The sequence below is a fragment of the Jaculus jaculus genome, chromosome 7, assembly GCF_020740685.1.
Source record: "Jaculus jaculus isolate mJacJac1 chromosome 7, mJacJac1.mat.Y.cur, whole genome shotgun sequence".
Lineage (NCBI taxonomy): Eukaryota > Metazoa > Chordata > Mammalia > Rodentia > Dipodidae > Jaculus > Jaculus jaculus.
The window spans coordinates 49,220,536-49,292,624 of NC_059108.1; positions in this window are offsets into that span (position 1 = coordinate 49,220,536).

Consider the following 72,089-nt stretch of genomic DNA (forward strand, 5'->3'; position numbering starts at 1 on the left):
GAACATGCAGAAAAACAGCTGCCAAGCCAAGGCTGGGGGTGGGTGAATCTTTGCTGATGGTTTAGTATCTCCCCATTGTGCAAGTAATAACTCAAGACATGTCAAATCATTCTGATTATGCTCAGTTTGCATTTTATAAAGCAAAATATGATTGCCTGCTTCCTAAGGTTTTAATCTTCAGCCTCACTGAGAGTATAATTTGGTCCACAGACAGTATCAGAGATATGTTTTGTATGGACAAAGACAGCATGCTAATAGGAACTCAAAAAGAAAAACAGACAAAGCATGTCATCTTTCAGGCAGCCTGCCACTCCTTCAGTTACAGGGAAGAGGATGCTGTCACAGGATGAAGCCTCCAATCAAACTGATTCACACTACCCCAGATTGTCCTACCAATAAGGTGTGGCATAAAGCCACTTCTGTGTAACACATTATCTCCCCAAGGCCAGTAAGGCTGACTGTCTAAGTGCCGTAGGTTGAATTGCTGTTTTATGCCTATAAGCTTTAGGGTGGTTTGTTATATAGCAATGGATGCTGATGCAAAGGGTTTTTCATTTTCACTTTATATTGGTTAGAACCCCAACAACAATGTGAGTGGCAATATCAAATAACTGGGAATTTTCATCAAATTTTGAAAGTTGTTTACTTTTACACTCAGGAACCTGAAATCTGTTTTATAAATATGCTTGCACTATGTGTAAAAATATAGTCTCTATTACTTATAATATTAAAATTAGAAGCAATATAAATAACTAATATGAAGGAATGTCCAAATTATTAACACTGAAAACTTTGTACTTAGCAATGAAATGTTAAAAGTATTATCATTAAATAGCTATGCATATCAATACTATACATATGAGTGCTGCACATTTTAAATTTGATGAAATGTTGGAAGACTCATTTAAGTCAAAGAGGAAAAAGTACATGCTGTCATCATTCAATGTTACCTTTGAAGAGTCCAAAAATGTAGCAATAAAAGTAAATAGTATTTATAAATAGTCAATGAATGGAGGGGCTAATTTTTCATTCTTTGCAAATGATATATCTCTTACACTTAGAAAATCTAATGCAATCAACTGAAGGTTATTAGAAATAATGACTTCATTTAGATGGTTGGAGTTAAGATATATCATCAAACACTTTCCCATATAATATTATAAATCACTAGATAATATTTTGAAGTTTCTAGTTACTAGAACAACAAAGCCAAATCTAAAAAGATTTTTCAAGCTAATCATATTGGTAACATCTGAGAATGAGGGAGGACTTGTGCTGGGAAGAATTTAACTTTTGATTTAGATACTGATTTATGTCATTACTAAACATGTATTTGTGAATTTAATGAATTTTCAGAAAAATAAAAAATAAGTAAGATGAGAATTATTTCATAAAATCAAAGATCTTTTATAACTCTTGGGGGAGATAAAATTTAGGAGAACTTCTATTTAAATCCTTGCTGGAGGGCCTTGACCTTTGCTAAGTGATTCCCCAACCTCCAAATGTGCTCCAGAGTCACAACATCTGCCACACACAGCAATGGAGAGAAGTTGCAGGGTCACACAGCTACTTTATATGAGCTAAATCATGTTTTGTTCTAATATTCTTGGCAAAAAATGTATAATTCATCTTCAGATGTCAACACATCATATTGGTGAAGGCATCCAAAATGTCCACTAAATGTCAAGCCAAACATCATTTAACTTTGGGTGACCTGTTTTTGTATTTTTACCCTGCTGGTTCCTACTCTTCTGCCTCCTTTCCCTCTTCCATTCCACTATCCCTTCACACATAGTCCATATATACACGATGCATTGTGTTGTGCTTAAAGTATTTTTGTTTCTTCTTGCTTAGTTTCAACTTTGAGTATATTTCCTTCCTAAGCCACATTCTTAATTTAACTATTTCACTCATTCATTAAAAGCAAATTGAAGTTGAGTGTGGTGGCTCACAGCTTTAATCCCAACACCCAGGAGGCTAAGGTAGGAGAATCACCATGGGTTTGAGACCAGCCTTGACTATAACATGAATTTCAGGCCAGCTTGGGATAGGTAGACTGAGACACTGCTTCAAAGAAATGCACATATTGGTTGCTGAACAGCTGGCTAGTGGTTAAAGGCATGTTCTTGCAAAGTCAGTACCTATGAAAACCTGACACACAAAGTGGCACATGTGTCTGGATTTCGTACTTAGTGGCAGGAGGTCCTGATGTGCAATTCTCTCTCTATGTCTTCCTCTTTCTCTCTCTCTCTCATTCATACATGCACATGCAAATTAAAAAAACACAAATATTGATCATTTACCATATGTTCAACAATGTGATAATTGATAAAACCTAAAAGACTAAATAAAAGATATATTGTTGGGCTGGAAAGATGGCTCAATGGCTAAGGTGCTTGCCTGCAGCCTAACAACCTGGGTTCAATTCCCCAATACGCATGTAAAGCCAGCAGCACAATGTAGTATATGCATCTGGAGTTTTGTTTGCAGTGACTAGAGGTGCTGGCACACCCATATTCTCCCTCCCTGTCTTTCTCTGCCTCTAAAATAAACAAATAAATAAATATAAAAAATATATTTTCTAGAATTTATTGTCTAATGGGAAAATAGAGGCATAAATAATTAAAACAAATGAACTCTAATAAAGAGAAATATGGGAAGTTTCATAGAAGCAGACGTGGCCAAGGAGACAATGATGCCGATAGTCTACTAAATATCAACCCTTGTAGGTAAGACAGTGAAGACTTCATAGGGGGTGGTGCAAGGGAGTGAGGACATGAATATAAGAGGCTCATTTGAAATAATTCACAGGCCAGGCAAGGTGACTCACACCTTTAATCCCAGCACTTAGGAGGGAGAGGTAGGATGATTGCTGTGAGTTCAAGGCCAGACTGAGACTATAAAAGCGAATTCCATGTCAGCCTAGGCTGCAGCCAAACCCTACCTCAAAAAACCAAAAAGAAGGCAGGGGGGCTGGAGAGATAGCTCAGTGATTAAGGTATTTGCCTGCAAAGCCTAACAACCTAGGTTTGATTCCCCAGTATCCATGTAAAGCCAAATGCACAAAGTGACACATGTATCTGGAATTCAAATTGCAATGGCTAGAGGCTCTGGTGTGATTAGCCTCTCCACCCTCTCTGCTTGCAAATAAGTAGATAAACAAAAAATATTTTTTAATGTTACATAGTGAAATAATACACAGAAGCTGGTGAAACTCGCTCGGGATAGCCACCCAGCTTCCAGTTGGCTGAAACTGGGCATGGAGAGAATAGAAGACAGAAATCAGCATATACAAATTTTCACTTTTATTTTTTATCAGAAATCTAATTGTTTAATAGCTGTTATCATACCCTAGAATCAGGTTTTGGAGTCACAGTTCTAGAAGGAATGAGCTATAATAACAGAAAAATGTAATTGGGGTGGGATGCTGCTATAGAAATCTTAGCAGCCAGTCTAGCGGAAGTTCCTGCTCTTCCCTCCCCATATCCTCTCCTAGTAATACTGCCTGCCCCATTACTATGGGCCTGGTTTGCTCTTCCCCACCTGCTCCCAGACCCTTATGTCCTGGCTTCTTCCTTCAAGTATTTCTTCCAAACTGCCCAAGAAATCAATCAATTCAAGTCTAAACAACAACAAAAAAATGTTTCTTGGGTTTTTGTTGTTGTTGTTTGTTTGTTTGTTTTTGAGGTAGGGTCTTGCTCTAGCCCAGGCTGACCTGGAATTCACTATTTCCTCTCAGGCTGGCATTGAACTCACAGCAATCCTCTTACCTCAGCTTCCCAAGTGCCCATCACATTTTTTGTTGTTGTTTTTTTGTTTGTTTGTTTGTTTGTTTGTTTGTTTGTTTTGGTTTTTCAAGGTAGGGTCTCACTCTGGGTCTAACTCTGTCATCTCAGGGTGGCCTTGAACTCATGACGATTCTCCTACCTCTGCCTCCCAAGTGCTGGGATTAAAGGCGTGATCACCATGCCTGGCTACATTTTCATTTTTAATACTAGAAATTATGCCCTGAATTTGGATAGAATTTCTCTAGTTTTAACAACAGTCTGAGTAAACTCATTTATAAAAAGGACTTGCTTCTGAACCCTTTAATTAGCAGATAATGGCTTAACTGGTCTGAACAGTGTAAGGAAGTTGAGAGGAAAGGTACCTGTAGCAGCTTCTAGTGATCTTGTTGCAGTCAGGGACTGGCGCTCCAGAGGCTGATACACAGTCAAAAAACTGTTCTCTCACCTCTGCTGATACTTGAGAGCATGTAAAAACATCAAACACAATGTTTTGCATTGCTTTTGTCCTGGTATCTGATATTACACTAATTTTTAGATGATCACTTGTGCCCTAGGGCATTCAGAAATATTTTCTGTCCATTTAAATATGTCAAGTATTCCCTTCTGTTGCTTTGATCATGTGCAGCTGTTAAGTTAGGGCCCATTTCAGAAAATGGCACTATAGGGTGAAAAGGACAGCCTGCAGACTTTATCAACCATCTGGAGTGACAAGTTGCTTTGATGGCTTAGTACCAGTCTGATCTGATGCTACAAAATAGGAAAGTGTCAGGTGAAAGTACCTTGGCATAGATATAATCAGGAAATGCTCATAGCTACAAAAACATTTCTGCCTCTAAGAAAGCTCAGCCTTTGCTGCAGCCATGCTCATAGAATTATCAGGTGAATCTCTTCTATCTTAATAAAGAATTACAGAGTTTGGAGGCATGGAGATGGCTCACTCAGTAAAGTGTTTGCCACAAAAACGTGAGAACCTGAGTTTTGATCCCAGTGCCTCCATAAAAGTTTGGTATGATGGACTGAGTCTATAATCCCAGTGCTGGGGAGTTGAACACAGGAAGATCCCTAAGGTTTGATGCTAGCTGGTCTACCTGAATCATGAGCTCCAGGTTTAGTCTCAAAGAATAAGTGGAAAGACACCTGACCTCTGGCCTCCTCATACCCATGAACTTGCGCGCGCACACACACACACACACACACACACACACACACACACACACTGCATGCCATACACACATACACGTGCAAAAAAAAAATCACTGAAAAACAAAACAATAACATAGGCAAAAGTTTTACAGGAATTGCATCAAAGACCTAATTGGGGTCACAACTCATAAATTTCTTTAAGAAAACTCGAGGTACATAAGGTAGAGAGTTTTCCACAGGGAGAATGATTTTAACTGCTCATCTATGAAGTTCTGGCTCCACCTGACAAGAATAAAACCTTTACTGTGGTGCTTTCACCTTAAGTAAGTCCACCCTCTCTTATCCCCTGCCTATTCTTGAGAGCACTGCCTCAGGAAAAAAAAAAAATCTAATAATTGTAGTGATATCTTAATAAACAATTTAATTCCTTTTCCTTAGTACTGCAAGTATTTCCACACAAATTGTCTCTCCTACTGAAATACACTTATATGTAATTTGTGTGTGTGCACATACGTTTGTGTTGGGGCAGCACATGTATGGGCAGCTCATGCTGTATGGTGCATGTAGAGATCATAGGATGGACCAGTTTCAGCTTGGTCCTTGCCTGTCCATCTCATTGGAGGCAGGGTTTTGTGCTCTGGATTCTCACTCTGCTTTTCTTTGCTGCACTCACCATGTGCTTCTGGGAAATTTTCCTGTCTCACCTCCCATTTTGCAGTCTGCATTAGCATTTTGGGATTACAGAAGCCCTATGGCCTCCAGCTTATTACAGTGGGGTCTTGGAATCAAATGTGGGTACTCCACATTGAGCAGCAAGAACCTCACCCACTGAGCCATCTCCCCAGTCCAAGGATTAGAATTTAATTCCATTCTTGTAAATGCTGATATTAATTTAATTTAATATTGATATTAATTTAAAATAAAAACAGAATTGTAAAAATAATATATTTTTTAAAATAAGACAAGTATTATACCTTAATTTACACTGACTTTCATATCCTTCATTCTCTGGTTGTCACAAGCTTTTTATGAGGTTATTATTTGTATAATTCACTTTTCACCACTGATTGTAAGATGCATGAAATATTAAATTCAAAACATTATTAGATAAATATATAATAAAACAGTATTAGCTGAAAAGCATTATGCTAAGTAAAATAAGACATATGATATGATTCCATTTGTATGATATTTTAGAAATTTCAAAATTAAAATAAAATTAAAATTGCTAAATAATATACATTTTGGAAAGTATAGGTGGAAAGTATTATACCTTAATTTTTACTGAACTTCATATCATTCATTGTCTGGTTATAGCAAGAAGTTATAAAGACAAGAAAAGCAGTTGCCTGGAATCAAAAGTAGGGGATAGCCTAGCTACAAAAGAAATGTGAGGAGAAGGAGTGGATAAATTTCTCAGTGGTTAAGGTGCTTGCCTGCAAAGCCTAATGACCCAGGTTCAATTCCCTAATACCCACATGAAACCAGATACACAAAGTAGTGCTTGCATCTGGAGTTCATTTGTAGTGGCTCGAGGCTCTCAGGCTCCCATTCTCTCTGTCTCCCTCTCTGTCTCTCTGCCTGTCCATCTCTCTGCTTGCAAATAAATTAATTTTTTTTTTAAATAAAAGAAATGTGAAGCATAGGGTAGCAAATGTTAAGCTTCTGTTAGTGGCTATCTCAGTGCATAGACATTCCCAAGCCCAACAAATCGTACATTTGACGATTGTATTGACATGAAAACTAGACTGTAACAAGGTTAAAAAAAACTACTCCTAGGCTGGGGCAGTAGCTCAGCCCTTGTCTAATATGCTCTGAATTCAACTTTCAGTATGACAAAAAGAAAGAAAGAGAGAGAGGAAGAAAAGAAGGAAAGGAGGAAGGAAATACTATTAAACCTAAAATATAAAGAAACAATTTCAAAATAATATTAAGCTAAATTTTCTTGTGCTGATTAAATTGCCAATTCTTAAAATTTGTATTGTTCAATGTTGATGGATCAAAATGTATTTTCTATAGAATTAAAGTGAAGTGGCAATTGATAGGATCAATGTGAAAATGTACAGCAAGACTTGACTTTTTTATGATTCTTTAATTTTGTCATTATACTTCTGGGGATAGTGCTAAGGAAATCATCTGAGGTACATTTTAAATGCTTATACACAAATATAGTCATGAAATAAATCAGAACTCAGAAACAACCTAAATGCAGCAACAGAATTCATGCTTCTAGTATCTTTCCTTAGAGAACATTCAATCTTTGCAGTCTTCTCAATTATGTGATCCCACAGCCCTGTATTGTGTCTGTGTTCCTGTGACTGTAACACAATTTTTTAACTTATCCTTTTCTTGTGAGCAATATTAAAGACTATGACCTCCTGGAAGCAAGCATGCATCATATTCACCCACAGAGCCCACTACCTCACACGGTGTCCAGCACTTAGTGGATGCTCAACTCATTAAATAGCTTCCACTAGGAAGCCTTTGCCCACTCAAACCCTCCAAGTAATACACAACGTATGACTGTTCTTAAGGAGAGTAGTGGTCATTGTGTCATGTTGTCACCACCAACTCAACAGAGAGCAAATCCAGTATGGTTTTAAAACCCTGCTTACAGGACAGATATTGAAGTCATTATAATACAGGTTTATTGTGGCTTTAAGAAAAATCTGTCGACAAATGGGATTTAAAGATCACTGTTTGTGTTGCAATTTCAGTCACGTGCTAAAAGGAGGCTTAGATTGCCCCCCTTGGAGTTAACAGAACTACTTCAATCCAGCCTGGATGTCCCATAGGCATCTAACTTGAAAAAAGGGGGGGGAGGTCTGGACTGAATGTTAAAGGATAAAATACACTTCCAGAATGCTATCCCTATCAATGACTTATCTGATAATCATAATTCAGGACTTAAATTACCTCAGGTCTTATTCAACACAGAATCTGTATCAATTGCAAGTTTGTATATTCTACCCACCCCTCAATCTTGAAGGTGTTTTAGTTTGTTTGCTTGTTTTTGAGGTCTAGCCATGTCTATTCCTCTGTTTGTAAGCCCAAGTATCTAATATATTTTACAGTTTGAGACAAGTCAGTAGATAGTTATTATCATCTGCCTGCCAACTACTATGGATACTCCTAAGGTGTTACAGGTCATATTTATAGTGTACTGATCACTTTCTCCTAAACACAAAGAGAAATGAAAATACATGTTTTAATGTCTCTTAAAAATCTGATAACAATAAATATGTACATTGAAGTGATTCCTTATTAACATTTTAGCTCCTTATATGAGAAAAAAGCATGAAAAAGCCTAGATTTCAAGAGTTCCATGAGGAAAATGCAATTTCTTTCTTACCCATACAGAAGACATACTATACTAGTTCACAAAGGTTTTTCAAAATTATATCTCTGTCTCCTTATGACAAAATAAAGTTGGAACACTGTATATAGTGACAAGACAAAACACAATTCACTCTTCCCAGACACAAATTCTTTATATCATGAACAAAACTCCTTAATTTTCCCCACAATTCTCTCTGCTCAACTTCGCATTCAATGCTGACACCTCTGCGGAGCCTCCCTGGCCATCACTTGTGGAGAAGCATGGAGTGGCAGTCAAGTGTAAAGAGCTAATCTTAATATGGTTATACAACAACAAGCCACAAAACAGAAACTTGCACAACCTAGCCACATAGTTGAGGCAGTTGATTCTGCTCTGGTCTTCCCAGATTTTGACATTTTTTATCATTCCAGCCCTTTCTTTCCAGTGATCCTCTTGTCTTCAAAGATGGTCTACAGTCTATTCTGATTTGCTATACAATGCACACTTCCTATCTGCAGATTCAGTAATTATTATTATTAAGAATATATAGGGCTGGAAAGATGGCTTAGTGGGTAGGCTCTTGCCTGTTAAGCCTAAGGACCCCAGTTCGAGGCTCGATTCCCCAGGACCCATGTTAGCCAGATGCACAAGGGGGTACATGTCTGGAGTTCGTTTGCAGTGGCTGAAGGCCCTGGTGTGCCCATTCTCTCTCTCTCTCTCTCTCTCTCTCTCTCTCTATCTATCTATCTATCTATCTATCTGCCTCTTTTTCTCTCTGTCATTCTCAAATAAACAAAAATTTTTTTAAAGAAGAATATACATAAAAATTTTTATCTTGTAAAATTTCATATATAAAAATCTATCTCTTAAATTTGCTCAAAATCCATACTTTAGGTTCAGAGTGTGCTATGGTTCATGAGTTGGAAACACTCCCCAAATCCATAGGCTGATTGTATTTGGATGTGGGACCTAGAGAAGTGATAAGAATTAGATGAGGCTGTGAGGTTTGATCCACATTGGGGAGTGGCTTTATGAGAAGAGGAAGAGAGTCCCGAGCTTGCATACTTACTGGGATGCCCTCTGCCATGATACAGTGAAAAGGATTTTCCATCCTCCAGAACCATGGGCCAAATAACCTTCTATTATTTATAATTTACCCAGTCTGTGATATCCTGATATAGCCACATAAAACAAAGTGATTCTGAAGTTCTATATTTTCTCTTGCAAAAATCTGTAGAGCATCTAGTGTGCCTCATAGTACTCTCCATGGACTACTACAGGACATGCTGGACCAATCTCTGTTTTTGTTTTTACTTATGCTGCTGCAAAAATTACATAGAATTCTGGGGCTTTGGAAAACTTGCGTAGCTCCTCCAATGAGTTCTGTCCAGACTCTGTCAAATATCTGCTTCACATCACTGAGCAAATGTCATTCATACACCAGGGCACTGTAAGGGTTACTTTTTTATTCTTTTTTTTTTTTTTTTGAGAGTGACAGACATAGAAAGACAGATAGAGGGAGAGAGAGAGAGAATGGGCGTGCCAGGGCCTCCAGCCTCTGCAAACGAACTACAGACGCGTGCGCCCCCTTGTGCATCTGGCTAACGTGGGACCTGGGGAACCGAGCCTCGAACCGGGGTCCTTAGGCTTCACAGGCAAGCGCTTAACCACAAAGCCATCTCTCCAGCCCTATGGGTTACTTTTTCATGCCGGGATAAAAAATACCTGACAGAAGTACCTGAGAAAAGAAAGGGGACTTAATTTGGCTTACAGTTCCAAGAGGGCAAAGTCCATCACAGCAAGGAAAGCAGGGCAGGAGTAGGCAAGTGCTGTCACATCACCACATCAGCAAGCAGGAAGTAGGGAAAGCGGCAAGTGAGGATGGCTATAACACTCAAGACCTACCCTGATGATCTGTTTTCTTTAGCAAAGCTCTCCCCCCTAGAGGTTCCTCAATCTTCCCAGATAACTGAGACAAAGTGTTCAAACACCTTAGCCTATGGGGGTTATTTTACATTCATCCACTACCCACAGAGACATAGAAACCCAATGAAGGTCATGCCCTCACATAACTATGTGAAACCTAATAGGCTTTTTAAAAGTTTATTTTATTTTCATTCTATAGCATAGACATACAGATAATTAAGTTACATTACAATATTTTTCATACAGTTTTGTTTCCTTCCCTTCCTTTTCCCAACCCCCCCGTAACCCCCCTCAGCCTCTTTTCCACTTTCATGTCACATGTGGCATTTTATCCTTCCTTCCTGCTTTATCCACACCTCTTCTCATGGTCTCTTATCAAGCTTCATAGCCTATACATGTTTGCACATCCCCTTATTTACACACATACAGACATTCAAAGTTAGGATCCACATATGAGCAAGAACATAAGATTTTTGCCAATCTGGGCTTGGCTTACCTAATTGAGTACAATCTTTTCCAATTCCATCTATATCCCTGCACATCTCATAATTTCATTTTTCTTTGCAGTTTACTATTTGGGCTCAAATAGTAAACTTTTAAGGAAAATCTATTACCAACTTAACAAAGTAACCAATAAAATAGAAAGGCTGTACTACTACTAAACTCATTCTGTGGAGCTAATATTTTCCTGATTCCAATACCAAATAAAGATGCAACCAGAAAACTTCAGGTTTTTTTTTTTCAAGGAGAATCAAACTCTTAATACCTGAGGCCATAAAGCATGATGTGTTGGAGGAGAAGCCAAAGAGTGGTTGCAATGGGAGAAGAAAGAAAAAAATGCATCACAGATTGCATAGTGTCAGCCTTGTGCAGGAAGCAGGATGACCACAAATGTCTCTCCTGAACAGCGTCCAAAATGTTTTCAGTCCACATGGCACTGTGTTAAGAATGCACTTGGGACTGTACCTGGGAAGGTATTGCATGAAAAACCACAGCTTATCTCAAAGTGGTTTATAAGTAAGCTATTTTGCCACAAGAATCCTTAAAACAAGAATGCTTAAGAAAACTTTCTAAAGACTAGTATAGAGTCCTTGAAGCTACCCTAGGGGCAGTACTAGAACCTCAACCAAAAGCAGAACTTTCCAAAAGCCAGACATATGGAAGTCCAACAGCATCTTCTTCCACAAAGGCCCTGGATAAGATGACCCTTTGTGGCCTCTGTCTTTGAATATAAGGGTCACACCATGAACCTCTCAAACTTTAAGACATTGTGAAACATCGACCCTTTCAACAAGGACTCATGTTTGAAAGGAGCATTATAGAAGGATCTCCAAAGGGCAACCCATTGCTCTAGTGAGGACCATTGATAATTTCAACTTTTTAGTATCCATACCAAAGAAAAATGAAGATTTTTTCAGAGGTGAGTGTATAAAATTATGAACTTGTCAGATCTTCATTGGAAACTCATTTCAAACACCCTGGAATATGAATCCACTTCTAATGAAGCTCAAAGCAATAATGCTGGCACAGTTGATGAGCTCCACATGAGCACATTAATTCTAAGTACACTTTTGGCTTGTTTGGGGAGCAATTTCTGCTTTCAAACCTTGGGAACTATATGGAAACCCAGGGAGATATTTGCATTTAAATTGCAGTGCAATGCTTTTCATATCAATTACACTGAGAAAAAAGACAATTTTGATGAGATGACCAAAATAAAATTGACATAATATTATTTATACAGTTTGCTTCTAGACCCATGGAGAACAAGAAAAGAAGTTTTCCAGGACAAAAAGTTTACTTTGAGCACTATTAAAGAAAAAAAGATTTAAAGATATGTATTGAAGAGAAAGGCAGACTTTCTTCAGGCTATTGTAAGGTACGGGGCTATAGCAATGGATTCTTGCCATGGAGAAAAGACATGGAGTTAAACACTAAGAACAGCATAGACAAGTAGGAATTTATAGCCCCCCCCCCAAAAAAAAAAATTCAGTGCAGTGGTCACAAAATTAGTAATATCAGAGGTAAGAGGCATTCTGACTAAGGCCTAATAGGATTTTTTCTGAGAACAACCAGTGTGATCAGACATTATTTCATGAATGGTGGAGAACAAAGAACCTCATCAGATATCATAGTTGGGAGGAGGGTGCCAAACTAGCTTAGGATTCTGGCTAAAACTGCATTTAACCAAAGGGGGGAAGAGTGAGGGAGGGAGGGAAGGGAAGGGAAAGGGAAGGGGAAGGAAAGAAAAGAATAAAAAGAAAAACGGGGCTGGAGAAATGGATCAGTGGTTAAGGGGCTTGCCTGAAAAGCCTAGTGGCCCAAGTTTGATTCACCAGTAGACACATAAAGCCAGAGCACAAAGTGGCACAAGTGTATGGAGTTAATTTGCAATGGCTAGAGGCCATGAGGTGCTCGCTCTATCTCACTCTCTTGCTCTCTCTCTTTCCTCTTTCTCCTTGAAAAGAAGTAAATAAAACAAAATAAAAGAAAGAAAAGAAAACAATACCTAAATGGGCCTAGGAGAAGTTTCAGATATTTCTTGACTAAAGTCTTTCCAAGTAAAGAATCTTTGTCACCGTAGGGAGAACATATTCTGAAAATAAGGTGTTCCTCTAAAGCATTTCTGGAACTTGATCAGCTATAAACATGGATTCCAGGGGAATGAGTAATCAATGGTGACCAACCTTTTATTCACCTTTTATGACTCCTTAGAAAAGACTGGAGGAAAAAGGAAGGATGAATTTAAAGTCAGATAGGATGAAATCTGAGAGAAAGAATGGTGATAGAACAGATGGAGAATTGATGTGTTTAGGTGGCTACTTCACCATGAATGCATTCTCCCATCTTTAAGAAAGAAAATTAACTTGCCTGAGCTTTACCTGTTCTTCAGTTTGCTTCTCTCTTTCCAGCACTCTAAGCAAGTCTCATTTGTTTCAAGCCTATTAACTGCTTTTCCTGATGCATTTCTATTCTGTGATTTGTTGTAACATTAATACATGCAAATATAACAATTCAGTGTGTATCTCCCCAAAGTGCTTACTTTGTTTATACAATTGTTCAGAGCTGCTTGTTTTTATAAGGAGCACTCCACACTGAGTATTGTGGTGTCATTATTGGCTGTCAACTTGACAAGATCTAGAATCATCTACCAGATAAAATATCTGGACATATCTATGGGAGTTTTCAGATGAGGTTAAGTGAGATGAGAAGACTCACTGTGACTATGGGTGGCACCATTTTGTGGGCTGGGATCCTGGGCTGAATAAAAAGAAGTAAGGTGCTGAGCACCTGCATTAATCCTTCTCTGTGTCCTGACTGTGGGCTGAAAGTGAGCAGCTGCTGCATGCTCCTTCCCCCATGCCCTCCCCACCATAATGGACTTAAAGTGTAAGCCAAAGTGAACACTTTCTCCCTTCAGTTGCTTCTTCTCAGGTATCTTGTCACAGTAACAAGGAAAGTAACATACACTTATAATACAGCTTTTCTTTTTTAGTTAACAACATGTTGAAAATATCTCCTGAAATCAAATATACAGATCTGTTTCTTTCCCCTTAATAGCTACATTATATTCCATAGCATGAATGTGCCATATTTTGTTCAACCCCCTAGATGGGCATTGAAGTTCCTCCCAGATTTCCACTATTCTAAACATATTGCAATAAACCCATTCATACATATGTTTTCAAATATGCACACTTTTATTTATGTGGCACAAATTCCCTGTTCAACATTAAACTTGCTGTCCATTAATTTCCTGTCCATACTCCAGTCACACTGCTATGCAGATGTCCCTCCCCACCCTTTCTTCTCCTGAGTTCTATTACACACATTGCTATGCAGATATCCCTCTCCACCCTTTCTTCTCCTGAGTTCTATTACACATAGCTTAGCAATGATGATCAAATGGAAACTAGAACTGCACTTTAATAAGTACTTGGTGACTGAATTCTATGATTTAAAAAAAAAAATAAAAAAGTAAGCGAGTGAACTCAAGTTAGGCCAGGAAACCTGAGGTAGAGTTGAAGAAACTAAACAGTTTGAGGGCTTATCCTACCTGTAAGCTAATAAGTTAACACACTACTGTTTCATGGATATTGGTGCAAATTACAAGAATGCTTTGGCTTCTTGGCAAACAATGTGATTAATTTGACTGTCCAATTATTTCATCTTCCCTTACACCCCCCTGGAGGCTACTTACACAGTGGTGGTATCACAGCTGAGGAACCTTAGGCTTTGGGTTGGACAAACTATTATAATGACTGTTCAACCTTCTGTCCACCCCAGAAGGAAACACTATCTCTATCTTCAAAGTCTTTTCACTATAAAAATGTCACAGGAAATTTAGTGAAGGCCTTTCACTGCCAAATGTTCACACACATGGAAGGTCCATTTAGAATTTTGTCTCCACAAAAGCTTCCTTCTCTTTTGCAAATCCAAAGTGAGTGGTGAAACAAAAGCTCAAGGACTGGAAGATAGTGTAACTCTCTTCTTAAAGGTACACTGATCATATACCAGTGTCGCACTACACATTACAAAAACAAGAAGTGCCCAGCACATAAAATCAGAAACTGTGAGCCTTTGTCATATTAATCATGAGTTAGGTGGTACCCCCCATAAAGCCAAATTTACTTCCTAATTTCTGGAACCAGTAAATTTTACCTTACTGTGAAAAAAAAATATATTCTCAGATATAAATTCTGGCCTCCACTGTGAAATAATTACTTCATGTGTTTTAAAACCACTTAGTTTGTGCCTATAGTTATAGCAGTCCCAGGTTACTTTCACATTATCCAATATAATTCTGGACCAAACACATGACTGCATTTTCTCCCACAGCCTGGGCTTCTATAACTCCAAAAGATCAGAAGACTTTCCTGCTATTTCAAACCTCCTAAACCCTTAAACACTGTACACTCACTCAGTGGGCTATCCTTTAATTGCCTTGTACAACATAAAATTCTTTGAGATTTTTAAATCCAGCTTTTGGCATTTTTTTTCTTTAGTGTGTGTAGACCTATCATGGCTGAATTGGAATGCCTTCATTCCTTCTCTGTAATCTTTCTGACCTAGTAGGTTTAGTTTTTAAGTTTTCCCTCTAATGTATGTCCCTGGGTTTTTGCCTTTTTCAAATTTTCATAGAAGGTGAGACAAGATGGATGGTTCTCCATCTGCCTAAACAAATCCTACCCATCTTTTATTGCCTGAAAAAGGTAATTCCCACATTGAAGGAAACCATCCATCAGTCCCATTCCTAATCCACTTCAGAGCCAATGAATTGGAATGTTGACTGACTGCTGCTTGATATATCTCATTGTTTCTTTTCCTAAGACATAGCTCACCAAACCTTGCCCAATCATTTTCTCTTGTGTCATGAGACAAACTCACCCCCTTCCAGCTATGCTACTAACCCCAACACCCTAACATACCTTTATTAATGACAAGACTATGCTGACTTTCCAAGCCTTCCAATATATTTTCCAAATCCTCTATGAATCCTAGGGGGTTGTCACTAACAGTGGATTCCCTGTCTCATTATTATTAATTTCTTGCTTCACTTTCTTAGACCTTCCAATTGTTTCTTGTATTCTGTGCTCCCTTAGGAAGATCTCCATTTTAGACTCCAAAACTTTACTTCTTGTCCAGTTCAATCTTTTTTGGCTTCACTCCAAACTCAAAAATAAAGAAACTTAGAAAATAATCATCTTATCTACAATCAGACCTCCATATCCATGGACTCTGCATGTACAAATCAACCAATCAAGGACCAAAAGCATTCAGGGGGAAACAAATGTTCTTTACTAAGCATAAACAAGGTTTTTCCCCTTCTATTTTTTCCCTAGACAATACAACATAAGGGCGATTTACACAGCACCTACACTGTGTCACAATGCATTATAAATGATCTAGAGATTAAAGTATACTAGAGCCAAGTATCATAGCACATTATTGTAATGTCAGTACTTGGAAGGTAGAAAAAAAGAATATCAAGAATTCAAAGCCAACCTGGGCTACAGGAGATCCTGTGTCTCAAAACAAACCAATAATAATAATAATAATCTTAATAATTTAAAAGTTTATGGTAGAATATGTGTAGATTTTATACAAATACTATACCATTTAAATAAGGGATTTGACCATCTGTAGGTTTTACTACCTGAAGGGTACAGGAACATCCTGATACTAATCCTCCACATGTGAAGGGACACTATAGTTCCAACTTTAAAAGCATTTATGTATGGATACATTTAATTATCCCTTTCATCTGTGATTGCCTTGGCATCTAAGATTACCTTTATCATGAGAAAAATCTTTCTTTTCTCATTTTTTCTCAATCAATGAATCTGTCTTCTACTTTTTCTTAAGATGCAAGACTTAAAGTTGTTTATTTAGAAACTTACCATTATCACCACTATTTATGAGTAATAGACAATGTTTTCAGAAAAGGTCTTTAAATTTTCATTCATAATATATTAGTTTGTCCAATTCTTTGAGATTTTTCTCTATTAGGACTTAAGAATACAACAACTTTGGTATAGAATAAGATTCCTCAAGCCTCAAAGATTGAATCTGAGTGCCTGAAATCCACATCCCATATAATATTCCAGTTCAGAGGAAATAACACAGGAATTTGTGTATCATTGAGAGTAAAAAAGCTTTTCTCCACTCTTGGGTAGATGATAACTCAGGGGTTGGGCATGCTCACACTCACACATAATCTCCACTGAGTCAGTGGCTTCCAGGTTTTTGACATGAAGTCCAAAAGCCAAAGGATGACATTTGAAAAGTTTTATTATAGAGCTTAAGAGAAGGAAATAAGGTAGTGCTCCTGCTTTGAGGTAGAAGGGGGTCCTCAGGAATGGGAAAGCCCACCTAAAGCCCCTGATTGAGGTCTTTTTAGGAGTTTACTGAATGAGGTAGGAGGGCTGGCTTGGTCAGTCTAGCCCCCATCTCAGGTGTCTAGGTGCCACCAGGTTTCTAGGAAAGGGAGTGATATCAGCTCTTAATTTTCTCTTCTAGGAAGGGAGGAAGGAAGGAAGGAAGGAAGGAAGGAAGGAAGGAAGGAAGGAAGGAAGGAAGGAAGGAAGGAAGGAAGGAAGGAAGAAAGGAAGGAAGGAAGGAAGGAAAGAAGTAAGGAAGGAAGGAGAAAGATGAAAGAGCAGATTCTCCAGTTATATTCCTAGCCTCTAGGAAAGGGGAAGCTGCAAGAACTCCTTTAGGGAGAAGAAAACAAGAACCAGATTTCTTCCTCACGGGCTCAAGGATAGTTCTTATTTTCAGCCACTTTTAGTTTACCTTTGGGGGGCCTGTTGCCTCTAAACTGCCTTACCAGTATTAAAATATCTGATGCTGGAGGTTGGGGTAACCACAGAAGCCTTTGACAGATCAAAATCTATATCCTTCAGTTCAAACTAAAATAAAGAGGAGTGCTCTGAGAACAGGCCAGTGACACCCACCTATGCTTCACGATGTTGACATGTGTCTTGAACTAGTTCACATAACAGTATGTGTTCTTATACAAGGAACCCAGCTACTTTGCAACTAAAAACTTGATTTTTGCAATTCTGAGAAAGAGGATAAAGGAGAAAATGAACTTCAGTGTCAAGGTTTTTTCTATTCCAAATTGCCTTTTAACAAGGGAAAACAAAGAAAAGTCATGTTGCATGCTCCCAATATAACCCTTCTTTCCAGTAATAGACATGTCAGTAGTATACATGATGCCAGGTATCCCACAACTGTGCCAGAGCCCATCTCCTCTGTGCTTGTGTTCCAAGGGCGCTTTCTTTCGCATTTATTCTTGGATCCCACCAGTGGATTAATTATCAAACCTTGTCCTCTTCACCTCTCAAATCCAAAGGTAAAATTTTATCTAATAAACAAAACAATAAAGTAATGAACATATAATTGCAATTTTTTCAAAATAACAAGAAAGTTGTATCATAGAATACAGGAAGACACCTACTTCAGAGATCGATAATTATTTCCTTTTCACTTTTTAAAAATCTCCTTTCTATTTTGATTTACATTTGAGCAATGCTGAAAATACTGCACTCTTAAAAATATGTTGAAAAACTAGACCTGGCCATACATTGCTGTAATTCCAGCACAACAGAATGCTGAGGCAGGGGTGATAGAGACAAGAGTTTGAGAATAGCCTAGGATACATAGGAAGACCTTGTCCCAGAAAATAATCAACCTGTCAATAAAATATTGAAACAAATTAGATTGCCAATCAACTTGAGCATTGCTTTTTGCCAATTCAAATTTTGCAGAATCACAAGTATAATTTTAAATTAACTTCATTTCATATGTAAATTTGTGAAGATTTAAAATTATCAGCTTAATTGTACAGCAGCAATTTGAATTAAAAAGCTGTCTTAACATCCCCCAAAACAACTGGTTTTGGCTCAAAGGCATATGCTAAACTATCTTGGTAGACATTTGTTGATGCATCAAAGCATGGCGTCCTGTGAGATATTTGCAAAAGCTGAGACATAATGCTTCATAAGAGGCTGAAATTATCTATGAAGTATGCATTAATAAAACCAGTGCTAGAAATTATATAGGCCTTTGCTATTAAAATAAAATCCTGCCAGGTATGATGGTACACACCTCTAGGTAGGAAGAACACAAGAAGTTCAAAGTCAGCTTGGACTACAGACTGCATTCAAGGTCAACCTGGGCTAAAGCAAAACCCTCTCTCAAAAACACAAACAGGGCTGGAAAGATGTCTTAGTGGTTAAGACACTTGCTTACAAAGCCAAAAGAACCAGGTTCAAGTCACCAGGACCTAAGTAAGCCGGATGCACAAGGTGGCACATGCATCTAGAGTTTGTCTGCAGCAGGTAAAGACATTGGTATGCCTATTACCTCTCTCTCTATCTGCCTTTCTCACACACACACACTCTCAAATAAAATAAATTTAAAGTTGGATATTGCGGTGCATGCCTTTAATTCCAGCTTTGAGAGCCAAAAGTAGGAGGATCACTGAGAGTTAAAGGCCACCCTGAGACTACATAGTGAAATCCAGGTCAGTCTGGACTAGAGTGAGACCCTACCTTGGAAAACCAACAAAACAAAATAAATCCAGGCTCACAAATATGTAAAAATAATATAGTGAATGTTTGACTAGAAGGTTATAGCATTACAAAACCTAAGCATACATCTTTAAGTTTAAAAAATGCATGGGGGCTGGGAAAATGGTTCAGCAATCACTGGTGCTTGCTTGCAAAGCCTGATGTCCTGGGTCTAATTTCCTAGTACCCAAGTAAAGTCAAATGCAAAAGTAACATGAGTGTCTAGTGTTTCTTTATAACATCAGGAGATCCAGGCACCACATACCCAAGCGCGCACGCACACACACACATAAATAATGTTTTTAAATTGCAAGTAAAATGCTTTCTGGTGAGTGCTGTCATTAGACTGGGTACTCCAGACATGGAACCAAGAGGATGAATATATATATTTAGAAACAGATTTATTATGAGAGATTCACTCACATGATTATGGAGGCAAAAAAAAAAAAAAAACTCCCACAAACCTTGCCATCAGCAAGCTAGAGGCTCGGGAAAATAAGTGGTATAGTTCCAAGCCAAGTCTGCAGACCTGAGAAACTGGGGAACCCATGGTGGAAGCTCAAATGCAAGTCTGACTCCAAAGACCAGAAAACAAGGAGTGATATCCTATCAGAGGAGCAAAATTAACTATCACCAAGGTAGTTCTACCTTAGCCAGTTTAACTCTTTTCACATCAGGTGATGAGAGAACTGCCACATAAGATAATAACTTAGGGAAAATTGAATTTCCAGCGTCTCCTCAGCTCTGTAGCAGAGCTTCCAGTACAGCAATCTATTGATTAATTAATCTGGGGTGGAGTGCCTACTGTAAGCACGGTGCCAAGGCAGGATCTCTCTGTCTCTATTAAATCTCAAAATTACCAGCCACCATATCCTTGAAGCAATAAAAATTTCTAAGTATGAGAATAAATGCTTAGAAAACATCACAGAAGTATCAAAGGTGTCTGGAGGCCGCAAGAAGGAAAGGAGAGCTGAACAGGAATAGAGTCAGAGCAGTCTGGAGACTGCAGGAAGGGAAGGGGGGCTGAAAAGGTGATCACTTCCCAGTAGACTATTGGTAAATCCACACAATGGTCCTGAGATCTGACTAGATCAGCACCTGCTTTCATGAATTCAGAAAAAGCAAACAAAGTTGTAGAGGGAAGGGGAGACAACCTACCATTCATATGCCCATATGCTACTTTCAAATCTCACTAAAACAGAAACAGTATCCTGCCATTCAGATAGAACAACAGGAGAAACAAGCACTGCAAGCACTGTGGACAGCTGGCATAGAGTCCACACCGTCACATCAGTCATAGTGGCATCCCCCAGCCAGAAAGCACCATGGCTCTTCTATCCACACTCCACCTCATCCACAATCCATGTCATTAAATAGAAACAAAAATTGTCTGAAATAAAAATATATGCACACATATTTAAACCTCTACATACCAAGAAAACTATGTGCATTTAAAGGCAGCACATTTGCAAAGTTGATTGATATAAGTTGAAAAGTTTCTATACATACATCTCTTACACAAGCTTTGATGAAGAGGCATTTTAGTCCTAACCCTATGTAAGTAATCATCATTGTAGGTAAAATCCAGGATAATGACCTCATTATACAGACTGGATATTACATGAGACTCAATAAAATAAATTGCTTCTTCTATACCACTTTGATTTTCTGGGAAAGAAATATAATGTTGAAATAAATGAACCAAAAATAACAATGAAAAATAATTAGAAATTTAAAATAAGAGATGATGGGCTGGAGAGATGGCTTAGCAGTTAAGGCACATGTCTGTGAAGCATAAGGACTCAGGTTCAATTCTCCAGGTCCCATGTAAGCCAGATGCACATGGTAGCACATGTATCCAGAGTTCATTTGCAATGGCTAAAGGCCCTGGCATGCTCTCTCTCTCCCTCTCTCTGTCTATAATAAATAAATAAAAAATAAAATCTTTTAAAAGATAAATAAATAAATAAATAAATAAAATAAGAGATGACAGTGGTGAAAGCACATTTTAAAATAATCTCCTATCCAGTGGTTATAACGTCACCTTCATGGGCCTGCATGTGTTTTTATATTTTACAATAATACTGGCCTTGCTGGTGATGTCAGAAATAAGAACACAGAAAGTCTTTCCTAAAACAGATGTTTTCTCTTAGAATTTATCTTTATAAACTGCCCACAAATCCCTGACACCACCCATCAATTTTTTTCAACTGAAGGTAACAGTAATAACTACTATTTAATTATTACCTAGCATTTCCCAACCCCTTGACACAATTTCTTTATTTTTTTGGAAGAAAGTATATTTGAAATGCTCAGTTAAAGAAGTTTACAGGAGAGAAAAGAGAAGCCCAGGAGAGTAATGAATGTGTGCAGCCACTGGGCAGAGCTGGAATCTGAGCCAGTCACTTCTCATCACCAAGCCTGGGGTGATGGTTTGTATCCTACACCAACTGTCTACAGTGCTTCAGTTCATAGCATTTCTCCCACAGCATCTGGGGAGAAAAGAAGATGACACAGTTACTGACCAAATTTCTTCCAAAAGAAAAGAAAGCAGTTATGTAAAGGACTTGGGATATGCGAGATAATGAATAAGTAGTAGCTATTACTGTTATCTTCAATTGAAAAAAAAATTGAAGGATGGTGTCAGAAATGAGCTGGTGGTTAAAAGGGTAAATTCTAATTTCCCAGGTGTCCCACCCCAGCATCAATGCCACCAGGTTTCAGAAAGTACTGAGTCCCACTTCTCTGTACTCCCTGTTTGGATCCCCATTGTCCCCCTGCCCAAAGCCAGGCCCGACAGTCAGAGATCATCTCAGCTTTTTGCCCTCCTTCTACATCACCCATGATCAACTGAACAAAACTTAAAACTCACATGTGTGCCAGGCTCTGCTATGCAGAGAGACTTAACACAAGTAAGACATGCTCAGGTCCTTCAAACATTTATATACACTCAGACCAGGAATCTCAAACTCAAGGGCCCTTGAAGTTCACATAGGTAATAGGAATGAGTAAAGCAAGCCAGGTGCACATTCAAGAGCTTAGAAAGATAGGATGGAAGGCAACCCTGAAGTGACCACCCACAGGAAGCTGTTACTATTCTTTTGGCTGAGAGCATAGGGCAGAGAGGATGCAACTAGAGCTCTGGATATCAAAGTTTAGTGACCATCTTTTCCCACATCACCTAGATGCACCTAGAGCCTGGACCTGGAGGTGGGAGCTGGACCTGCAGAGCTGAGATACTACAGCCCAAGAATATGGAATTACACGGAGGCACAAACAATGGCTGTTTTCTCTTCTCTACCCTCCATGTTCCCCCACTTCCTCACATGGATGAAGCCTAACTGGAAGCCAGTCAGAAAGAGAGTCTGAGAACTATCATTCTGAGGAGCAGAGCCTATGACACAGAGCAGAGCTTTGCAAGGGCTAGGGATGGATCAGATAGCACACAGGATTTGAGAGTCTCAGGTCCTCTTCAAATGTCCCTCTCCAGCCTTGGGACCAAGCTCCCTGTCTGTACCCAGGACCGCCAGGCTGCTCTTCTTTTGCTCTGTGTATCAGAGTTTCTTGCCATCCTTTCCAAGATCACCTCCATGTTTGTCTTGCTTTACTCCGGGGAATTCACAAGCCTTCAACCTTGGTAACTCCTTTGTCATCTAACCTGAAATATACATTCAGGAAGATCCTTTCCTGCAAGCCTGGCCTACAAGTTTCTTCAGCCAAGATTGAAATTGTCAGATGTGAAAACTGTCCCAGCACCATGTTGTTCTCAGCACACAGCCAGAAAGTGTCACTCAGAAGCTGACCTTTGGTAACATTCATGAGTACCCAAATTAAAGATTAATATTTTCTTTTCTTCCTTGGGGATTCATGGACAAATAAAACAGAGCAAAATGCGACCATTTGCATTTGATGAATAACTTATTCACTTTTGAAACTAGATTAAGATCTGGACAGTGATGAATCTATTAATTATGCATTAAAATGGGTTTTGCCCATGTCTTCAAAATTGTTCCAAACTGTTTATCTCAATTGCCCACTGAACTTTGATCTTTGATGTTACAGTGAATAGCATTGATGGGTCATCTAGCAACAAATACCACATTAATCACTTTACATTAATGAAACAACCAAGTAGAAAGTAGAAGTGTTTTTCTAATTTCTATTGAGTCAGAAATCAAAAAGCTTATTAGCAGGTATTTTCAAATTCCAGACATAAATGATATCATTCAACATCTATTTCTAAGAAGAAACATCACCTACTTAGTGGTTTTTCTTAAAGAATAGCAAAAATCAATTCCCTTCCTTAGTGGTTTGCCTTAAAGAATAGCAAAAATCAATTCCCTCCTAAATTGTCCCTCTCTCTCATGGAATCTTTGCTTCCTAACAATAGCCCTCCAAGAACAAACTGCTTCTTCAAACTATGACTCCATGGCTTTCCAATTTCTAAGTACATTTGAGCTTATTGAAAGAAAAAGTCTTTCACAGGTGCATTGGAATTATGCCTAGTAGAAAAACAACTTGGACAAGAATCATCAGACTACATGATCATCAACAAAACTGTACAAGGGCTAGTCACTGAAAAATGGAGAGAAACTGAAGTTGAAGCAGCCACCTACAAATGTAAAAAGTTAATGTCAGGTAATTGAACAGTGTCTTAAGGCTTGGACAATAGGGAGGGCAGGGCTTGGGAAAAAAAGGGGGGAACACAAAATCTGAACCCAAATTACTGGTACCATAGAATCCTACATCCTGTTAATCAGACTAAAAAAGGTGGAACCCTCAAGCAGACTTTCGAGGGAGCACCTGAAAAGAAGAGCCCTAGAGAGTGAGACAAAACCTAACCTCAAATTTCTCCTGTTTCACTTTCTTCTCTGGATTTTTCTCTTTTCTTTTACCTTGGTGCTGGCCTGAAATTCCCTGTACCAGGATGTGTCATACATCCGCAATGTGCTGTTGATCAGAGAAACCTACTAGATCTCCCCGAACAAACAAGACAGACTTCTGTCAGATCACTTGATTATCCACTAGAGGTTAATGGTAAGACTCTACTGCTGAAGACACCAAACGCTGTTGGCAAGGACCATGTAGAGATCCGGTTGGGATCCAGAGAAGAGCCAGTCCTCAGATAATTAGCCCATCTAGTGCTGGAAGGTGCTAAATGAGCTACAAGGGGAAAATGGCCAACATCTGTCCAAGCAACTCAGAAGCAAACAACCTGATGTGATGCTCATACAAGTGCAATAGTGGCACATATCCTGGGTGGGTAAACAACTGCTCTTGGATTGGCTAACAGATTTGCTCAGTGGAAAGGAAACCATATCTGGAACTGGGAAACAAGTCAGAATCATATCCAGATAATGATTCTGCTTTCCATTGTCAAGCTCCCATTAACCTTAGACTATAAAGTGTCTACACCCTTTTAATTATCTCTAAATTAATAATGGTGCTGACATCACTCTCCCTTGGGCAATCTGCTTCTCTTTTTCAGATGGGAACTGGACTTGAGGAGATAAACAACCCAGTGCACTTCACCCCGGCCCCAGCTGAAACCACAGAAGAATTGGGGAAATAAGCAAGAATGCTGCTCTCTTAGTTAAGATGATATCAGCACAAGGGTGATGGAGAAAGATACTGAGATCACTCAACACCTACCAAACCAGATGCTCCTAAGTGCCTATCACTGAAGTAGTCTTAAAATGCTCCCAGCATGGTTTAGGAAATTTTGTGGAAGAGGGGGCAAAAAGATTGTTAGAGCCACAAGTTGGGACATTTTGCACAGAGACATTGCCTCTCCCCCATAACTGACTGCTGCCCCCATAATTCATGACCCACGATCCCCATGGGGTTGGTCAGCATCCCCAATGAGAAAGGCCTCTTCAGAAAAGGGGCAGGGAGGAGGGAAAGGATGGTACCAACATGTGATGTTTACATACAAAATATGTCCACATATAATAATAATAATAATAATAATAATAATAATAAGTTAATGTCAAGTAACTTCTTGTCTATACAGGACTTAGCTGATGTCTTCAGGAGCTCACTTTTGGAAGGTAATTATTTTATGGCATTTATATTAATTAATAAACTTATATTTACAGTATTTGAAACTGTAATACAGCTAAAAAATATAATATTTCCATTAGATTCCATAGAGAAAATGCTTTATTTGGTTTTTAACAAAAGCAAATCTACTGGGTATACTGCATCCTCTCTCAGGAATATAGGTCTTCTAGTGTGACCAACTCATGTCTTAGTATGTGCCTGTGAGGGAAAACTCTCCAAATTGGGTGAAGCCAATAAAGACAGCCTGGTTCAAAGTATATCCTGCAGAACGCAGATACCTTCCATTATTCACATTCATTCCTCAGATGTCTAGGTACACATAGAGGACCATGTGTTATGAAGCCTCCTGATATTCCTCAAACATCCATGCACATATATGTTAATATTTTTATGAAGCCCCATGGTGTTGTCATGAATTCCTCAGATATTGATGTATATATGTATATACAAGTATAGTATACATATATATACATAAGCATGTATGTACACACAAGTGGTATAGTGAAATAATGTTGAGAAATGCTGGGTCAAAGAAAGCCACATGATAAGATATTTCCCATGAAATGCTTTTTGGGCAATTGAATATGCTAATGTACATGGTGAGTCACCTCAAGAATATAATTGGCTTCATTCATTAAGACTATGTGAACAAAGAAAATATAATTAAAAGCCTCCTAACAACAACAATGCCCAGGCCCAAATGGATTCACTGCTGAATTCTACCAAACATTTATTGCAGGGCTAAAGCCAATATTTCTCAGGTATAAAGAAATGAAAGAATGAAATTTTCAGGAAAATGGATGGACTTGGGAGAAAAAAAAATACTAAGCAAACTCACAAAAGCACAAAAAGACAAATGCCAAATGCTTTTCCTTATATATAGTTCTTAGTCTAGAACAGCCTGAGTTGCAGGTATAATTGATAGGCAAATCGAGGGACAGAAAATAGGAGGTGGAAGGGTCCTGGAGGGAGGAGGAAGGGAGGGTGAGAGAACATTTACACAAAACTAAAGCCAACCTGAATTAGGGTTGTAGCACCCTTTCTCCTGGATAGCAAACTGTGGTTGATTGGATGTATGGCCCCATATACTCAGGCTTGAATCTTGAGTCTCCAGTAGGTGGAACTCTATTGGGGAAGAGATATGTCATTGGGAGCACTTAGTGTCCTGCCCTAAGGTGTGTTTGGGGGTAATCATGTGTCCAGCCCTCAAGTGTGTGGAGAGTAGTTGGAGCTTTAGCTGATAGTGCCTACTGGTGTGGGTGTTTGTTGGTTGATGTATGATGTCTCTCTACTTAGAACTATGAAAATGAGCTAGCTTCTTCTGGCATTAATGTTGTTCCCCTGAAATTTATTTGGCTTAAATAAACCCTTTCCTCCCACATCTATTTCTGATTGGGTGTTGTTTTTCTAGCAACAAATTTTGTTTCCCATAATACAAACTAAAAGATCTAACCCTCAATAGGAGTAAGGAGGGGACATCTAGGCAGAAGGGCCCCAGAGAAGGTAGGAGGAAGACTAATCCTAAAACCATGGGCTCTGGCTTACAATTCTCAGTTCCAGAAATGGGTTATATGCCACCTATGAGGACACCTATGACACTCCCCCAAAACAAGGCAGGTTATGCCAAACCACTTGGTTACACACCAGAGCTAAAAGGTAAAACTCTGTTGTTGAAGACAATAAAAGCTGATGACACAGAACATCAAGAGATCATTCTGGAAGTTAGAAGGAAGCCTGCTCCTCAGTGGCTAGCCCTAATTCTACTGGGAAGTGCTATGAGCTGCTGAAAGGAAATGGCCACCAATATTCTAAAGAAGCAGGGTATCTTGCCAGATACAAAAGCACACAGCTTGTATATGAAATTCCTGGAAAAAACAACTACCTTTTAGCTCTGATAAACTTTATTGATGCTATACCACCTACCAGGAAAAAAAAGAGCAATAAACTAGTTATTATAGTAAAGCAAAAGAAAAGATCACTACCTACAGAAGTGCTTCCAGGGACTGTTGCCCTGAGAAAGCATTGACTTCTCAGAAAACAAGTGTACACTTCGCATGTCTAAGCTGACTACATCTGCCTGCCACTCAGTGCTCTGCTCCCCAGGGCTGCAGAGACTTGCACACAGGTCATGTTCATGGCTGAAGATACATGCACACAGGTCATGGAAGCCTTGGGAGAATGGCCATAGGCTAAGTAAATATCCTGGTCAAATCCAAGCCCCGACAACATTAGAGGGTTTGGCTGGAGAGCTGAGTGCTAGAGGGGGCTGGCCTTCACCAGCTCACTGGAATGAATAACTGTGTATCTCTTGTCAACCTCACATCCAGCAGTATCAGACTGGTACCTCAAAAGCAGCCAAGGTGACAGTGTTCTATCATGAATATGTCTTTTCCTAAGAAAATAGCTCACATATTTAGTGTTCGTTCTTCCCTAAAAAAAAAAAAAAAAAAAAAAGTGCTAGCCTCATCAGTGAGCTCTGAGTTCAGAAAAAAATATCCTGTCTCAAAACTAAGGTGGAGGGCTGGGCAGATGATTCACCTTTTAACGATGCTTGCTTGCAAAGCCTGACAACATGGTTTCAATTCCCCAATACCCACATAACCCAGATGCACAAAGTAGTGCATGTATCTGGAGTTCATTTGCAGTGGCAAGAGGTCCTAGTATGCTCATACTCTCTCTCTCCCCCCTCTCTCTCTCATAAATAAATATAAATATTATAAAAATACTAAGGTGAAGAGCAATTGAAAAGACTCCCTCTGTCGACCTATAGTTTCCACATGCACACATGTGCAGCTGTGCACACTTGTGCACCCACATGTATATTAGCATGCATACACATATGTGTACACACCACACACATACACTAAACTGCCTAATCTGCCATCAAATACTACAAAGGAGAGATTTTATGTATGTTTTTCTAGAAAGGCAGTTAATCAGTACACCATTCACTGAATCTGAACCCAAATGTAGAATTATAAAAAATAAAAAACTGGCATGTATCCCAGCTCAGCAAAGTACAGTAGCTATCCGTGTTAGCATCCAACTTTAATATGAATAATCTGTATATCTGTACTAATGAGACTAATTGTATGAGAGATTAAATTATCTTCCATTTTCTTCCATATTTAGAACACTGCAGACCAACATGGAGGCTCAGGGGAAAGGTAGCTTCGTTTCGGCAGTTTCAGTTAAGGGCAGAAATCCAAGGAAAGAAACAGAAGGTGCCACTCTGCCCTGGTCGGGATGAATCTCTTATCTGATCTACATTCATCTAAAATAGCTACAGTGCCCCTACTGCCCACAGTCTAACACACTACCTAGATGGGCTGGCCTTTACTACCCAGGAGGGGTGGTGGAGCCTGACCTTTGAATCCACAGACTAATCGGGTCTTCTTCCCCTTACATACCTAAATCTGAATACATTTGCAATCAACTATAAAAGCTTCTCCATGCCCTTTTTGCTCTCCCTGTTTTGTCCATTCCCTGTCCTGTGATCTCTGGTCAGATTGCTTGGATACACGTGAATCTGGCCTCTTCTCTCTGCCCCCTCCAGCCTCCACACACACAGCCTGGCTAGGTGTGAGACACCTACTATTCTGCTAGAGCAGAGTACTGTTTCTTGGCCTGGGTAATTTTCTATTTGTCTCTGCTTTTTTTTTTTTTTTTTTTTTTTTTTTTTTCATTTTTGCTTTGGTGTAAATTTGGTGTAATCTCTCTACACATGCTCCTTGGTTCTATCTTCCACGTGCTTGTGGCTCTGCTCCATTCTTTCCATAAAAACTTCCACTTCTCTTAAATGAGCCTCATGAACTATGCTGTGCCTTCCACATGAGTACATGCTTCCTACTTTCCACATGCTTGTGACTCTGCTCCAACCTTCTTCCTAGATCCAAGTTTCCCTTAAATAAACCCCACAGTTTGTGATCTCTTCCTGAATAGACTCAATAATACATAATTTATCCTTCTTGAGTCTGTTTCTATCAATTATTTGTTAAAAATAGGATATGACCCAAAATTGGGGTTTATAAATTTGGGGGACTGCTCCTAAATACCAAAGTCCTGCATCAAAAGCAGAGACCTACCTGGAGAGCTAGTGGTCCTTGGCCAAGGCCCAGTTTTGCATCACACTGCTGGGGTTATGTAGAGCCAGGGTTATTTGTTCTGGCCTGTGTAAATGTGAATAGATCTTACTTCCCTTTCCTATACCTTTCCATGAATCCAGAGTTACATTTCCCCCAAATTCACAAAAGCAGTTATGAGGATATAGGAATGCCTCAGAGTCCAGCATTTAAAAAGATCTCACATATAGCATATTAATTCTCTGTAAGACCACACAAGCTGCTTAAACTTTATAATGTTTCATTTGGTTGTCCTTTTGCTTCTGGTTATATTAATTCAGTTGATTACTTTGGTCGTCTCAAGTTTCTCCAGCTTGTCTAGTTGAAATCATTTCAGAAGTTTAAAAAAATTAGACAGTAAGTTAATAACATAAAAACTATAAAATGGATAACCTTTCTAAACTGAGGCAAAAAAAACAAACGCTGAACACATAAAATAATGTCTGAAAAAATAAAACTTGTTCTTTTAGCACATTAGAGTCATGCAGAGAAACAGACACACTGAAAAGGCAGACGATGTGCCCCCGCCCATGATCGGCCTCTCACTTGAGAAGCCTTACTCCTGGAGTTAATACTCTAACAACAGTGAATGTCCAAAGTCTTCACCTGGCAAATTTTCACGCAGCATGAAGGAAAGACTACTCCTAAGAATTTACACCCCGCCTTTCCCTTCCCCCATCACATTCTAGTGAACTACTTGAACTGATGATCTCCCTAGGGCAGCTACAAGCTGTGCTTAAGGAATATCATTTCAAGGAAACAGCAGTGTGAATCCCTGCCCAGGTCTCATGTGCATAAACCATCAGCAGATGGAGCCCTTTGCTAATTCCACAGCCATGCTGAGCCTTGTTTCATTGGCATATGACAGTTGCATGCCCTATTTTAGTAGCTCACGCTGAATAGCTGTCATTTGTTGGCTTTACTTGTCTTTGTACTTTTGCAAGGAAGCCTCTAAGGTCTATGCTTCAACAAATGCATGACAAAAAAAAAACTAATATGAGGTTTAGAGTCAGTGTGTGATATGTTGCCTTTCTCTTGTCTTCACGTGTGTGAGCATGGAAGTTTGATGTATTCAGTCCATAAATATAAAGATCTACATGTGTTGCAATAATGTCATGTTTGATCTCTCTAAATCAACCTAGTATTGGTTTTGAGCATCATTTCACAAGACTTGTGGGAAATTTTGTAATAACTAATTGTTCCCCAACCCCTCCCCAAGTTAGAATGATTTAAAGCTGCAGGGTTAATGCAGTTTCAAGGGCAGAGCACGTGTGAGATGGGGTAGGAATGCTCCAGTCCTTTGTTCTCTGTTGAACCAAGTCACCCAGGTGTAGCTTGGTTGCTTCTAAACTAAGTGTGAGATATAGCAATTGCCCAGGAAGCTAAAGCCTCCCACAGCCCAGAGTTTTACTGCGTAGAGAGAGCATCATGCTTCATGCCAAGCCTCTCTGTATGTTTCCCAAAGCATGGTCAACTTTCCTGAGAAGTATAGATCTCTCTCCTCTCATCAGGAATCTCATTCTTAAGTCAAAAACACACTTCTCTCTTTCTATTTCCTTTAGGGTTTATTTGTTGTTGCTTGTTTGTTTTTTGTTTTGTTTTGTTTTTCTATATTTAGAATCCCACACCCACAGATACTGACTTCATTGGTGTGCACTTTTTTTAGAAAATGTGCAAAGTACAGTAATGTATAGAAACAAATTTGCCTACAATCTCAATAAAAGATGAAAGAAAATTACCTGTACTCATAATAAAGGATGATTACAATAATTTCTGTATTTAACTTATTCTCTTCTGTAAAAATAGTTTTTATAGAAATTGTGAGCTATCTCAGTGGGCAAGAATGTTTGCTGTGAAACATGAGGATCTGAGTTCAATCCCAAGAAAAACAAGCAAAAAAAGGAAAAACACTGGAGTTTGTTGGACAGGCATACTAGCCAAAATAAATAAATAAACAAAATGGCAGCTCCAGGTTCAGTGGGAGATTCTGTCTCAAGGAAGCAATGCTAAAGAGTAACAGAGGACACCCAGTGGTTTACTCTGGCCTACACACCACACACACACTATACATGCATATGTGACACACATAAAAATAGATTTTGCATAATAAGTACTATATGTTGTTTTAGAAGATGTAAATATAGAAATGTAGGGGAAAAAATCTCCCTCTTCTCTCTCTTCTCTCTATCTCTTGTATATTACCAATCTTTTTCTTCCTTCTTTTCTTTGGTACTGGCCTGTAACTCCCAGTACCAGCATGTGGTTAATATTCACAATGATCTATTGGTCAGAGAGACCTACAAGGTTTCCCAAATGAAGACAAGTTTCTGTCAGAGTATTTGATGACCCACCAAAGGTTAGTGGTAAGACCCTACTGCTGAAGACACCATATGCTGTTGGTACAGAACATGAAGTGACATGGCTGGAATCAAGGAAGAGTCAGTCTCCAGACAGTTAACTTGTCTAGTGCCAGAAGGTACTACATGAGCAACTGGGGGAAAATGACCAAAATTTGTCCAAGCAATTCATGGTCTAAGCTACTCAGTAGCAAACACACTGATGTGATGCTCACACAAGTGCAATAGTGGCACACAGCCATAGTAGGTAACCAACTGCTCTTGAATTGGCCAAGAGATCCACTCAATGGAAAGGAATCCATAGCTGGTACTGGGAAACAAGTCAGAACCATATCCAAAAAACTCTCCATTATCAAGCTCCATCAATCATGGGCTACAAGAAGGCCTACACCTATTAAATTCTCTCTAAAATAATAATGTTTTCCCATTTATCTGGTGCTGACTTCACTCTCCATTGGAGAATTTGCTTCTCTTTTTCAGATGGATGCAGATCCTGGGGAGAGAATCAGCTCATCACACCCTACCATGGCCCTAGCTGAAACCAAGAGTAATTGGGGAAATGAGCAAGAATGCTGCTTTCTTAATGAACCTGGTACCAGCACAAGGGGGAAGGAGATAGACATAGAGAGCACTCAGCTCCTACCAAACCAGATATCCAGAGACCAGAGGCTCCCAAGACTCATCATTGAAGTAGACCTAAAACAAACCCAACATGCCTCAGGGAAAATTGTGGAAGAGGGAGTGGAAAGATTGTTAGGGCCACATTTGGGATGTCCCAAAGAGACTTTGCCTCTTACCCATAACTGATGCCTAACCCCACAATACATGACCCACATTCCCCAGGAAGAGGGTCCCTGTAGAGGGAGGAGGACAGAGAGGTGGCTAGCGATGGTACATTGTGTACATAACTAATAAAAAAATAAATAACTAAACATGAACTTGAAGATAAAAAGGTAAACATATGCAGCAATCTAGGGAAATACATAACAATCAGATTTTACATAAGCAACGTTCAATGCAATAATAATTGTAGCCACATTTAAGCCATGTGGATGAGGCTGTACATGTTGAGTGCATGCTCACTATACACCTGTGCTGGGACTCATTCCCTTAGCTCTAAGTCTTCCCATTTGCCAAGGTCATCAAATATTCTTCATTACTAAAAGAAAAATGTTGAGGGGAGCTCTTCATGAAATATGGGAGATTAGAAATGGAGTGATCACCCTTAGTCTTTGATCCTTGAGGGAAAGATTCCTTCAAAACTAGACGTCTCTTCCACCTGCAAAATGGTTGAGTTGGGTCAAATCAGAGATCATCAGTTTAGCAGCTGTGTCACCTTGTATGAGAACCCTGTCCTCTTCGAGAGTCTCTCACCCTTCCTACAGTCCATCTGAACAAACCAACACACTGTGGTGCATCTTTCTATGTCAGATTGAAAGCTGACTTTTTTTAGTGGCACATTTACTGCTAAGACCTCCTCAGAAACATAGGGCTTTGATGATTAACAGCTGCTATCTTTTTCAAAGGGAGGAAAAATTTAAATACTGCTAGGAATCAAAATATATTTTGTGACCAGGTTATGATGATCAGTATAAGACCATCTCTGATTCATTGTTATAAAAATAGCACTTTCTAAACCAAGAATATTTCAGTATGACTTTTACTTTTTATTCCTAAAATAAAAGACGGTAACATATTTTTGAAGACTCCTCTCTTCCTGTGTTTATGTTGTGAGTAACTGAGCTCTCAAATTCTCTCATTATTTATTCTCTTCATGTCACACCCTTCCTGTTGTTTGCTATAACAAAAATGCATAGAGTGAATAATTTATGAAACACAGTCATTGATGGAATATAGGTTCTAGGATCTCCAAAGTCCAAAATAAAGGCACCACAATATGCTATCTTTTCAGGACAGATTGCTGTTATATCCTTGATGGAAGTGGAACAAGCCCCTTCAGGCCTTTTTTATCAGGGCAATGACCCCATTCCTGATCCACCCTCAGGACTTTGTCCCCTCCCAATGGTTTCTCTTATTACCGACACACTGAAGATTAGATGTTAACACATGAATTTTGGAAGGATATGAAAATTTGGTTCAGTGATGGGTTTTGTTTTAGTTTTATATTTGTCCTATTCTTTCAAAGATAAGTATCATTTGTAGGGCTGACTTGAACTGAGAGTAGATTTATGTTCAGAGAAGTCATCTGTCAGAAAGAAGGGAGAGGATGGGTAGCAAGTAAAAGTGGAGGCTGGTAAACATGAGCCACTGTGATTATGGGATGAGAAGCCAGAGCCACATCAGTAGAAGGGAAGGGAGGGAAGATGCTGACTGTTTCTGGGGAGACTTGCTATGTTGGTAGAATGATGAGCTACAGAATAAAGCACAACCTGAATTTCTCATCATAAAACATGCAAAGAATAACTGGTTTGCAATGATTTCCCCACATCTGCCCATAGCAAAACATCCCCTCATTACCTGAGGAGTTTCAAGAAGTGTCTTGCCATTACAATGTGTCTCTTCCTGCAGGATTCTCTGGCTCCAGTGAACATCTCCAGCAATACAACGAAGTCCTCACACACAGCTTACGGTTTGACATGATGCTTAAGCTGTTAACAAACTCAAGCGCTTGGCAACAGCTTTCTTACTGGGTCAAGCTCAGTATCCCTTTGTTTTTAGTATAGGTTCTCATCCCAGAGAAACTTCATTTCTTATATAAGTAGACCTCTGGCTGATTATAAGTATCCTGTAACCCCCACTGGATTTACATGAGCACAGCATAATTCAATTTAAATTCAAATCATTTCACTTATCCTACACAAAACATTTTCAGTAATCCAAGAAAGCAGGTTGTTAAATCCTCAAAGAATAATGTAGGCAACAATGAACACATATTCAAAGATAAGAAGATTGTTGTAGTTAAGGAGAAATGGTCTGAAACAAAGAAGAATGCTCATTAATCCTCAAAGGTATGCAACTGGTTAGACAGTGTGCTTAAAAGGAAGAGTTTCAGGAAATTGATCATTTGGAAGAAAGCTATGCAAGCAGGACTATGATCACATATCTAAGGATTATGTGCAGACAATGTGGTAATCTGGGGATATGTAGATGATCAAAGTTGTTCTACAATCTAACTCAGCTAGTAAGCCTATAGAGTTCAACAAATACTATTCTTGTCACAATTGAAAACATATTAGTATTTAAGCAGTTGAATGTTCAGGCAAATGAGAAAGTAATAACAGTTTAAGGAGGAGGTAATAGTCAAGCTAGACCAAGAATGACCATCAATATTCATGTGCAGATTAGTAAAAGGGAAATTCAAGAAAAGAAAACAGAATGAGTAAGTGTATATGGCATGCTTAAGAAATTATAGCCCTTGCTTGTGTCAGGAAAGCTGTAGATGATAGGTTAAGAATGCTAGAGAGTCGGGCGTGGTGGCACAAGCCTTTAATCCCAGCACTTGGGAGGCAGAGGTAGGAGGATCGCCGTGAGTTCAAGGCCACCCTGAGACTACAGAGTTAATCCAGGTCAGCCTGGACCAGAGTGAGACCCTACCTCGAAAAACCAAAAAAAAAAAAAAAGAATGTTAGAGAAGGCTCAGGCAACAAAGGGAGTTTGGATTTCTACTGCAGTGGATATGCACTGGACAGCAATCAGTGAGGACTGAGCTTTTTTTTAACCTTTATGTTTTTGTTGCTGTTGTTGTTGTTGTTTTTGAGGTAGGGTTTCACTCTGGCCCAAGCTGATCTGGAATTCACTACGTAGTCTCAGGGCAGCTTTGAACTCACAGTGATCCTCATACCTCTACCCCCTGAGTGCTGGGATTAAAGGCGTGTGCCACCATGCCAGCTTGAGCTGAGATTTTTATGCAGATACATCTGAAGTTAATGCATGGTATAACAAAAAAGGGTAGAAGAGAGGGGATGGAGAGATTTCTCAGTGGTTAAGAGAACTTCCTGCAAAGCATGAGGACCTGAGGATGCTTGAGAGACACTTTCAGTTCAGTCAAGCTCCAGGATCAGTAAGAGACTCAGTTCAAGTAAAAATGGGTAGAAGAGTAATGGAGTGAGGCACTCAACGTCCTCTGTGACCACCACAGGTGACTGTACCCCTGTAATTCACACTGGATTTACATGGGCACATGACAATCCAAGCTAAATTCAAATCATTTTTAATGTAATTTAACCTGATGACCACATTGAGTGCTACTAGCCTCATTTTAGAGAGGAAAATGCATGTCCAACATACTGTGAAAACTGTCCAAATGCACAAAAGAAAACAGAAAGAAAAACAAGAGAAACCTTGGATGTCTTGGGAGAAGACACTCATGCAGCAGTCATTTGTACAGTAATATGGCCTTAGAGGTTAGGGATACAGACCAGGCTATATACACGTCACATGAGATGGCACGTCCTGTTTATTCATTGTCCTCATTTTTCCAGGAGGAAACAATGGATCCATAAACATAGAAAATACTAGAAGAAAACATGGGCAATGCACTGGAAATTGTAGGAATTTTTAAATTTTCTGAATGGGGCTATGCAGCATGCAGCCTGGTTGGAGACAGAAGTAATCATTAGTCTTGACCAGCAGTGGACTCTGCAAGCCATATAGCTATCCTGCAAGCCAAATTTGCCAACTAGAGCAATAGCAGCATGTCTGTTACCAGGAAACCAACTACTTTCTGATTGGACTAGAGGCCCGCTCCATGGGAGGGAATACATTCCTGATACTGAAAACCTAGCCAAAAAGCCAATAATGGGGAGGTCATAAGCCCTAACTTCTTCTTATTATTTCTGTTTATAGAAATTACAAAACTGTGATGTTATTTTACCAAACATGTGCATCCTCCAATGTCAAAGAAGAATAGAGAGATTAAAGGAAATGATAAAATCAGCTGATTAGAAATAGAAGAGGCATGATGAGACTGGATCAAAAGAATGTGGGATTTACATTTCATGAGCATTATTTGCTTATGACAAGTTACTTTTCAGGTACAAAAAATATTATTTGTTATTTGTCTTATATAGTCACCACCAATCATCCCATATTTTTTTGAGCCTGCTTATTCATAGGAGTAGATGCTAGGGCCGGAAAGACAACTCAGTCAGTAAAGTGCTTGCCACACAAGCACAAAAACCTAAGTTTGGATCCCCAACACCCAGATAAGGGCCAGACATGGTGACTCAAGCCTTCACTGGGAAGATAGAGGTGGGATCTTGATGGCTAGCTAGTCTAGCTGAATGGGTGGGTTCCAAGCAAGTTACACCACATGGTGCAAAAATGGCACATAAGTTATGGGGGCAATCAACTGTTCTCTGATTGTATATGAGGTCAGCTCAGTGGAAGGCAAGCCATACTTGGTACTGAGGACCAAATCAGAAACCTATGGCTTGGAATATCATAGAACCTAGAGGGAAGCTTCTACTGTTCTTTTACAAAATGGAGGCATTACACTCCCAAAAAGCCTCTAAAAGTATGTTTATCCCCTTGATTATGTTGCTGTCACTTTTGGTTAGCAAATATGCTTTTTTACAGATGGGGAAAATACTGAGGAGAACTGGAACTCACTAAAGTGACAAGAAGAGAAAGCTGAGTACATAGCATTGGATAAGTTATCTCTATGACACCTGCCAGGACCCAGGGAACACTACAAAGGAAGTCGTGGGATGAATATGAGTGCTGCTGTCACTGATAGCCAGAGAACCTTCTCTATGCAGTGGTGGTAGACACTGAGGAGACTCAAAATTCATCAAAGCAGGAAATAAAAGGTTGCCAAGAGTTCAGCACTAAAGGAGATTTCTAACATACCTTCTAAGGCCCAGAGAGCACTGAGGAAAAGGGGACAGAAAGAATTTAAGCTACAGAGTGGGAAGGTTTAATATGAGGTCCTGTCCTCCTGACAAGAACTTATTGGGGCATTCTCAACCCCACAGTAATTATAAATACCTCCACAAGACCTATGAACTCATAAACATTTTGACATGGTAGAGGACAGAGGAAGACAAAAGGAATGTGACAGCCAAACAGAAGAAGGACTATCTTGAAAGAGGAGGGTCCTAAATGGAATGGGTTTTAGGGAGAGGGAACAAAAGAGGATACTATGATGCGAACATAACCAAATTATATTGTCTTCATATATTAAAGTTCACAATAAAGGTTTTTCTTGTAAAAAAAAAAAAAAAAAGCTACTCCCCAAAAAAGAAGTTGAATAGCAATTGAGGAAGTCACCTCATGTTGACCTCTGGCCTTCACACACACATGCATATGTGCACATGTGCACACACACACACACACACACACACACACACACCCCTACACATTAATCTATACAGAAACATATATACAAACACCATGCCCATGTTTTTTTCTTAAAGTTAATATTACTGGTTGAGCTATAACTATCAGTGGCAGCCCCTACTAGTTCTAATCCTGCTGATAGATTTTTCTGTCACTTAAAAAGTTAGCCATTCTAAAATTCTGAAATGTTATCCAAACTCATCTAATAGATACTTACAATGAATAGAATTCATTTTTAAAAAGGAACATTTCTTTAAGTTATAGGGACACCAAAAGATACTAGTAATATGTTGTACAACATACTTTGAAATAAGAGAAAAACAACATGCATAATGCAGTCTTATTTTTAGTCAAATATATGTAGAAAAGAAGAGTAGAAGAAAATATAACAAAATCTAGCTGTTAAATCAATCTATAAGATAACTGTTTCAGTCGGCTTCATGTTGCTAGCAGAAAACACCCAAACAAGAACAGCCTGTAAGAAGAAAGGGTTAATTTTGGCTTACAGACTTGAGGAGAAGCTCAATGATGTAAGGGGGAAACAATGACATGAGCAGAGGGTGGACATCACTTCCTGGACAGTGTGCCAAACACTGGCAAAGGGGAGCTGGCAATAACACCCATAAGCCCACCCCTAACAATACATCACTTCCAGGAGGCTTCAATTCCCAAATTGTCATTAACTGAGGACCTATCATTCAGAACATGTAAATTTATGGGAGACACCTGAATCAAGCCACAACATTCCACCCCTGACCCCCATAAGTCAATAACCATCCTTAATATAAAATGCAATGCATTCAGGCTAACTTTAAAAGCCCCTACAGATTTTATTAGTTCAGTTCAAATATCCCCATTGTCCAAGATCTTTTAACTGAGCTGTAATCAAAAAAAAAAAAAAAAAAAAGTCAAAATGGCCAGAATAAATATTCACACTGAAAAAGATAGCATTGGGCATAGCAAAGAAATAGTCAACCAATATGAAACTGAAAACAAAAGGCCAACATCAAACTCTGTAGCTCCAAGTCCCACAATTCTAGTCAGTGACAGGTCTCCAAGTCCAATAACTCTAACCAGTGACCAGTCTCTGAGGTTCTAATTCCACCCCTCCACCTAGTTCACTCACAGTGTTAGAAGACTTTATCTGGTGCCAGCAGTCATCAGATAGTCCTGGCATTTCCACTGGGTCTCCACTGCAACCCACAGTATATCCTCATGTCTCCAACAGGCCACCACTTAGGTAATCCAACAAAACTGCTTCACCTCCTGGCCAACAGCAGGTGGAGGCTTTGCCAAACACTGGCAATAAGAAGCTTGCTATAACACATATAAACCTTCCTGCAACAATGCATCACCTCCAGGAGGATCCAGTTCCCAAATTGCCACCAGCTGGGGACCTAGCATTCAGAACATGTAAATTAATGGGGGGCATATGAATTGAACTATCACAACAAGGTTGAAATAATTAAGTGCTCAAGTCCCTTATTTACAGTGGCATAGTATTTACTAAGTTTAAATCATATCTTGGCTCCTTATGATAACTAATATAATAAAAAACTTTGCACATATTCTGTATTGTTTAAAGGCTATTAAGTAGAGACATGTTTTCCCAAATATTTTCAATAAGCAGTGGTTGAAGTCTCAGATGTAGAACATAGAGAGCTGTTTGTACATGTTACTTTTAGAAGGAACTGGAATTGTTTTTATTTTTTATTTTTATTTATTTATTAGAAAGGGGGGAAGGAGAGAATGGGCACACCAGGGTCTCTAGCCACTGCAAAAGAACTCCATACACATGTTCCACCATGTGTATTTGGTTTACTTGGGTTCTGGGGAATCAAACCTGCGTCCTTAGGCTTTGCAGGTAAATTCCTTTACTGCTAAGCCATCTCTCTAGCCCTGGGGTTATTTTTACAAGCTACTGATGGCCTCAAATGCAATCCTTTAGTTAAATACAATAGGCTATTTTCTTTACTACTTTGTTTAATGAAGTAATTTCCATTGTTCCAAAATTTTTCAGTGTTCTACTAATTTATCATGTCTGGTTTCTGCAATTTACCATTTTCAACAAAAATTCAATTGACAAGATACATTTACTTTATGTTAAACTCTGAAAACAAACCTTCTTCAAGCCAGCCAGTGGTGCTAATGAGGCTAATAGCTGGGAAGATGCCTTACCAATGGTGCAGTTTCCACACCATGAGTTACAGTAGAGGGCAGTGAGGATGAAATAATTGACCTTTGCAAGCTTATTAATAATAATGATGACTCGGTCAGAAACTACTTCCCAGAATATTTTAAGTTTATTGTAATAAGCATCTACACCATAATACCATCTCTCCTCTTAATTCATCCATCTATGTTAGGTTCATGAATTTTTATTCAAATCATACATACACTCAAACCTCTAAAGCTTGTTTAAAACTAAACCATTTCATTTTTTAGTTTTTTTCATTGATTTCTGACTGGTTTGTTAATAAATTTAATACAAAATACACATGTTCTTTTATATCTTGAAGTATTAATTATTTATTGATTGATTTAAGAGAGAGACAGGGAGAAAGAGAGAGAGAGAATGAGCACACCAGGGCCTCTAGCCACTGCAAACAAACTCCAGATGCATGCACTACTTTGTGAACCTGGTTATATGTGGGTACTGTGGGAACTGAACCTAGGTCCTTAGGAGTCACAGGCAAGCACCTTACTTGCTAATCCATCTCTCCAGCCCCTTTTTATGTCTTTAGACATAAAATAGGCTGAAGAAAAAACATTAAGTTAACATGCCTAATGTATTTCCTATCCAACCATATGGGAATTAATAGAAGCAGATTGAAAATTAGAAGTAGTAACAGGAAATGGAATTGTGGAAATTATCCATGTTGAGACTTCCGGTTAAGATGGCGGTGTAGGTACCATGCCAAAGCAGCCTGGGGGGGGGAAAAAAGACCAAAAAAACTCAGCAAAATACACACTTTTACTAAAAAGTGAGGTGTATAGGAAATTGAAGCAGCAGTGGAGAAGTAGAAGAGATCCAGAGCATCCAGAGCCTGCTGGCAAAAGCGGCCCCGGCAACTCCGCCAACCACAGCAACGGCAGAAAGCCACCAGTCTCAGCTCCAGCCACAAGAAAAGCCAGGTGCGGGAGCTTCCTCTCACACTGGAGCTCTCCGCAACTCAGGAAATGTGAAGGGAGAGTGGCAATGAGCAATGGAGGAGCACACCATGAGGTAGAAGAGCATGTGGAACAGTGAGAGAACCAGAGCACCTGTGATCCCTCCCCTCCCCCACCGCCTGAGCCCAGATCCAGCGAACAGAGCAGCGGACACAGGACCAGCCATGCCAACTTGCACGAGCAGAGTCCGGCAGCAACATCAGCGGCTCTGGCACCGGTAACAGTGAGCCCAGCAGCAGCAGACCCAGTAGTGGCAACAGCGGCAAACCCAGCAGCAGCAGCGGCAGTGGCAGCAGTGGCAGTGGACCCAGTGGCAGCAGCTTCACCAGCAGCAGTGGCTCCAGAAGCGGCAGCTACTCAACCCCTAGGAGCACCTTTGTAGATACTCTGAGAGTCTTAAGAGCCACACCTAACACCGTAAGCTCCTACCCTGAAAATATATAACATCAAATCAATTGATAAGGCTAAGAATATCCAGCTAGCTAGAAAATCCAAGCATTAACTTAATCCAAGATGCAAAAATATATACATTATAACACAAGAAACACTAAAAAGCAAGACGATATAAATCCACCTAAAAGTATTAAAGCATCAGAAATGACCTCCAGTGAGAACGAGTTAGAGGAAATGCCTAAGAAAGATTTCAAAAGAATGATTGTAAATATGTTCAAAGAAGTCAGAAAACCAATCAAAGGAGTCAAAGAGGAACTCAAAGAGGAAATCAAAGGAATCAAAGAAGACACAGGACACCAATTTCATGAAATAAAGAAGGCAATACAAGACATAAATAAGGAAATAGAAATAATAAAGAAAAACCAGTCAGAATTATTAGCAATGAAGAACAGAGTTAATGAAATAAAAAACTCTGTAGAAAATCTCATCAGTAAAATGGATGAAGGAGAGGACAGAATATCTAAGCTAGAAGACCAAGTGACAGATCTAATGCAGTCCATCAAAGAGAAAGACAACTTATAGAAAAGTATGAGTTGGAATTTCAAGATATTCGGGACACTATGAAAAAATCAAATATAAGAATTCAGGGCAAAGTAGAAGGAGAAGAATTCCACTCCAAAGGCATAGTAGGCGTCTTCAACAAAATCATAGAAGAAAATTTCCCCCAAATTGGGAAAGAGGTGCGAATGCAGATACAGGAAGCCTTTAGAACCCCAGCCAGACAAAATCTGGAAAGAACCTCTCCTTGCCATATTATAATCAAACTTCCAAACACACACACCAAAGAAAAAATATTGAAAGCAGTTAGAGAGAAAAATCAAGTTACCTACAAAAGCAAGCCCATCAGTATTACAGCAGATTATTCAACACAAACTTTTAAAGCCAGAAGGGCTTGGAGTGATATATTCCAAGTTCTGAAAGATAACAACTGTCAACCACGGTTACTTTATCCTGCAAAGTTATCCATTCAAATAGACGGAGAAATAAGGACATTCCATGACAAAAGCAGGTTAAAGGAGTATTTGAAGACAAAACAAGCTCTACAGAAAATACTTGATAGAATCCTCCATGCTGAAGAAGAAAAGGAAAAGCACAAATATAAGGAACGCAGAAAAAACAAGCAATACTAAATACTAGTTAACACAAGAGAGCACAGGTAGAAACAGAACCACAAAAAAAAAAAAGGCAAACATAAATACACACCTTTCAATAATATCTCTTAATATCAACAGCCTCAATGCACCAACAAAAAGACATAGGTTTGCAGACTGGGTTAAAAAGCAGGATCCTACAATTTGTTGTCTCCAAGAAACTCACCTTTCTACAAAGGATAGACATTACCTTAGGGTAAAAGGTTGGAAGATGGTGTTTCAAGCAAATGGGCCAAGAAAACAAGCAGGGGTTGCTTTCCTAATATCTGACAAGGTAGAATACAACGTTACTCAGGAAAGATAAGGAAGGTCACTTTATGTTGATTAAGGGCACACTCCAACAGGAGGACATTACAATCCTAAACATATATGCAACCAACATGGGGGCTCCCAAATTCATCAAACAAACACTATTAGAACTAAGGTCACAGATAACACCAAACAGTGGTGGTGGGTGACTTTAACACCCCACTCTCATCAATTCACAGGTCATCCCAGGAAAAAATAAACAGAGAGGCACCTGGACTAAATGAGGTAATAGAAGGAATGGACCTAACAGATATATACAGGACATTTCATCCAAAGGCTGCAGAATATACATTCTTTTCAGCAGCACATGGAACATTCTCTAAAATAGACCATATATTAGGACACAAAGAAAATCTTAACAAATTCAGGAAAATTGAAATAATTCCTTGCATTCTATCTGACCACAATGGAATTAAACTACAAATCAGTAGCAAGAAAGGCTATAGAGCATACACAAAATCATGGAAACTAAATAATACACTACTAAATGATGAATGGGTCAATGAGGAAATCAAGAAGGAAATCAAAAAATTTATAGAATCAAACGATAATGAGAACACAACATATCAAAATCTCTGGGACACATTGAAGGCAGTTCTAAGAGGTAAATTTATAGCCTTAAGTGCCTATATTAAGAAATTAGAGGGTGGAGAGATGGCTTAGCAGTTAAGCACTTGCCTGTGAAGCCTAAGGACCCTGGTTCAAGGCTCGATTCACCAGGTCCCACGTTAGCCAGATGCACAAGGGGGCACACGCATCTGGAGTTCGTTTGCAGTGGCTGGAAGCCTTAGCGTGCCCATTCTCTCTCTCTCCCTCTATCTGTCTTTCTCTCTATGTCTGTCGCTCTCAAATAAATAAATAAATAAATAATGAACAAAAAAAATTAAAAAGAAAAGAAATTAGAAAGGTTGCAAATAAACAACCTAATGCTTCACCTTAAAGCCTGGGAAAAAGAAGAACAAGGCAAACCAAAAATCAGTAGACAGGAAGAAATAATAAAGATTAGGGCAGAAATTAATGAAATAGAAACAAAAAAAAAAAAACAATCCAAAGAATTAATGAAACAAAGAGTTGGTTCTTTGAAAGGATAAACAAGATTGATAAACCCTTAGCAAATCTGACCAAAAGAAAGAGAGAAGAGGCACAAATTAATAAAATCAGAGATGAAAAAGGTAACATCACAACAGATTCCAGAGAAAGTCAAAAAATCATAGGGACATACTATAAAAGCATATACTCCACAAAGTATAAAAATCTGAAAGAAATGGATGATTTCCTTGATTTATATTACCTACATAAATTAAATCAAAATGAGATTAATCACTTAAATATACCTATAACAAACATGGAGATCCGAACAATAATCAATAATCTCCCAACTAAAAAAGCCCAGGCCCAGATGGATTCACTGCTGAATTTTACCAGACCTTTAAGGAAGAGCTAACACCATTGCTTCTTAAGCTTTTCCAGAAAATACAAAAAGAAGGAATTCTACCAAACTCCTTCTATGAGGGCAACATCACCCTGATACCAAAACCAGGCAAAGATAGAACAAAGAAAGAAAATTACAGACCAATCTCCCTCATGAACATAGATGCAAAAATTCTCAACAAAATATTGGCAAACAGAATACAAGAATATATCAAAAAGATCATTCACCCTGACCAAGTAGGCTTTATCCCAGAGATGCAGGGATGGTTCAACATACGCAAATCTATAAATGTAATACATTACATAAATGGGTTGAAGGACAAAAATCACATGATCATCTCATTAGACACAGAGAAAGCATTTGACAAAATCCAACATCCCTTCATGATAAAAGTCCTCCAGAGACTGGGAATAGAAGGAACATATCTCAATATAATAAAGGCTATTTATGACCAGCCTACAGCCAACATATTACTAAATGAGGAAAAACTGGAAGCTTTTCCACTAAAATCAGGAACAAGACAAGGGTGTGCACTGTCCCCAATTTTATTTAATATAGCTTTGGAAGACTTAGCCATAGCAATAAGACAAGAGACACACATAAAAGGGACACAAATTGGAAAGGAAGAAATCAAGTTATCATTATTTGCAGATGACATGATTCTATACATAAAGGACCCTAAAGATTCTAGTAGCAAACTGTTAGAGCTGATCAAAACCTACAGCAATGTAGCAGGATACAAAATAAATACACAGAAATCAGTAGTCTTCATATATGCTACCAACAAACACACAGAGGATGAAATCAGAGAATCACTCCCATTCACGATTGCATCAAAAAAAAATAAAATACCTTGGAATAAACCTAACCAAGGAAGAAAAGAATCTATACAATGAGAACTTTAAAACACTCAAGCGAGAAATTGCAGAAGACACTAGAAAGTGGAGAAACATCCCCTGTTCCTGGATTGGAAGAATCAATATCGTGAAAATGGCAATCTTACCTAAAGCAATCTACACATTTAATGCAATCCCTATCAAAATTCCAAAGGCTTTCTTCATGGAAATAGAAAAAACAATCCAAAAATTCATTTGGAATCACAAAAAACCTCGAATATCTAAAATAATACTGAGCAACAAAAAAGAGGCTGGTGGTATCACCATACCTGATTTTAACCTATACTACAGAGCCATAGTAACAAAAACAGCATGGTACTGGCACAAAAACAGACATGTAGATCAGTGGAACAGAATAGAGGACCCAGATGTAAGCCCAAGTAGCTATAGCCACCTGATATTCGATAAAAATGCCCAAAATACTCATTGGAGAAGAGACAGCCTCTTCAGCAAATGGTGTTTTGAAAACTGGATAAATATCTGCAGAAGGATGAAAATAGATTCTTCTCTCTCGCCATGCACAAGAATTAAGTCCAAATGGATTAAAGACCTTAACATCAGACCGGAAACTTTGAAACTGCTAGAGGAAAAAGTAGGGGAAACCCTTCAACATATTGGTCTTGGCAAAGACTTTCTGAATACAACCCCAATTGCTCAGGCAATAAAACCACAGATTAACCACTGGGACCTAATGAAATTACAAAGATTTTGCACCGCAAAGGACACAGTGAAAAAAGCAAAGAGGCAACCTACAGAATGGGAAAAAATCTTCGCCAGCTATATATCTGATAGAGGATTAATATCTAGGATATACAAAGAACTCAAAAAGTTAAATAATAAGGAATCCAACAAGCCAATCAAAAAATGGGTTATGGAGCTAAATAGAGCATTCTCAAAGGAAGAAATACGAAGGGCATATAAGCATCTACAAAAATGTTCTACGTCACTAGTCATCAGGGAAATGCAGATTAAAACTACATTGAGATTCCATCTCACTCCTGTCAGATTGGCCACCATCATGAAAACAAATGATCATAAATGTTGGTGGGTATATGGAACAAGAGGAACCCTTCTACACTGCTGGTGGGAATGCAATCTGGTCCAGCCATTGTGAAAATCAGTGTGGAGGTTCCTAAAACAGCTAAAGATTGATCTACCACATGACCCAGCTATAGCACTCCTAGGCATATATCTGAAGGACTCATCTCATTTCCTCAGAAGTACATGCTCAACCATGTTTATTGCTGCTCAATTTATAATAGCTGGGAAATGGAACCAGCCTAGATGTCCCTCAATTGATGAGTGGATAATGAAGATGTGGCACATTTATACAATGGAGTTCTACTCAGCGGTAAAGAAAAATGAAGTTATGAAATTTGCAGAAAAATGGATGGACCTGGAAAGTATTATACTAAGTCAGGTATCCCAGGCCCAGAAAGCCAAGCGCCACATGTTCTCTCTCATATGTGGATCCTAGCTACAGATGACTGGGCTTCTGCTTGAGAATGAAAATACTTAGTAGCAGAGGCCAGTAAGTTGAAAAGGAGACATAAAGGGTGGAGAAAGGAAGGGAGGAGGATACTTAATAGGTTGATATTGTATATATGTAATTACAATGATTGTAATGGGGAGGTAATATGATGGAGAATGGAATTTCCAACGGGAAAGTGTGGGGGTGGGGAGGGAGGGAATTACCATGGGATATATTTTATAATCATGGAAAATGTTAATAAAAATTTAAAAAAAAAAAGAATTATTGGTAAAAGAAGAAAGATCACTTGTCAGAAAGAAAAGGGAATCCAAAGCAATAAGAGCTAAACATATGCTTGTGCCTAAAGTGTATTTAGAAAAAACACATTATCTATAATAATAAATAAACAGACTTGCTCTCCCTCTGAGACAGCATAGATGTAAACCTAGCACCCAAGCATCTGATGGAAAAGATATGAGAAGGAAATACCAAGTCAAAACAAACTTGTAGAAAATTATGGCTGTGTGAAACCAATATTAATGGTATGCCATCAAAAGGTAACAGGGTGCTGCAACCAGAAACCAAAAAACTTGTAACCAGTCCAAACCTCTCTCATACGTGGATCCTAGCTACAGATGATTGGGCTTCTGCATGAGAATGAAAATACTTAGTAGCAGAGACCAGTAAGTTAAAAAGGAGACATAAAGGGAAGAGAAAGGAAGGGAGGAGGGTACTTGATATATGTAAGTTGATATATGTAAGTACAATGATTGTGATGGGGAGGTAATATGATGGAGAATGGAATTTCAAAGGGGAAAGTGTGGAGGGGAGGGAGGGAATTAACATGGGATATTTTTTTATAATCATGGAAAATGCTAATAAAAATTTAAAAAATTAAAAAATTTAAAAAAAAACAAAAAACAATAAATTATCCATGTTCATCCTCAGTCAGAATTGATGGAAATGAATATGGCACTATACTCTAGTCCCAGTTAAGGGACAACCCTGCTTCTATCTTGTGGATGGGTAGTGGGGCACAGTATTTTCTTTTCATTCACTAGAAACATGTTAATGTCTAAGGGCAATTTACCTTTTTCCTTCTCAAGAGCTTAAGTAAAGTGCTATTGGCTGGGCCTTAGTGGCAGCATAAAGTAACATAAGGATTTATTAAATTATTTTGCAAAATATTTGAAAATCTTGCTTTAACAATGAAGAAGAGGGTCTGGAGAGATGGTTTAGCACTTAAGGCATTTGCCTGCAAAACCAAAGGATACAAATTTGATTCCCCAGGACCCTTGTAAGCCAGATGTACAAAGTGGCATATGTGTCTGAAGTTTGTTTGAAGAAGCTGGAGGCCCTGGCAAGCCATTTTCTCCATCCATCTATCTATCTGTCTGTCTATCTATCTGTCTGTCTGTCTCTCTGTCTGTCTGTCTGTCTATCTATCTATCTACCTATCTATCTATCATCTATCTATCTATCTCTATCAGCCTCTCTGTTTCTCTAAAATAAATAAATGAAAGTAAAATACAAAAAAAAAAGGGAAATGAAAAAAAGAACTAAGCCACAGCAGGGCCTGGGAAGATGGTTTAGCAGCTAAAGTCCCTTGCTTGCAAAGCCTGAAGGCCCTGGTTTGATTCCCCAGGACCTACGGAAAGCCAGAGACACAACATGGCACATGACTCTGGAGTTCATTTTCAATGGCAAGAGTCCCTCACACACCCATTCTCATACTTCTCTCTCTCTCTCTCTCTCTCTCTCTCTCTCTCTCTCTCTCTCTTTCTCCTCTCTTAAATAAATGAGGAAAAGTTTTCTTTTAAAAAAAAACCACGGGCTGGAGAGATGGCTTAGCGGTTAAGCGCTTGCCTGTAAAGCCTAAGGACCCCGGTTCAAGGCTCGGTTCCCAGGTCCCACGTTAGCCAGATGCACAAGGGGGCGCATGCGTCTGGAGTTCGTTTGCAGAGGCTGGAAGCCCTGGCGCACCCATTCTCTCACTCTCCCTCTCTCTGTCTTTCTCTCTGTGTCTATCGCTCTCAAATAAATAAATAAAAATTTAAAAAAAAAAATGAACCAAGCCATACTAAAATCTTGCAGTGGTGATCACTGGCCACCTATTGGTAAATGAGATGTAATCTACCCATCATATGTCATTAAACTATACCAACTCTAAGACTCCACGGCTATGTCCTTAAGCTCAGAGGATAAATCTTTACCCTTTCTATACATTGAAATCTGGTTTCCTATTTTGATGGCTTAATGGATTTAGTAAGTCTAAATTAAAATTCTACTGATATAATGACTGCAACATAAATGTATAATTTTGTCATGCTATTGAGAATTTTGAAAAATCCAACAAACATTACTGAGTAGCCTTATTTGGAGTACAAACTTGAGAAGATTCCATTGGGTATGAGAAAGAGAAATAAGACTTGCTCTTGTTCTCAAACTTTATAATTATAGTTTATATAGTTAGGAAGATACAAGAGTGTACCTAAAATCTCAGCAAAGTAAGGCCTGTGAGCCAATAACAGAGAAAGGAGCACAAGGCTATCTTAATTTTATGGGTAGTGGAGAATGAACTATAAAAATGAAATGGAAGAATGAGCGCAGGCTCTTGTTCCAAAGGCAGCAGGCCCACTCTTAGGCAAATGGCCTCATGGGTCCTTCTTTTCCTTCAGGCCCTGCTCTAAACAGCAGCTAGCCCACTCTTGATCAAATGAATCCAAGAGTCAGTTTTGATAGTGCCAAGGCTGTGCCCCACCCTCAATGGGTGGCGGGGTGATCTAATTTAGTCTTGAACTAGGAATAGAAGGAAAATAAAAATAAGTAAAGTGGGAAAATCTAGTAGTTTGGAAGAAATTCAAACCAGAAAGATCTATAGTAAGAACACTAAAGAGAAAAAACACACTGACAAGTTCAGGAATCATGTGTAGTTCAGCTGAGTCTAAACAGCAGGAAAATCTAAAAATGGAAGTTAAAATAGAACCACAGCATATAGTTCTGACAATGACCTGAGCACCAGCTCCTGAGCTTCAGCCCCCTTATTTTTTAAATAGAGTAACATTTGCAAAGTTAAGTTGATCTTAGAACTAAAAAATGCAAGCAGATCTGAAAGTATTTTTATGTACCATTAAAAATGATCACATTGGATCCACAGAGGATTCAAAAGTTATGTAATGATAATCATTTCCTATGGATCAGGCCCAAAGCCCTCTGCGTAAAAGGCAGCCTGGAAACTCACACTTCATCAGATTACTCCCTTGCACCTCTCATTGGGAAGAGCCAGTCACAAGAACATATATGGTGCAAAGAAGGATGTTAAATGTACACCCTGAATATCTCCAACTAGGATTTAGTGAACAGCTAGCCATATCATTAATACTTGTAATTAAAATTTTGGTTTCATTCCAGTTTCTATATACATAGATGAAAATAAATTAGAATTCGATAAAAGTGACTTACAAGTTTTACTCAAGGTAAGTTATTCATGCTAAAATTATTTGAAGAAATATCATGATTATTGCATGCATATATGATCTCACTAGTGGAAATTTTAAAACAACAGTCATTAATAACTGTTGTGGGACTGAAGAGATGGGTGGCACTTGCTTGCAAAGCCTGTTGGCCCAGGTTCAATTCCCCTCCACCCACATCAAGACTTATGCCAAAAGCAGCACAAGTGTCTGACATTCTGTTTGCAATGGCAAGATACCCTGGCACACCCACACACACATGTGCATGTTCAAGTAAGTAAATAAAATTTTAAAAAATATGTTGTGATTTAGTAATGTTAGCCACAATTGTGTCTCATGTGTTTCAGTTCGGATTTTGCCTTTGACTCCAGCTACCATATGAAAACTGCCATTCTGTGGTCCAAAAAATTTTTTAAACCTACCAAAATTATCACCTGGTAATTTGTTATGTGATACATAACTATATCGTCATCTAAATTCTGCACCAATAAATAAATAAAATCACATTACTTTTATTTATCATTGTTCTTTTTTCATCTATACATATAAGTTGATAAGAATGGAAGAAGAAGAATCTATTACAGTTGAGTAATTTTAATACTTTGTGAAGTATTTTGTAATAGTAAAGCTTTATGACAGTAAATATTTGTATTCTCAAATATAACTTTCTGAATTACAAGGAAAGTAGATATCTAACTGTGGCAATTCTGATCTTAAAGTTACATTAAATTTTCTGACTAAAAATTGTTTTAAACTTTACGTTGTGGAAGGGATAATACTAGCTCTTAAGGTTTTCTTTGTATTTAATTGTGTCTCATTATCAAATAAAAATCCTTAATCTTAGAGCTCTACTACTAAATTTCAGACTAAGCAGTCTTTAACCCAGAAAATGGTAGACTCTCCTTGATTAATAAAATTTGATTCATTTTATTCCAAAGAAAGTGAAGGTTATTCAGGGCTGCCTCAGTGAAGACAGAGTACTGCATGCTCAGCTCACTGACTCACAGCCATGAATGTCATTCAGCAGACATGTGATGGTCATCCTGATATGTGACCAAAAATGTGCTTTAGCTTTGGCTTCAGGCTTTGGAAGTTTGATGAGTCAAATGCCCACTTGAACATTGTTGAGTTATCCTTCAATTTATAGTTGGTTAATGGCTATACATTCACATAGGCTAATAAGTCAACATGACAGCACTAGAAATTGCTACAAGGCATGTCATGCTGATAGATCATTATTACATACACATTTACTTTCAATAAGCCTTTGAGATAAAAACTTACGTGAAAATCTCTTCTGATGCCTTATATATGAATCTAGAAGTAATTAACTTAGAAATATGTATTTATCACTAAAAAACAAATGTAGTATGCTAAATTTACATTAAATATATTACTACAATTAAATTCTTTAGTAGTTAGTGATAAATGAATAGAATGAATTCTATAGTAATTAGTGATAACTGAGTAAATTTTATATAAAAGCAATTAATTAACAACTGTTAAAAGTAATAACAAAATTGATTTTAGTTCATGCAAATGTTAAGAGTTTGCTAATTAAGCAATTTAACATGAATGGTTATATGTTTCTGAAACAACAAATTTATAAAATATTAATAATAATGAGTGCTAGGATAGAGATATCAGATCTGAGTTCACATTCAGTGCTTCTTCAAAACTGAGAATTTTATTACTGATTAGAGCTGGAATAAAGTCTTCTCATCAAAAGGATGGTAGTAACATTGTGAAAAACAGAACATAAGAGAAAAGAAAAGAACCTGAATTTCATAAATTCAAGGAGCAAGGAATAGAGCTTTAAAGAAGATCAACACCGCTGCCTCAGAATCAGTCACAGATGGAGCTAATAGAGCTTAAGCAATCATTCAGTCTATTAGAGTACTACTACTACTACTACTACTACTACTACTACTATTATTATTATTATTATTATTATTATTATTATTATTAGAGTCTATTAGAATACTGTCTAATTACTTCTTCAAAGACAGAATTAAGGCAGTTTAGGGGCAATAGATTCCCCCAAAGTAAAAGCATTCTCTCTCATTTCCTTCTCTTAAGTGCTTAAGTTCTATCCATAATCTAATAAAATCTCTCTAAACCTTAAAAAAGATTACCATCAGGAAGGAATTTAAGTCTCTGCGGAGAATCTGAGTGAGCACAGAGAGAGCAAATAGCTGATAGACTGTTTGCAAGAACATTCTACAATCATGGCAGATTAGAACCTGAAAACAAGGGTCACATTGAGAAATTTAATGAATTTATTATTTTTCTGAATAACAAACTTCTCAGATCTAGATTCATTTCCATGATAGTGATGTTTAGGCCCTGCTTGTCATGAACACAGCAAGGGGCCTGGGGCATGGAGTAGGGAGAAGGATGAGTGCTGAATGGAAAATGATCAAGAATGGAGGTGGAGGGATAGCCATGGACAAAACGAGGCACCTCTACCTGAGGAATGACAGTGTCTAACTGTAGTATTGAATGCAAGGTGCTAGGCATGAGGCAGAACAACAGAGACCCTGGTTATCATGCAATGACGCTTCTACAGCAAGAGAGAAAAACTACAGGCAATTCTCGGACTGTCTCTGAGTCAGCACATAAAAGAAGTATCTGAGAAGAAAGAAAAGAAGAATATTGATATTGTAGCAGTATACTAAGTTAATCAGAATAAAAAATATGAAAAAGATACTAAATTATATATACATAGAATTTTTTCTATAAATTACACTATTTATAATGACAAATATAGTAAACATAGCTGTGAACTCACTGAACAAATTTAGTATTTATTTTGGCTAGAAGTTCTATGGCAAGTTCTCACTTATATGTGGATCCTAACTACAAATGTATAGACTTGTGTGTAAGCAGGAGCCAAAAATCAGTAGCAGAGGCCCATAAGCTAGAAAAAGGCTATAAGAGAAGAAGTAGAGGGAAGGTTTTAAGAGGATGCTATTGTATATATGTGAGTAGAAGAACAGATTACAGGAAGGAGAAAGGCCTAAGTGAGGTCAGGGGAAGATTGTAGAAAAGAAAGGGGGGAAGGGTCAATCAAAATTCAAGATATACTGAATAAAACATCTGAAAATCTACTTTCTTAAATAATGGCACATCCAGAAGCCATAAATTGTTACTAGAAAATTTTCAGTGTCAGGGCTGGGATACCTTCCAGTGAGTCATTGGCCAGGAAGTCCCTGTTGCCTCCAAAACATTACAGGCTATTGCCAAGTCCCTTGGTTCCCCGTGAGAAAGAGATGGTAAGACCCTATTGCTGAATACTTCACATGCCTGAGCAGCAAAGTCACTGAGAAATTAAGTTAGTGCTGAGCAGAAAACCTTCTCCAACTGAAAGCTGGAATAAGCTGCACTGTATGCAGTCTTATGGAAGACAGAAGTCACCAGCAGTGAAAACAGTGGACACTGGCAACCTCAAGTTTGGCCAGACAGGCCAAATGTCTGAACAACTTCAATAGTTGCATGTCTGATCTGGGGGAAACCAACTGCTCTCTAATTGGACTGAAGGGAGAGAATACATGCCTGGTAATGAAAACCTAATTGAAAGCCTGTGGCAAAGCCAGGCATGGTGGTGCATGCCTTTAATCCCAGCACTTGGGAGGCAGAGGTAGGAGGATCACTGTGAGTTTACGACCACCCTGAGACTACCTAGTGAATTCCAGGTCAGCCTGGGCTAGAGTGAGACCCTATCTCAAAAAACCAAAAAAAAAAAAAAAAATGCCTATGGCAGGGGCGGTCATGAGCCTTGGGGATATAAAGCCTGCTCTTGTCTGGATAAATGCATATATTACTCTCACTAAATTGCCCTGAAAGCACTATACTTAACGTTCATACTCACATATTAATGCTACTCTCACTTCTTTTTTCAGATGGTAATGACCACTGGGATAACCCAAAAGGCAACATAGTGCTGAGAAGGGATGGAGGAGTGTCCAGCACTGAAACATCTCACATGCTCCAAGTCCATTGTGGAAGAGGTGGCAGAAAGAACCACTTTTTTCTAACATCTTATTCACTCCATTCTTGGCAACTAGCTGGAAGTCAGGAGAAGAAAGTAGAAGATCTCATAGGATGTTGGGGAGCCTGGCAGGTCTGCCAGGAGCATGCATCAATCCTGCCCATGCTCCCTTTGCCAGAGCTCAGTCACATGGTCTCACTGAATTCCAGACAATGCTGAAAAGTGGCCAGGAAGAAAAATAAATAAATTGTATGAATATACAGCCTTGTGTCAGTCATATCAAACACTATAAATCCACATCAAGTATTTTTATCACAAGGCAATAAGCTGATCAAAGCATGCCTCCTTGAAACAGTTACACTTCAGTCTATGTCAGCATCCTACATCTAACTGAAAGCTACACTTCATACCATATAAGCAACCTATGTACAGTTGAAAGAGCTATACTTAAGTCTATTTAAGCATTCCTGTGTCCAGATGAATTATTATTCCCAGTCTTTGCTCCTTCTACATACAGTATACACACACATTCTTTGCAGTGGGATTTTCTGCTCTCCAACTATAGATAGAATGGATTTCTATTGATAAGCTTAAGCATGCAACTTATTCCAACAATGGAATGTAGACAGAAAAGGCAGAGCAGAGGCTTTAGGTCTGTTTGCCTGGTCTGGCTACATCTTCTGCATTCCTCATCTGGAGAACAAACCCCAGATTGTTGCTGCCCCTTCAGCCTGGAGCAAACACAGGGAATAGGCCTGGCCTTGGAGTCCAAGGTGGCCCAGCCAAGCCCAGCATAGATCTTCAAATCCAAGCTACAACTGAATAATCACAAATACATTTATGTATAATATAAATTACTGAGATTATTGGGTTGTCTGTTACACAGAAAGAAACTGAATAATGCAAGTCTAGCTCTAAACCACCAAGCCCAGATGCTGACACCTGTTTTTTGGGAGTCTTTCTTGAGTGGCTGAGGGGACCTAAACTACTTTGAGCCTGTGTGAGTTTGCAGGACTACTCTGCCTCCTACCTTTAATCTCAGCATGAAGGAGGCTGAAGTAGGAGGATTACCAGCCTGGACTACAGAGTGAGTTTCAAGTCACCCTGGGCTACATCAAGACACTGCCTTAAAAAAAAAATAAAAAATAAAAACATAGGCATCAAGTGGTTCCTCCAGAAAGGGGCTACCTTTATAATGATACCTGATTATTCTTTAGCCAAAGGCAGTTCTAGAAGCTTCAATGCAAGTTTCCTAAGGATCCAACTATTTCCAAAAAAACTTAACTACCTTTTAGAACATTGTCAAAGAATAATTAAAATAGTGCAAAGTAAAACCATCTAGTACCACTAAACCCAGCATTCACAGTGTCTGCTTTCTAATTCAAGGTGTCCACTTGCTGAGAGTATAGCTCAGTGATAGAAAACGTGCTAGTATGTGTTTGGCCCTAAATTGATACATTTTATCATAAAAAATAAGAAAGATGCCCAATTACAGACAAAATCACTCAGATATAATAAGATGATCATAAAAATAAGTTTTCCTTCAAGAAGGATTATCCAGAAAACATCAAGGCTACCCAAAGAAGAAATTAAGCCAGAGCTCAAAACCAGAAACAATGGTGAGTCATCAAGAAAGCAGCCTCAGCATGTCCAGAAGAAGAGGGAGGAGGTAAGAAGATGGGTCAACAACTTCCTCAGGATAAGCCATGAAATTTTCCTGGGTGGCACTAACTTAATAAATTATGGTGGTAGTTCAGCAGTTGGATGACAACGAACAAAGGAAAAAAATAAACGTCAAGCAAGCACTTTAGGAAACTGTCTTTCTATGAGCAGAAAGTGTAAATCAAGAGAATTGGCTTTCCTCCTATGATCCACATGGCCACCTCCAAGTACTTTTCTCTCTTACTTCTGCTTCTTTTTGTTGTTGTTGTTGTTGTTGTTTTCTGAATGGAAAACAGGTTTCCTTTTTCAGAAGATTGGAGAAGTAGGAGAAGAAAATCCTTGGAAGGAAGAATTTGCAGAATAGGAGTGGGGGAGTTGAGGCAAAAGATGCTTCATCTACATTGCAATTTTCCTCATGGGATTAAAGAACCTTCCAATCTGTAGGTGAGGACCTTGCAGTGTATCAACAATTCAACAATGCCTTCATGTACTCCCTGAATAGAATCCTTTTATATAAGGCTAAAAATTATTAAGAGCTAAGAGGTGATAGCATATTTGAAACTGAATGGCAAGAACATAAAATATTTAGCTTTTTCATCTCTAAAGGCAACACTGTAAAACACTGATAAGGAATCCTTTCCACTCACATTTAGCCTTTCTCTGACTTCATTTACTGCCAGTCCAATATAGAAGTAAAAGCTATTGTTAAATCCAACAAGCATCTGTGAAATATTCTTAAAGTAAACTTCTACCTCCAAAAATATTCAGTACATGAAATTCACTGATTGTCCTAACACCAATGTGATATTAGGATGTGGGACTACTGGGAGTAGACTGTCATGGTAGGGCCCCAATTGTGGGATTAGTACCCTGATAAAAGGGACCTCAGAGAGTGCCCTTGTCCTTTATGTCATGTAAGTATACCAGGAAAAATAAGAAGTGACCTCTTATCAGAAGCCAACTAATGCTGGTACCCTGATCCCCAACTTCTGACCTCCAAATTAAGACAGTACAGAATACATAACAAATAAGATGGGTGGTGAGACAGGACCAATTCAACTATGACAGCAACATTTTATATCACATTGATTAGAAACCCTCAGGGATGGTTTGACAAGGGTAGACTGAAAAGTAATTTTCAGGGGTATGTTCTGGAAAAATGTCAAGCATACATGCCAAAACCCATTGTCTGAGGGTCAAAAATATCCTATCACCCTTGTTAGTCTTTGAGGACAGAAAGTTGCTTGGTTGACATCATCTAATCTTGTTTCCTATTTATCTTATATTAGTATCTAAAATACTTCAACTTCTGCTATTTCTATTTTCTATCATCAGAAATTGTAGAATGAAAGTAATTACCACTCCCTGGGGCCTAGTTACTTGCTAGCATTTCACCGTACTTTTGTGTAGTTCAAATGATAAATCCTTCACTAAAATTACCAAGTCTTATCTCAGCAGCTATTGAAGTGATTTCTTCTAAACTGCATAATGCTCAGCTATGGCAACACCCGCAAATGAAACAAGAAAGGGCAGGTTGTCCTGTCAGCAACATGCAGAAAGGCTGATGAGAGCGGAGGAAATCATCTACTCTGCTGTTTGTTCCTAAGCTCACTGTGACAGCCATATCAAGAAACTGGTTTTGCTCTTTGGGAGGTTGGCTAAAGAACAAGGGCCTGGTACGATATAAGGAATGTTCCAGAGAACATCTTTCTTACAGGAATGACTGGTTAATTCAATTTCCCATTTTCTAAAGTCATGCTTCATGCCCAACACTGTGCCAGGACCTGGGAAACAGCAAGGCTAGAGGACACAGACCCTGCTTTCAGGAACATCTGCCTCAGAGAGCAGACACCACAGAAGGAGATTGCAATGCAGTACATATAAAACTGTGAAACTGAAACTGAAGTCAGCCAAGATGAAGGACCTAAGACCCAGCTGAGAGAGGGAAAGAAGCTCATGGGAGGTTATGCTGAGTCTTGAACATTAAAAACTAAGTCATGCCAGAGATACTAAAGAGATAAAGCTCTTGCTTAGCATCTGTGATGCCATAGGTTCAATCCCCATTATTGAAAAAGAAAAGTCACAAAATTGATAATTTTGAAAGAATGGAGAGGTTAGAATTCCAAGAAAATAAAATAGTTTACGTAAAGGCCCAAACATGTGAAATGCTGGTACTCAGGGTACCAGTATTAGTGAAAAAATTCAACTTCTTCTGTGGTCTGTAAATGCACACTAATGAGATGTTAAGGGGGATTGCTCAGGAGACACATAGATGGGGAGATAAAGAAGAGATATTGTGGATCTGCAAGGGCTAGAGGAGCAAAATCATGAAGGGCCTTGACTACCGAGGTGAAAAACTTACCATCATCATACAAGTCATGGAACCCTACTCAGAATTTTCTGTAAGACAGTAACAATTGCACTTGCATTTTAAAGGCAGTTCCAGCAGCAGTGACAACTGTCAAAAAGACCATGGGGGGCAGTGGCTAAATGCAATAGCTCAGTAATTAAGACTGTGATCTGAAGAAAAGAAAAAAGTAAATGAAAATATTCACAGGTTATGGTCAAAACTGTTTGGTCATTGGTTAGACACTTGAGATTACAACAGAGAATCAACAATGATACTCAAGTGTCTACTAGGATTACTTTGGAAGACATAATTTTCCACCATTACAGTTTTCTCTCCATAAACTTCCAGAATTCCATTCATCTATTTGGTTCATACCTTGCCCATGCTGTTATGCTAGAAAAATCAGGTAACTTATAGAAGCTAACATGCTCCTGCAGCCATGTGTTTCCCTACAGGATAACAAGTGTTGATTTTATTGGGGTATCTGAAATGTGCACAGGAAATAGAATAACTGAGTTTTTTCATTGATTATTTTTTACAAGGCAAGAGAGAATGGGCATACCAAGGCCTCTTTCCACTATAAACAAACTCCAAACACATGGGGCACTTTGTGCATCTGACTTTACATGGGGACTGGGGAATTGAATTCTGGGCATCAGACTTTGTAAACAAGCACCTTTAACTAATGAGCTATCTCTCCAGCTCCTGATATGTCTTTTTATTTTTTTTTAATTTTAATTTATTTATTTGAGAGCGACAGACACAGAGAGAAAGACAGATAGAGGGAGAGAGAGAGAATGGGCGCGCAGGGCTTCCAGCCTCTGCAAACGAACTCCAGACGCCTGCGCCCCCTTGTGCATCTGGCTAACGTGGGACCTGGGGAACCCAGCCTCAAACCGGGGTCCTTAGGCTTCACAGGCAAGCGCTTAACTGCGAAGCCATCTCTCCAGCCCCCTGATATGTCTTTTTAAATAATCATTCTCAACCAGTGTGATTTTGACTCCATTAAATCTTTAACGGATGTCTGGAGACATGTTTGATTGCTCACAACTTGTGGCTGGGAACAGAAGCCAGAAATGCTACTCAATGCCCTGTGGAATCCAGAATAGCACCCACAAAAAGACCTGTCAGGAGCAGATCACAAGTGGAGAGTAAGGCTGGAAAACTCTGCCTTAAAGAAATGACTCCAACAGTGGAGATAAAAAGGCTGCCAAGCAGGCAAAGAGAACTGTTTTGTGGTAGTAGGAATTCCTCTGGTCTTATACATATTTCTCTAGACCTATCATAATTGCCAGAGACAATGGCACAGTGGAGAATCTGCCCTGGTTCATTTTCAGCATGGAAAAAGTTGCTTTCAAATTACCTGAGCAAGCTCAAGCCCCAGCCTGGCATCCACCAAACAGTAGCACAGCTGCCTCCAGGTAGGACACGGGGCCAGAGCCTGCCTCTGGAACCCTCCAACATCAGGCTAACTTTCTCTCTCTCTCCCTCCCTCTCTCTCTCTCTCCCTCTTTCCCTCCCTCCGTCTCTCCCCCCCCCCCCTCTCTCTCCCCCTTTTGGTTTTACAAGGTAGGGTCTCATGCTAGCCCAGGCTGACCTGGAATTCACTATGTAGTCTCAGGGTGGCCTCAAACTCATAGAAATCCTCCTACCTCTGCCTCCCGAAAGCTGGGATTAAAGGCAGGTGCCACCACACCTGGATGTCTTTTTAAAATTTTTTTTATTAATTAGGAACTTTTGGGTATGGACAAATCATGTGTTGGTCCACTTCCCCTTGTATTATCCTATTATACCCCTCCTCCCTACCTCCATTTCACTGAGGGCCCTCCTAAGTGGGGTTACTGGTATTTACTATGGGGTTATGGGTTATATATGCTCTATTCAGTCACTGGGGGGGCAATGCCTCTAGATACTTTTTCGCACCCTTGGCTCTTACAATCTTCTCCCTCCCCTCTTCCTCAATACTCCTTAAGCTGTGACTAGTGTGTTAGAAGTCTACTTTAGTGTTGAGCTCGCAGCAACTCTGGATTTCTGCTTTGATACATTTTGAGTGTCTTAAGTGTGTATAAACCATCTCCCTGGCACACGTTGTCAGCCTGGCTGTGAGATGAGGTGAGCCACCTCTTGCACATCTAGCAAGTTACTTTTCTAAGTGCAGCATTCAATTCATACTAAGCGTGACTGGGTCACATGGCCATCATGATGTGCTCATGGTCTATAAAACACAAAAAGGCATAATGTTCCAATATCCTTTATGGTCTTGTCCCTGAAACCTGAAACATTTGTGTATTCTGAAAATATATTCACACTAAATCTGAGTCATTTCCTGACCTCAGCTGATGATGCCCACTTACACTTCAAGCCTGTGGCTAAAACCCACAGCACCATTTGATGTTTACATGAGAATGGACATCAAAGCCGGCACTGTGTTCCTGCTAGTTCTATGGGCACAGATTTCCAGGCGAACATGATTATGCCACTGATTACCTGTGCCTATTGTCATGGCCATTCCAGCGACAGCTTTTTTAGAATGCAATAATTATCTTTTGTTGATCGGGATAATAGCGCGGAGGGCCCGCAGTGCACGTGGAGCTGCCGGGCACAATACCCACAAGTAAGTGGCCAGAATAATTGAAAAACAGACCAAATCCACTGGACTTTTATAATGAAATAAACTATGACTAGGAGAATAAAATAGCATCAATGGCTGGATGTGTATTGTTACTTTGAAGCTTTTCCCAGCTACCACCATCATCAGATCAGAGTAGATGCTAACACCCACTACTTTAAATAATTATTGGGTTATTTTTCTCATTATTTATCATTCAGACTGTTCTGAACACCACCCCACTTGATGTCATAATTAGTTCTCTGATGAGCCTTTTGCAAAATAAATAGTTCAGGTTTTGTAATGATAGATCATGGAAATGGGGTTCCAAAGGCAGGGGAAACACTTTGGTATCCTTTCAGGTATCTGTAAATGAAGCTGTGCTTAAGCATTGATCATTGATTTAATAATTATTTAACAAGCCACATATCACTCATGTACTTGGAAATTGCAAAGTTCATAATATATACAGACATAAGACATTACCAACACAACAAGTTTGCTACTATTTTAGGTTGGAAGTCCCACTAAAGATGCAATTAATAAATATCACAAATGGTAATTGAGGTCAGTACATGTAAGTAAATAAGCCTACTGTTTTTTATTCATGCAAGCTTTTTTTTGCATGACCTACTTCTGTAAAAGAAGTAAGAAAACCAAGTCATTACCGTGTTAGTAGATAAGATATGAACCCTGTAAGAGGATATAAGTGCACCATATTATATCATCTCATTTTCCAAAGGAGACAACTAAACACCACTGAAATTAAGCCATTTTCTTTTGTTCACAGAGGTAGTAGCAGAAATTTGTTTCCAAATACTTGAGATGACTGAGTTGAACTTTTAGCAAAATGGTGTTAAAGAACATTGACTATTTTAATAAGAAACATCACAATGGCATACAAAACAATTCAAATATAACAACTGTTTGGTCCTCAAGTGTCCTTGGCACTTCAAGGTCTTCTTTTCTGATCCAGAACTCCATTCATCCTGCCTGCCCCCATTTTGATCATGTCATTTCTTTTTTTTTTTTTCCTATTTAAAAAATGTCAATGGCTCTGCATAGCCTATAGATAATGGATTAACTTTGTAGTCTAGCTTTCAAAGATACCATCTGGCTCTGACCCATCCCTGTTCACTTATCATTGGCAATTCTGACCTGTGAAATCCTTGATGAGTCCAGGATATATCAGTGCATTTTGGTCTGAGCACTTTGTCATTACAGTATCACCTACAGAGAATACTTGCTCCTCAACTCTCTGCCTCTCACCTATCTCAAAATTAGATTCCAATGCATGACCCTATCCTGTCCTTACCTCTCTCACCCACAGAAAAAACTTTTTGTATTCAACAGCCCTGTCCTGATCAAAACTAGACTCACCCCAGGAACTGTATCAACAAAGACCTCCAATGGGACATGGGGGTGGGCAGTATACACCAGCATTCCTGGCATTTGGGAGGTAGAAGGATAGGGAATTTAAAATAATCCTTTAATGTCATGGGGTATGGTCAGAAAGATATAGAAATAAATTTAAGTGTTCCATACACCAAATTCTCCCTTGCTAGCAAAGTCCTGGGTTGTCAGGAAATATTCTTTTCAGATCCATGACATCATATCCAAGAGAATCCCTGTGTTTTGCCATTCCCTTTATTGTGAAATCCTGATAGAAAATAACATGATCTAACTGTGGGTGCAAAAGATATAAACTTTTAAATTATGATAGTGTAAGAGGAATTTTGACATATTTATAACTGTAAATACAGTTTGATAATTTCTATGATTTTTATTGGATAAAATATCACAAAACCTGATATTATGTATTACTGACTCCTCTTATGCCCAAGGAAATGCTTCAGTTAGTAGTTGATTACAACTAATATATAATTTTTATCCATTCAAGTTACTGGTTTCTGAGAGCCATCAATACACAGCTTTGGTCTGGAGACTGGAGGTTACAAACCATTGTTCTAGACAACATACTTAGAAGCAACACTCAAGGTTTTTCTGGCCATCTTTTTTTAAAGTTTTTTTTTTTTTTACTTTTATTAGTTGATAACTTTCCTGTATTAACATATCACATATTTCTCATATTCTTGTCAAATTATATGCTTATGCACCCTCTTCCCCACCCCCATTCTACTGAGAGCTCTCCTCAGTAGGAATATTGGTGTTCGCTGTGGGGTCATGAATTCATCAGTCAGTCTCTGTTGGAGAGTACACCTTCCCACCCTGGGGCTCTTACATTCCTTCCACCACCACCCCTTCTGAAATGTCATCTGAACCTTGGAGGGCATGTTAAGAGTCTTCTTTAGTGTTCAGCTCTCAGTAACCTCTGATTTTCTGCTATGATGAGTTTTAAGTCTACATAGCATCTACCTCCATCTCCCTGGAGTAGGTTCTCAGGCTAGCAGAGCGAACAGCACTCATATTTATACTCCTACTTCCTCCGCAATGTTTCCTGGGCCCTGGCAAATGGGATAGGGATGACTAGTCTTCTGCTAAGCAGTTGATATTCTTTTCCTGTTGTCCTGATGGGTTTCAGGTCTCTCAAGTATTTGTTGCCATCAGCAAAAAAGAAGATTATCCAAGCAAGAGTGAGAGAAGCATAGATTAGAGCAGATAAAAAATAGGCATTTAGAAGACACTTTGACATTACCCTCTTCTTTTAGCCAAAGAACAGTGGGAGTTTCATTCTAGGGTTTATGACTTCTGGTCTCAGGACCAGATATGAATTCCTCTCACTGACTGGACCTCCCATGCAATCAGAGAACAGTTGATTACTCCCATAACATGTGTGGCACTATTGCACCAGTGTGTACATCTTGCCTAGTAGATTGATTTTGCTTGCAGGATCCACTACTTAAAACTATTTTTTGCATATATACTCTAGTTAAAATTTCTCTGAATGTAAAGAGTAATAATAGGTTTTTAAAAATTATTTCTTAGCTCACTCTGTTATTTGAATGTTTGTGTCATCTTCCAAAATTCATGTAGAAATTTAATTCCTAATGTTACAATATTAACAAGTGAGGCTTTTAGGAGGTGATTGGGCTGTGAGGGCATCCTCTTGATGGGAGATGTTTATCCTTTATAAAAGGGCTTCAGTGGGCAAGTTTTGACCTTCCATTCCCCTTTGCCCTTCTGACTTCTATGTTATGATCCAGTGTAGTGGTCAGGCTCAGGTTGCTGAGATGAACTTCCAGGCCAGGCACAGTTATGGAGGAAGGGATTTGTTGAAGACAGAGGGAAAGTTCCATGATGGAAGAACAAGCTGGCTTGTTTTCAAAGGTCAAAACAGAGAGAAAAAAGCCACAATCCACAAGTACCAGTACATGGAAGCACACTTAGGAACTACAGCAGAGCTCAAATACTGTACAAATCTTTAGGCTAGAATTCCAGATCAACCCCTATATCTTAGGGCTGGACCCTAGGATACACCCACAGTGACACCTCCCCCAGTCAATCATTACAAACTGTAATAATATCCTGAGTATATTAAGGACCATCCATTCAAACTACCACAACCAACAATAGGTCATCTCAATAGAAGGAAAAACATTTCTAAGATCTAAAAAGAAACCAGAGATTAAGTAGCCATATTGAAAGCATAGTGAATCCTACCAAAATTGCTGGCACTTTGATCTTGGACTTTCCAGCCTTGAAAGTTTATTTTTTTGTTAACAAAAATTTCCCATTGTTTAGAAATTAGCCTAACTAAATTATATGGTTATACCTGTGCAAATGGATTTATAATTTCTTACATATGTTTAAATTCGGTAGATTTTGCTCAGTTTGGAAACTGAGTTTTCAGAATTCTAATTTTGTTCTCTATTGGAAACTAGTCAAGGAAATAACATTTTGGTTTTTCATCTTATATCTGATATGGGTACCTAAGGCATTGTCTAGAAATCAGAGTTAGAAAGTACTTCTGAGGGAAAAAGAAATTGGAGGTCACTTCTGTCCCATCACATGCATGCATGCACACACACCTGCACATACACACACAAAAACACAAATAATATGAAGCAACAATACATGGTGGCAATTCCATAGGCTTACAGCTCCATGATACCAGAAGCCAAAGTAATAGGATAGCTGAAATGACAGAAATGCAGAAAAGGATTTCAGAGTTGTAGTGTTAAAAAGGTTTGATAACTATATAGAGGATTCAAATAAGAGCTGAATGAAATAAGAAAACCACTTGTGTGGTGGTTTGATTCAAGTGTCCCCCATAAACTTAGGTGTTCTGAATATTGGGTTCCCAGCTGATGGAGATTTGGAAATTAATGCCTCCTGGAGGGAGTGTATTGTGGGCAGATTCCCCAAGCCAGTGTTTAGCACTCTCCGGTTCCTGTTGTCCACCTTACATTGGTCAGGAGATGATGTCCACACTCTGCTTATGCCATAGTTTTCCCTGCCATCATGGAGCTTCCCTCTTGAGCCTGTAAGCCAAAATAAATCTCTTTTTTTTTCCCACAATCTGCTCTTGGTTGGGTGATTTCTACCAGCAATGTGAACCTGACTACAACAGTAAAGTGGTGCCAGGAGTGGGGTTGCTGCTAGACACCTGACTGTGTCATTTTGACCTTTTAGAGCTGATTTTCAAGAGGAATGTGGAAGGATTTGAAATATTGGCCTAAGAGACATCTTGAAATGCTGTAAGTACAGCTTCATGGACTATTCTAGTGAGAGTTGAAAGGCCTGAATGCAGTTAAGAACTATGGACTGTAAGGTTTGGTTTATGAGGGTGAGAAAGAACTTTGCCTGGACTGGGTTAGCAGTTTGTGTGGGAAGCTTGCTGTTATGCCCATGTCCTGAGAAGTTATATAGGATTGCTTTGCATAAAATGAACCGTTATGAGCAGAGGGATATGGCACAGAAAGTAAAATCTTTGGGTGAACTGTTGCCCATTGAGCTGCAAGTGAGAGATTACAACCTTTGAGACTGGGTTAACTGACCTGCACTGGGGCAACAGGAAGAATGTAGACTCTTTTGAAGAGGACTGAGTGCTCGAGGACTGTCCTGTTCTTCAAAGTCTGATTTATTAACAAATTGATTAACAAATTGGCACCTTACCTGGTATTGTGGAGTATAAGAAATGCAGGAAAGAGAAGGCCATTGAGTTTGCAACATGGTCTTGTGTTTTGGAAATGGCCATGGGCAGTGTGAAGCAGGTTTGCTGGTTGCCTGCATAGAGACCCCATGGGACCATGAAGATGAACCATCGATTGCAGTGGAGACCCAGTGGAGATGCTGGGACCACAAGATAGCTGCCAAGGAGATCTGCCAGCCATGAGGTTTTCCAGGATTGTGAGTAGCCTAGACGGAGGGGTGGAATTGGAATACCAGAGACTTGTTGCTGGTTAGAATTATCAGACTTGGAGATTTGCTACTAACTAGACTTTTTGAACTTGGAGCTACAGATTGGAGCTACACAGAGTTTGATGTTTGCCCTGGTTGTTTTAAATCATGTATTTCTTGATTGTTTCTTTGCTGTGCCTAATGCCATCTTTGGCACTGTGAATGTTTATTCTGTGCCATTATGGGTTTTGTGAGATTTTTTTTGGTATTATGGCTCAGTTGAAAGACCATGGACCATGGGTATATTCGAACATCATTGGGATTCATAAAAACTATGGGGACTTTTAAAGTTGGACTGAATGCATTGCATTTTACATCATGGATGTATATCACTTTGTGGAGGCCAGGGGTGAAATGTGGTGGTTTGATTCAGGTGTCCCCCATTAACTTAGGTGTTCTGAATACTAGGTTCCCAGCTGATGAAGATTTGGGAATTAATGCCTCCTGGAGGTAGTGTATTGTGGTGGGCTTATGGGTGTTATAGCCAGTTTCCCCAAGCCAGTGTTTGGCACAGTCTCCTGTTCCTGTTGTCTACCTTATGTTGGTCAGGGGGTGATGTCCACCCTCTGCTCATGCCATCGTTTTCCCTGCCATCATGGAGCTTCCCTTATGAGCATGTAAGCCAAGATAAATCTTTTTCCCACAAGCTGCTCTTGGTTGGGTGATTTCTACCAGCAATGTGAACCTGACTGCAACAACTTGAGAACTGTGATGGTCAAGTTCTGTTGTCAACTTGATGTGATTAGGAATCCACAGACATTCCTCTTAGGCATGTCTTTAAGATTGCTTCCTGGAAGGATTGACTGAAGGAAGAAGTCCTTCCTCCAGAGTGAGCCCCTATGCCATAGTGATGAAGGAATCTTGGAGGGGAAAGTCCCTTCCTCGCACCTGACTGCCTGTGATACTTGTGGTGAGTGCCTTCACTTGTACATGCATCTCTTTTTAACTTGCTAATTGTTATTAACAATATATTTTGCATGGATACATCATGTGTTGATGATCTCTTTTCCTTGTCCCTGCCCCCACTGTGTTATGGACTCTCCTCTGTAAGGTTGTAGGTATTCTCCATAAGGTTGTGGGTTATACATTGTGGGAGCAGCAGTTTGTTTTTTAGGGGGGCAATGCATAATGTCTCAGCCTATGGCTCTTACATTATTTCTGCCCCCTCTTTGGCAATATTCCCTGAGCCATGGTGAATGTGTTTTAAGTCTACTTCAGTGATGAGCTCGTAGGAGCCTCTGGATCTCTACTTTGATAGGTACTGAGTGTCTTTGGGGTCTTTCTCAATCACTCTGGCGTTGATTGTTGAGCTCAGCAAGAAAGCAACACTCTTGTTCATTTCCCCAATTCCTCTGTGGTTTCAGCTGTGGCTTGGCTAAACTATGAGGGGTAGTTTATCTCCTCAGGTGTCACTACCTTCTGGAAACAGAAAAACACAGGCCAGAGAGATGGTTTAGCTGTTAAGGTGCTTGCCTGCAAAGCCAAAGGACCCACATAAGCAAGATGCACAAAGTGGCATATGTATCTGGAGTTCATTTGCAGAGGCTGAAGGCCCTGGACTTCACATTCTTTCCTTCCTCTCTCTCTCTCTCTCTCTCTCTCTCTCTCTCTCAAATAAAACAAAAAACAATTAAAGAAAATAAAAACAAATTCTCCAGTGGAGAGTAAAGTCAGAATAGTTTAACTGGGATAAACATTAGTAATTTAGGAAGAATTTGATGTGTGTAACCCCTCTTTTAGCCAAAGACTAGTGAGAGCTTAACACTTGGCTATTGTGTTTTAATTTTGGAATTCAATTTCTGTTGATTTCTCTATGATTTCATTGGAGGCTTCCATTCCTTGGTGGAGATCTCACAGTTTTCTTTTGCATTGATCCATCCATCTTGGGGAAACATTTTATTCTACTGAAGGGAAGCAAGTATTTGTCCTTGTAGGATCTTCAGTGGGTGTTCTGTTTGAATGTGAACCGGATTTGTGTACAATGAGGTTATAAACACAGATGTGCAAATTGTGGAGATTGCATGTACATCAAAGGATCTGGGGAACTGGGAGGTATGGAACTGGTAGATCTGGGCTCCTCACTGCACCTTCTGGCTCAGGGGAATAGGGATTTGGGTAACCAGGGGCCAGTCAATCAGCAAACCAGAGCTAAATGCCTGCTTCCAGAGCTCACAGGCAGGGACCAGGCCACCACAAGGCAGCAGCAGGGATACTGAGGCCAGGTTACGGGGTGGTGGGGAACCAACCAGGAGTTCTGGCTTTCTCACTTCCCACCCTCCAGAGTGGAGGATCTGGGAGTTGGGACCCAGTAGCCATTCAATTAGGAAGGCAGAGTAAGGGACCTGCTTCCACATCAAGCTTGCAGTGTCCAGGCATCCCCAAGTCAGGAGCAGGGAGATCCAACTGGGACCAGGGAGTTGGCCTCACACCCTCCCTCTGCAGCAGAGGATCTAGGAATTGGGGACCCAGGGACACTTCAATCACGAAGTCGGAACAAGAAGCCTGCTTCTTCAGCAGTCTTGCAGGGTTCAGGCAGCCTCAAGCCAGCAGCAGGGGAGCCCACAAGCACCATGGGACTGGGAGCAGGCATCTTTTTTTTTTTTCTTTTTTTTGAGGTAGGGTTTCACTCTAGGCCAGGCTGACCAGGAATTCACTCTTTATTCTCCAACTCAAGGCGATCCTCCTACCTCTGCCTCCTCAGTGCTGAGATTAAAGGCATGCACCACCACCTAATTGGAGCGCATCTTTTTTGTTCAGGTGGGTTTTTTTAATATATATTTTATTTAATTATGAGAGACAAAGAGGGAATGGGTGCACCAGGACCTCTAGCCACTGCATATGAACCCGACACATGTGCCCTGGTGCATCTGGCTTACGTGGTCCTGAGGAATTGAACCGGGTCCTTAGGCTTCACAGGCAAATGCCCTAACTGCTAAGCCATTTCCCCAGTCCCTGTTCAGGTGTTTTTTGTCAGCATTTGGACCAAGTTTCCTTAGCCTTCCAAAGTGGACTAAGGAGTAGTGGCTCTCCAGGAAATCTTCAGTCCTTCAGCATTAGATTGGGACTGCTGAGTCGTCCAGCTTATGAACTGAGCAGCTACCAGGTTTTGTGACTCTCAAACCTGAAGACTGCTATTTTTGGATTGCCGTAATTAAATTCCATTTTAAAACAATTCATTCTATCAGTTTTGTTCCTCTAGGGAAACTTGACTAATGCAAAAACCTAGACAAAAAGTTACCAATGTTACAAAATGGTCATTAATTTGATGGGAAGATTCACCAAAGTAATTGAGATACTGAAAAAGAACCAAACAGAAATTCCCTGTGTCATATTACAGTTAAAACAGTAACCACAGAAAACATAGAACACTAAAAGCTGCAAGAAAAAATCAGCTCATCACTTACAAAGGCAAACCCATCAAAATTACATCTAAGTTTTCATCAAAAAATCCAGAAGGGCTTGGAATACAGTATTTTAAATTTTGAAAGTTTACAGCTGGCAAACCATACTATTATATATTGCATAACTATCCTTCATAATATAAGGGGAAATCTCTCCATGATAAAACTTGCTTTCTGACACCTGAACCACAAGACACTGGAGAGGGTAGGATCAAGTCTAACCTAAATCTTCTACATCTTCCCTCCCTCCCTCTCCCCCTCTCCCCTCTCTCTCTCTTCTCTCTAACTCTTGTATATTAGTTATGTTTTTCCTCAATTTCTTAGTGGGCACTGACCTGTAACCCCCACTTCCAGCTTGGGCCTACCATCCACAATGAGCTTTTGATCAGAGAAACCTACAAGGTTTCCCAAAACAATGACAGACTTCTGTCAGAGTACTTGATGACCCACCAAAAGCCAGTGGTAAGACCCTATTGCTGAAGACTCCTTACGCAGCTGACACGTAAAATGGAATGGCATGGCTGGAAGCCAGGAGAGAGTCAGTCCCCAGACAGTCAGCGTGTCTAGTGCCAGAAGGTGCTACATGGGCGACTGGGGGAAATGACCAAGATCTGTCCAAGCAACTCATTGTTTAACCTAATTAGCAACAAATAACCTGATGTGATGCCCACACAAGTGCAATAGTGGCACACAGCCATGGTGGGGAACCAACTGCTCTTGATTTGGCTAACTGATCCCCTCAGTGGTAGGAGACCCATAGCTGGAGCTGGGAAACAAGTCAGAACCATACCCAAACATAAGCCCACTCTCCAATATCAAGCTACCATCAATCATGGGGTACAAGAGGGCCTATACCTATCAAACTCTCTATAAAAAAAGTAATTGTTATCTCAATCTTCCGGGTGCCAACTTGGAGAATCTGCTTCTCTTTTTCAGATAGATGCAGATCCTAAGGAGAGAGCTGCCCCAACATACCTCAAAAGGGGCCTGACTGAAACTAAGGACAATTGGCGAAACAAGCAAGGGTGATGTTTTCCTGATGAACCGGATACCAGCACAAAGGGGAAGGAGACCAACACAGAGAGACATCAACTCCTACCAAATCAGAGAGCCAGAGCCTCAGAGGCCCCCAACACCGCAGCACTGAAGCAGACCAAAAATGAACCCAACATGGCTCAGGGAAACTTTGTGGAAGAGGGGGCGGAAAGAATGTCAGAGTCACATGTTGGGTCATGATATGCAGAGACATTTATCGTACCAATAACTGTGGGCTAACTCCACAATGCACGACCCATTTACATCAACAAGGAGGGTCCAATGGGAGGGGGTAGATCATGGATGAGCCTAAACAATGGTACCAAACTGCCTGTATTTGCTGAAAAGAAAACTAATAAATTAAATTAAAAATTAAAAAAAAAAACTTGCTTTCTGAATTGGTCTGCCTTAAGGCAATTGTACAACGAGTACTTGATAGAATACTCTCCACAGAAGAGAAGAATAAACACACTCAAGAGGCTACAGGAGGAAAAACAATACGAAAACTAGAACAGATGTGAAAGCAAATAAAAATCAAGAAAATACCAAACTCCTCAGTCTTCAATTTGACAGAGATTAACTTATATCTCTCAAGTATATCTCTAATCAAAATACTCAGGTTAACAAGATGAATGAGAAAACTAGATCCATCAATTTACTATTATAAAGAAACCCACTTTAATATTAAAGGCAAATAACACTTTAGAGTGATAGAATGAAAACAACATATTCAAAGCAAATGAAAATAGGTAGAAAGCTAATGTGGCAATAGAAACATCTGAGAAAATAAACTTCAAACAAAAAGTAATGAACAGAGGGGGGAAAGGGCACTTAATACCAAGGGAGTAGTTCAACAATACAGTGTTACAATCATAAATGTATATGCAGCAAGCACAGGTGCACCAAATTGTATAAAAATAAATCTACCAGTTATTAAATTAGAAATAACTCCCAATACAATAAAAGTGTGTGACTTTAATATAACTGTAACTCATTATCATCAAGAGAAAATAATATAGACAGAAAACAAATGGATAAACAATAGAGCTAAACAACACTATAGAGCAAAAAGACTTAGCAGATGTCTACAGAATATTCCATCCAAACTTTGCAGAATACACATTCTTTTCAGCAGTTAAAGGAACCCTCTCCAAAAACGATCATGTATAAAAGAAAATTGACATAAGTCCCTATATAATATCTGATCATAATTCAATAAAGCTTGAAATCA